This window comes from Poromitra crassiceps (genome assembly GCF_964638095.1).
Source record: "Poromitra crassiceps genome assembly, chromosome: 4".
In the NCBI taxonomy this organism is placed as follows: Eukaryota; Metazoa; Chordata; class Actinopteri; order Beryciformes; family Melamphaidae; genus Poromitra; species Poromitra crassiceps.
Window position 1 is genome coordinate 25,771,857 of NC_139626.1, and position 71,605 is coordinate 25,843,461.

Consider the following 71,605-nt stretch of genomic DNA (forward strand, 5'->3'; position numbering starts at 1 on the left):
AGCTAGATAGCTAGCTCGCACCTGTGCGGCTAGCATCTGACGTTGCGTTAGCACTTCGGCTACCCTTTTACCGTTGCAGGCTTACTGCTAGTTAGCTTTCACGGTAAAACCCCCGCTAATTCCTGGTACAGCCTGCGGGTGCTTGCTGCGAGTTAGCTTGGCATAACTCGTGCAATGAACCAGGCGGCTGCCAAGAGAAAGGGGGGGACAGCCAGGTGCTGTGAAAGCTGTGATGCTACGCTGGCCAGTTTCGATCGGCACGATGACTGTGTGTTCTGCCTGGGGCATGAGCACGCTGCTCAGGCGCTGCTGAAGGCTAGCTTCTGCAGCATCTGTGACGGCTTCAACCTGGGCGAGTTGTGAGCAAGAGCTGCACTCTTTGTCGAAGAGGACTTGCCGCCCAGCGGCACGCCCCCCGAGGGGGGTGCATCCGCGGGGTCCGACCGCCCGGTCGGAGGTGAGGCACCCGCTGCTCAGGGTCTCCCGGACCAGTCCGAGCAGCAGGATCTTAATTGGGGTGACGAGCCCATGCATCCCATGTTGGAGCAGGGCGAGCTCTTCCCCTACGACCCCTTGGTCGATCCCCCCCAGGAGGACACCCCCCAAGGGGAGATGTCCGGCGGGGAGGATTGGGACGGTGCTACCACCGTCACCACTGCGGTAGAGGCCCGCTCAGAGATGAGCAGCAACGAGCCCTACCAGAAGCAGTTTCACGGGGTGATGTTGAGGGCCGCAGCGAAGCTAGGCATCGCCTGGGCCGAACCACCCCAGCCCACTGCATCAGTGCTACAGGGGTGCTATTTCCAGGCACGCCAGGCACCCCGCCCGAAACGCCGAATGCCCGTCTGCGTAGATGTGATTTGTGCGGTGCAGGCGGGATGGGATAAGCCTCAGGAGCACAAGCCGCTGTGTGCTGGCATGGTTCCGTGGTCGGCGGTCGAGGGTGAGGAGAAGCTCGCGTTCTCCGCGATGCCCCCCCTCGAGGAGATGGTGGCCAGACACCTGGCCTCCAACGTCAGTAAACCCACGCTGCCTTCCAAGGCGTGCCAGCTGATGGCCAAATTGAGGTGTATTTGGTGGCGGGGCAGTCCGCCGCCATCACGAACAACCTGGCCAATCTGCAGGGTTACCAGGCTGTGCTCCTGCGGGAGATGCAGGGTGACCCCGCTCCTGAGCTGTTTACAGAGCTCAGGATGGCCACCGACTACGCCTTGCGCATGGTCGACTGCCTGGCGCAGAACAGCGGGAAGGTCATGGCCTTCTCCGTTCTGACTCACCGTCACCTGTGGATGAACCTCACTCAGCTCCCTGAGCAGGAGAAGAGGAGGCTACTGAGGGTTAAGATCTCTCCGGAGGGCCTATTCGGTCCTTCCGTGGAGGATTTGGCCCAGCGGTTGGAGAGGCAGCAGCGAGACTCCGATGCGGTCAGATCCCTCTTGCCTCGGTGGCAACGAGGGGAAGACCGCCGGTTTCAGGTGGCAGCATGTGCGCCGAGTCGCCCTCCGGGGCCTCTGGCGCCGCGAGCCACCCCACACCCGCGGGTGCGAGCTCCACAGGCTCGTGCGCCTTCAATGGCGGCACCCCACCCGGCCGCAGTGGGCCCATCCTGGGTCCCACGGCAGGTCAGGATACGAGGGGGTGCGCGGGCGGCGGGTGACCTGACCCGCTCTTAGTCATCTCCCTTGGGGAAGGGGGGGCTATGAGCCCACCGTCGTTGGAGCTCAGCGCTCAACTTCGGTCCGGAGCTCAGCAGGGACCTGCCCAGTCCGCCACTCACCGGCGTTATGCGCCCGGCGGGGACGGCAGCTTGCCAAGGCTTGGGCTCATAGCCAGCCTTCGGCTTGTAGCTTTAGGGACAAGCCCACCGTCCTCGGTGCCCAAGGCCCGAGTTCGGTCGGGAGCTCTCCCAGGGTCTCATACCCGTCATCAAGGCTCGCCTTGGTCCATTGCTATGGCCTGGCCTCGGCTAGAAGCTTCCAGGACAAGCCCACCATCAATGGCGCCGTGGGCCCATTGTTGGTCGGGAGCTCTCCTGGGGACTGCACTGCCGGACGTTGGCCCACCTTCCAAGGGGCCCAAGTCCGCGTGCGGCCGGACTCGAAAGAGAACGTTGCCTCCGCAGTCCCCCCAGCCTGCGAAAGTCGCACGGCGGGGGGGTTACTTCGATACGACGCACCCACGGGGCGCGTCAGTAGGTGGAGCTTGCGTAAGAGATTTTCCCCCAGCATGCACAGCTTCTACGGAACTGACCATGCGGCAGGGGGGCATAGCCTCTCACGTCCTGCCCCCCCCATTTTCTCCCCCCATCAGGGCACCGGATCAGGTCCTGGTGCCCAACAATATACTCATGACCAGAGGGGCGGTTTCCGCTCCTTTTGGCCACAAGAGACCAACTTTGTCCAACAGGCTCAACGCCTGGGAGCGTCTATGTTCCCCGACCCCATGGTTATGGCACACCCTCCAGAGGGGATACGCTGTCCAGTTTGCCAGGCCCCCACCCACGTTCGACGGGATCCCCGATTCGGCCGTGGAGGGGGGGTCCATGGACATACTCCACAAGGAGGTTATTTCGCTCCTCGCCAAAGGGGCGATTCGCTCGGTTCCCAAGGCAGAGGTGCGCTCGGGTTTCTACCATAGGTACTTTGTCGTGCCCAAGAAGGACGGCTCCATGCGTCCAATTTTGGACCTTCGGCGTCTCAACAAGACGCTGAGGAAGTTCCCGTTCCGAATGCTCTCTTTTCCCCGCCTGTTCAACGCGTTGAGACCAGGGGATTTCTTTACTTCCGTGGATCTGAAAGATGCGTTCTTCCATGTCCACGTGGTTCAGAGACACAGGAAATACCTGAGGTTCTCCTTCCTGGGGAAGGCTTACAAGTTCTGTGTCTTGCCATTCAGCATGTCTTTGAGCCCGCGAACCTTCGCGGTGTGCGTGGAGACAGCCTTGGCTCCCCTCCGCGCGAGGGGGATCCGCGTCTTCCTCTATCTCGACGACGCTCTCATAGTGGCCGACTCGAGGGTCCGTGCCACGGAACTTACCAAGGTGGTGACCGATCACCTGCAGACCTTAGGGTTTTTGGTGAACTGGCAGAAGAGTTGCCTCGTCCCAGCGCAGGTGGCGACCTTCCTGGGGCTCGAGCTAAACTCCCGGGCCATGCGGGCCCGCCTTTCGCCAGAGCGACAGGCTCGCACAGTGCAGACAGCAAAGACGCTAGGTCTGTGTCCCTCGGTGTCAGTGCATCAGTGCACAGTCATGTTGGGCCTGATGGCCTCAGCAGTGCATGTGCTCCCACTGGGGAGACTACACATGCGCCCGTTCCAAATCTGGTTTCTCAGGCATTGCCTGGACCCAGCCAGGGACCGTCATCGCAGTGTTACTCTGACGTGGCCGGCCCGGCAGGCGCTGGCCATATGGGCGGACCCCCGTTACCTCTCGAGAGGCACTCGGTTGGGCCCTGTCCCGCTCAGGTTGGATGCCTCCCTCTGGGGATGGGGTGCGGTTTGCGGGAGTTTTTCGGCGAACGGCCGGTGGGAGGCTCAGGAGCTTCGCCACATAAACGTGGTAGAGCTGGAGGCGATTCGCCTGGCTCTACTTCACTTCCAGCGGCTCATACATGGACGCCATGTTCTGATTCGCTCGGACAATATGGGTGTGCCCTTTGGTCTCGCGCTTTATGAAGGGAGCGTGTAGGCTGCGCCCGCCGTCGCGGTGCGTCTTTCCCAAATGGGACTTGGTTACGGTGCTGGACGGGCTCACAGGTCATCCGTTTGAGCCCTTGGACTCCGCCGATCTGAAATTTCTGTCTTTGAAGACCGCGCTGCTGCTGGCCTTGTCGTCAGGAAAGAGGGTTGGTGACCTGATTGCCCTCTCGGTGCAGCAGGCCTGTATGGTTTTTGGGGATGATGCACCCATCATCCCCAAAAACCTAACCCGGCTTATCAACCTAAGAATATTAATGCCAGCTTTAGGTCTATGGTCATAGACTTGTCAGCATTCTGTCCCCCGACTACCCAGCCTTGCTGCGTCGATGCGTCGTTGGTTGCGTCGATTCTCAGCGGGCTGGAAGAAGGAGTGGCTATCCCAGGGCTGAGCGGGCGTGACGTAGTCATGTGGGTGAGGTGGGTGGCCGCCTCAGCCCCAGGGGGCACCACGCCACCTACTGGTGGGTGGTCGGTTTTATAAATAAAGGTCATTTTTTTAGCAAAAATAACAGTCTTCCAGTGGGCTGCATACGCAGTGAATATGGCACTAGAGTGAGAGCTCTCGTTCTCACTCGTAAAACCCGGGTTGTAGCACAACCCTAACGTTTTGTCATAATTGGTGAAAATGGGCAGGGCCTATGTAGTCATCACTATGTAATAGCTGGTAAATCAAAATGAGAGGATACATCGCATAGACATGAGATTTGGCCCAATGACACATATTGGTAACAATTACTAGCTCCAGAAATATTCCTCGAATCGGCCTGATAGGGGGCACTATAATTGCAGGTTAAAATTAAACTTTGAAAGGCCATAACTCCCACACCGTTTCTCCAATTTTCAAGCCACTTTTTTCCACGCGTTCACCTAAACGTGCTCTACAAATTTGCCTCAAGGACTATAGGCATTCAATTTGGACAAGGCTTGAACCCTTTCTATTGCCGCTTGCGGCTATATTTATTAAGATTATTATATTATTAGTAAAAGTGCATATTTTAGGAAGTGCATATTTTAAGAAGTATTCTGTAAATAAAATTACTCAAGTAAGCACCTGTCGTGGTGGTTGGAGGAGCAGCTGCCGTGGTGGTTGGAGGAGCAGCTGCCGTGGTGGTTGGAGGAGCAGCCGTCGTGATTGGAGGAGCTGCCGTGGTGATTGGAGGAGCTGCCGTGGTGATTGGAGGAGCTACCGTGGTGATTGGAGGAGCTGCCGTGGTGATTGGAGGAGCTGCCGTGGTGATTGGAGGAGCTGCCGTGGTGATTGGAGGAGCTGCCGTGGTGATTGGAGGAGCTGCCGTGGTGATTGGAGGAGCTGCCGTGGTGATTGGAGGAGCTACCGTGGTGATTGGAGGAGCTGCCGTGGTGATTGGAGGAGCTGCCGTGGTGATTGGAGGAGCTGCCGTGGTGATTGGAGGAGCTGCCGTGGTGATTGGAGGAGCTGCCGTGGTGATTGGAGGAGCTGCCGTGGTGATTGGAGGAGCTGCCGTGGTGATTGGAGGAGCTGCCGTGGTGATTGGAGGAGCTGCCGTGGTGATTGGAGGAGCTGAAATTAAATTGAGAGGAAGACAGACAGACAAACTCATTATTATTTTAGGGGTCCATGCACGTAGTGCGTGGAACCCTATTGTAATTGTTCTGGTGTTCTGTCTTCCCTGGCACCCTTGCCCCTGTACTGGCAACGAGGCATTGTAGTAAAAAGTTTTACAATATATTTTGCAATAGAGATCTATCTTTTAGACCAGAGGTTCCCAAACTTTTCAGATCAAGTACCACATGCACCAAACCAAATTTCCCAAGTACCACTTCCCACTGTGGCTACCAACTTTTTCCCCCTCCATAAAACAAAATAACTGATTTAATCATACAATAAGCATCAGAAAGGCTAAATACTAGCAGGCTACTGTTGCGAGTCAGACTGCAAATAACCAACACAAACCGATAAACATCTTATTTGCTGATAGGCTGATGGCAGTCAGCAAGGCTCTTGAGTACCAGCAGGTGGAGCCTCGCGGACCACCTCTGCTCCCCGGACCACAGTTTGGGAATCACTGTTTTAGACTATTTTTGTAAGAAATAATTGGCTTTTTAACTGACCTTTACCTTGCCGCCTCATCTAGTATAAACCCATTACTCTAAATCTAAATAAATAAAGTCTATGTTGTATTTTGGAACTGGAAACTCATGTCTCTGTTCCCTTTCCAAATAACTTGTGTTGGGAATTCAGCTCTAACCAGGGTGCTAGGCCTGGGCTAAAGGTAGCAGACTATATGGTTCAGAGATTGTCAGCTATTTACTTCTAAGCCTCACAGTCACACCCTTACAATAACCGTGAATAAAAGTTGATGTGTCGCCGCTAACGCGATGCCATCTTTGCTCTTGTACAGGATTTCCACGTGAGCAGGCGGTGTCACCATGTCACAAAGGGATCAAAAAGTTGCTTAATGTTTAAGTTTCAAATTGTCATCTAATGTCATTTACAGTAAACTGGGACCAAATAGAAGCAATATGGCATGGGAATAGATTAGAGTTCATGACAGATTATGGGGGAAACTGGTGCTCCCTGGCCTTTAACATGCTTTTTTTTAGCTAATGTCTGCAGTGAAGATGTTGAGGATAGTACTGCTGGCCAACCTGTGTGAGAGAGAAAAAACATCATATAATATAGTGTTTGTAGGTGGCATGTCACTTCTTCTTAAATTATTTATTGCCCCGTTTTTCTCCATGGTATGGAAGGAACGGAAAGGGGATGTGCTTCATCAGATGGCCTCTAGAGAGCAGTGTGTTTCAACCACTCTGCCGTGTGCCGTGAGAGGTCATCAAGTGTGCCCTGGGTGGTAAATTGTCCAATTTCACTTAATTGCTCCATAAAACTTATTTCCTGCAGCTCTCGTTGAGCACTATGATTGCACTACTCTTCTTTGCCTGAGGGTGGTGGTAACGTGTTATCTATGCCTAATAATGACCTTGTTGATTTCAAACAATAGAGCCAAAATGGACGTCACTTCCTGTCTCACTATGCGTACCAAGGTCTTAAAAAAATACGAATGGTGGTGAAAGGCAAGAGACAATATTTTTTTGATCCCGTTTGAATTGTGCCATGAGGTCCACATGTACATTTTGTCAATTTAAAAGATAACTCTAGCCGTTTTCCCACATGCGCTTTGTACCGCTAAATGACCGGAACGTGGTCTAATGCCTTCATGTGGGAAAGTCGTTTCACCAGTTTCGAGCCAGTCAGAAGAGCGGTATGCGCTATAGCAGATACAAGTGAGAAACGGGTCCAGTCATTTTCCGCGACACCGGTCCTTCTCTCATCATGGGCGAGGTGTACACACGTTGCTTAACGTTCACTTCCAGCTTGCATCATCTAATCATTCGCGCACATCAAAGCAAACTACTTCCACATTTCGCTTCGTGCATTTCATCGCTGTGCAATGAAAGCCAATATCTCCAAATCGCCAACTTTTCAGGAAATGAAAAAAAACCTGTGCTCTTAAAATACTGAACACCACGTTGTCATATTTGACACATGTCTTCATTGTAGACAGTTTATCGCTGAATGTGTCATTACATTATTAATATCTTACCTGAATAAGCTCAAATGCTGTTACAGGATTATCACACCAAGTCTGGAGCACTTTCTGCTGGCCAGGCAGCAGCGTGTGGGAGCCTGCCTTTTAGAGCGCGAGCACGAGCCGCTGTGCTCCAGGCAGCGGGGACGCGCGGGCGGAGCGCTTCACTCTGCCAAGCCGGGGAGAGTGGCTCTGTCATGGGTTGAGCAGTCCCGGAGTAACGTGACATTATTCTTGTCAGAAACAACTTCGATTTGCATACTTTAAATGAGTTTGCAGCCCAAGGACAACCTGAAAACACCTTATTGATCTAAACCCGACCCCCCAAATAAGCTCCCCCCTCCCCCCGCCCCCCAACATACAGGCAATTTCGCTGCTAGATTCCCACATGCGAGCGTGAAGGTGTGAAGGGAAATTCAGGGAAATGTCTGATATTGACTTACAGGTAATTTTCCGGTACACATGTGGGAAAACGGCTTATGCAAGTTGCAGTTCATCCTGAAACTGAAACGTAGCCTAACGTTTATTTTCTTATGAAACCGCTCAATCGACTACATTTCTCTTGTGTCGCACAACATATGTCACACCAAACAACATGGCCTGGTGGGAGAGACGTCACATGCTACTGGTTGTCCGTAGTCTTTCTGATTTATAACTTATAGTGCTAACAGCTGTATCACAAACTGCGACTTTCTTGACTTGCAAAGTTCTCTTTCAAATGGACAAACATCATATATGTGTACCCCGTGGCACAATCCAAACAGGATCAAAGTCACATATCTCTCCGTTCACCACCATTCATATTTTCAAGACGCTGGTGCGCATAGGGTCTGACCGGAAGGGGAGGGACTTTGGCTCTCTATATATAGAAGAGAAATGTAGCAGAGATGGATGCAGACTTGATCCTCCTGATCAAAGTCCTTCCAGACCTAACCAACCTAACCCAGATGAAGAGCACACTATAAGCGGGTGTCAAAAGAAAGCAAAAACGTTGAGCTCATGGCAATGTAGGCTGCTATGTTTCATTTGGTAACGTTTGGGATAGTTGTCAGTGGGATTTTTTCAATGTCAAGTGTGCCTTGGCACAAAGGTTGAAAAACGTTGCTCTATAGAACAGGGGTGTCAAACATAGGCTACGGCCTGGGTGCCAAACCGACCTGCCAAAGGGTCCAATCAGGCCCACAGGATGACTTTGCAAAGTGTGAAAATTGCACTGAGAAGTCCTTCAATCAATTTGTTCAAGATCAGGATTTGACACCTAATATTGATGTACTTCTGAAGGAGCAAGTTGAATAGTATGTAGCCTATTTCATGTTTTCTGTATTCATCACTAAATGGTCAACTATTTTCATTACCCTTCAATATAGACAATTGTAATGCACCATTAGACTGTAGCATATGATAGGCTTTTGAGATTACCCATTGTGAAACAGTGTTCTTAAAATGTACCTGTAGGCCCAATTCGTCATACTAAAAGAAACAGGAACATTTGGAGATGTTATTTATAAGTTATTATGCATTGATTGTCTTTGTCTGGCCCACTTGAGACCAAATTGGGTCCCATGTGGCCTGTGAACTAAAATTAATTTGACAGCCTGCTCTAGAGGGAGTTTTTGACTGAGAGATGACTTGCCTAATGGGCCACTGATGCCAGCATGGTCACTACATTTGGCCACTATTCAGACCCCCTTGAGCACTGTGCTGTGGTTCTGCACAGAATCTGGATCAACCCAGTCATGTAGACTTGTTCTCTTGATAGGACAACATTTTTCTGAGTGAAATCATATACAGCCATAATTCTAATTGGCATTAAGATTTAATTTGAAACTTGCTATCACATCATTTGTATTCACACATTCATTTCAAGCAACAACACAACGTTGACTATCAAATGAAAATAATATAGCCTACATAACAAACATTTACATTTGACTGGCCTGACAATAAATATAACAACACCGTGCGTTGTTGTGCAACACATCTTTCTGACCAGAAAGCAGGCAGGTGTGTTGAGAAGGTGAGTCCTTTGCTTCAGCCGCTGACCGCACAAAGCTCAGGCCCGTGAGAGAGGCACAGCGGGTTGAACAAAGCTCGCAGCACTGGAGCGCCGAGCTTAAGTTTCATTCCAACTTTAGGCATCCGAAACGGAAACTTAAATTTGCCCAGATGCACAACTTAGCACAACCATCATTTCAGTGGAAAGGCTTGTCGTAAACATTGCTTCTCTGCCAATTTACAGTCTGCTGACACAGTGACACTGAAGCAGGCGACGATAACAACAATGCTTTCGTTTGTGAGACCAGAATACTGCTCAGTACAGGAGGACATAAAAGGATTTACTGCAATGATTACAAGGGGAGAGAGAAGGCTATATTTTATCCAATGTTCCTTTTTGCAATGTGATGCCACATGGGGGAAAAAACACATTATTTTTGTTTCGACAGAGAGTAGACAGCTCACTTTTTGTCACGTAGCCTACACCTGAATCGGCTAAAGAGCCATATCTCTCACGCTATCTGCCTGATGAGCAGTTTGACCGAGCTGATATCTGATGATAGTGACAGGCAGGCAAACCATATAGACGGTTTTCACCAGAGCGCAACCCCACAGCACGATGAACCTAATCATTCAATATCTACTTTATATAGATCCAGACTGTTTCTCAACCAAAAACTGCATCCTATTACTCTTAGTCAAAATAAGCCAATTCCATAATATAATTTAAACTGATAGCCTACTTATGAGACTTTCTCACTGGGACAATTGTTCTGTATTGCCTAACAACTGAGAGCGCTCCATCGAAATCACTGACAGATAAGCAGACCCTTGGCTATGAGAAAAAGTACTGCATTTAGGTGTGTGTGTGTGTGTGTGTGTGTGTGTGTGTTTTGTCACACACACACACACACACACACACACCTAAATGCAGTACTTTTTCTCATAGCCAAGGGTCTGCTTATCTGTGTGTGTGTGTGTGTGTGTGTGTGTGTGTGTGTGTGTGTGTGTGTGTGTGTGTGTGTGTATCACACACACACACACACACACACACAGACACACGTGTGTCACACACACACACACACACACACACACACACACACACGTGTCACACACACACACACACACACACACACACACTCAAAACCGGATCTCACTGGTCTCTCTGAAGACTTCCATTGAAACTGACATCTGACCTGTGCAAACACCCCCAACTCATTCTCCTCTATCCCCATTCTCAACATGCTGCCCTTATTTAGCTCTGAAACACTTGTCCTAATCAACAATGTATGTATGGTGTCATTTTACTGCAACAAAAAGTCAGTTAACAGATAGTCAATCACAGTTTACCATTTGGCCAATGGACGCATTTCACTGCAACCATTTTGAGATGGTAACCAGGAAGTAAAAGCAGGTGTAACCAATAGGCTACCATTAATGATGGTTCCATTCCATTTAGGTGTTCCAGAGCCACGGCCCTCGTTAATGTTATTGATTACACCTGCTTTACCACCTCAAAAGGGTTGCTGCGAAATGGGCCTATACTGGCACATACGGTAAGTCCTGATCTTGTTAGATTTCTGTTGTAAGAGACAGGTCAACTTTGTGACAAGTCACAAAAAAACCGACAGGCAATCATATCATGATAGGAGACAGCATATCAGGATAATAACAATCCAAGCCTTCTGATATAGCAGGAACTATTTATGGGTTTATGGACACCGCCTTTCCATTACCAGGAAGACAAAATGACTCTCACATAGCAACTACATGACAACTCTTAAGGGTGGATGGTGAGCTAGGCGTGGCCATGCCATGTTGTCCACTGATAACCTGAAAAAAGCCCAGCTGTTCACTGTGCAGAAGCCTGGGCATTGGGCTCATCACATCTAACGTCTCATTTTGTGCAGCCTCAAACCGATGAATAGCCAATCAATCCACTCCATTGGTGTCACATGCCGTACAGAACCTGGGAGTCAAACGCAAACATCGGAATCCTTTATGAGAGAGAGAAATACCCCAAAGGCCTTAATTTTCAATGTGCTCCGCCAAGTCTGCGGAGTCGCAGACAAACACACACACACACACACACACACACACACACACACACACACACACACACACACACACACACACACACACACACACACACACACACACACACACACACACACACACACACACACACACACACACACACTCTATTGATACACACAGGTGACTTCACTTTGGATACGTGGAAGTTGCATACATCTTTTTAAATTTGGTATTTACAAGCCCCATGGCCATTCATGCAAGCTTAAAACCCTGAAAATAACATTTGCTTTGTTTCTCAGACATCCTTGTGACAGGCATCAGTGATAAAAGGGCCTTTCTGCAACTTCAAACATGTCAATCTTTAACCAGACTAGAGGATTTGAGTGGAACCAAAACACTTCTTCAATTGCAATAGACTAATGGCAGGTGGGGAAGGAAACGTACGGGTCATCAGGTGAGGTTAGATTGTCTGCACAGATACACACTCTGTCAAATATTTGCCTGTTGCTTGTATGGCAGCTTTGATGCTGTGGTAAAATAGTGGATGTATAAGACCACCTTTGACGCGCAAGTAATTCCTTTATTATTGCAGATATCTGGATGCTGCAGTGATTTGGGAACAGAACTAGGGTCAAAAGAGAATGAGACATGATCATACGGACACATATTTCACCTTCCTTTGACCAACTGGGCTTCTTCTTGAGGAGCGGGAGAAAATATTATATTATCTGCACCAGTTCTAATTAGTGTGTACTTATCCTATAGTCTACTCTGGTACAGAGAGAGAGAGAGAGAGAGAGAGAGAGAGAGAGAGAGAGAGAGAGAGAGAGAGAGAGAGAGAGAGAGAGAGAGAGAGAGAGAGAGAGAGAGAGAGAGAGAGAGAGAGAGAGGATGGTAGCAAAGAGCAGCTGGAGTCTTCCATCATTGTTAGCTTTCCTCAGTGAGATGCACATCACTGGCTTTAATCAGCCAGCAATTCCATGAATCAGTGGTTCCCAAACTGGGGCACGTGAACCCCTAGGGGTACGTGGAGCTACTACAGGCGGTACTTGAGAGAAAGGGGGAAATGGAAAAATAGAACAATAAATCATGAAAATGAATAAAACGTTAAAATAGATCTCCTCAAGAGGCACTAATTGCAACTCTTTCTTACTTTGTAATGTTATATTCTTCAAAAGATGGGTTATCATGATCGGTTATGATTCATTCATTGCATCATATGCTATAGTTTTCTCTTGCAGTTTTCTAAGCAATTTGTAGTTGGGTAAAGGGGTACTTGGATTCAGAAATCGGGGAAAGGGGGTACTTAGTTTGAGTTTGAGAACCACTGCCAATAAATAAAGCCATTTTACTGTTATGGTCACTACAGCCTGAGCTACTATCTCCCCATCATGTGACAGGTGGCTGCTGAAAAAAACACAAAACAAAGATAATCATAAGTGTTTAGGGAGAATGAGAGATCCTGAGGAAAACGTCTTCGTGGCTTTAGTAAATATGGAAATGGTTGGAAATGACAACAACAATGAAAGTGTTTTAGAATAGGCTAATATTGATATGTCTGTGAAACATGCTAACAACATATAGGGAATATAACATTATATGCTACAGAGCTTCACTTACCCTTTTCAAAAACATCTGTAGGTAATATTAGCTAACTTTATAACGATAAAAACATTCAACCAAATGCCACTTAAACAGCTGTTTACTGTGTAAATAGCAACAAATTGTTGAATTGTTTTAGAATAAAAAATAAAATAAATAGATATGATTATACTATATTATAATATCAAAGTATCTTATTGTTGTCTGGTTTTAATACTCTAAGATAGCAATAACACCACAATGTAATAAGTGTTTACAGGCTAGATTCCTAGGTTTGACACTGTTGGAATCATACTTGCCTAAAACTCCTGGCAATGTAACACATGCACTTTTCTATCCAATATGTCAGAGACTAATTTTTAGTTGGTTTTAAACATAATTAAGTTAATATCCTAATAAAGTTAAGCTACTTACCTTGGTCACAAACAGCTCCAGCAAGCCAGAAGAAAACAAGCAGTGTATAAACCATAAGCTTAGCCATTGGAACTGAATTTGAGGACAATGCTTCTCCACAAGAAAGCAAGAAGGACTGGGAGGGCTGTGAGAGGAGGAGGCTTTAATAGCCTGAAGCCTGACTGAGGCTCAGGTGTCTGTTTGAATCATGGCCACTCCTCAGGAAGGCGGCGCTGTCCACACCTGTCTCTATGGAGCGCCAACCAACCACCCCTCGCATGGTCTTCGGGTCAATCTGACCCGTTTTAGAATTTCAACATCAAGGAAAAGTATGTTAAAATATTTTTTTCTCTATGAAACTTCTTCTGCTTGGCTCATTCACTGTACTAAACATGTGATATGAAAATGGTACATTTCATGCATTTGCTACCCCCCCCTGCATCAACATATAACACCCATGGTCTTCGGGTCAATTTGACCCGGCCATTGAAAGTGGAGGCTAAAAGGGGTCAGAAGTGAAATTTAGACAATTTCGTTCTTAGAAAATGTTAGTCATATTGGTATTTTCTAGTAAACATTGCATTCTGACACACACACACACACACACACACACACACACACACACACACACACACACACCCACACAATGAAAGTTCACTCAGTGTTGACAGTATGTTTTGATACTTTTTTGCTATTTTTAGCTACAGGTCACCTCTCTTGCACCTGTGTGGGGTGTCCACCCGCTATGCCGACCACCCGCAATGCCGACCTTAGGTTTAGGCGTGGGGGGTGGGAGAGGTTAGGTTTTGGGTTAGGGTCTGGGGGAGGTTAGGTTTAGGCATGGGGGGAGGTTAGGTTTGGCGTGGGGGCTGGGAGAGGTTAGCTCCAGCCGGTCCACCGACACGCTGCACGCCGCCTCGCTCATGAGCTGGTTCTGCTTGTGGGCTATCGGCATTGCGGCCTGTCGGCACTGCGGCCTGTCGGCACATAGATGCGGCACCCCTGTGTGGGCGGAATTTTCTCGAAGAAACCCCGGGAAAGAGTTGTTGAGAAAAGCATTTTTTGTTGCAAGTAGGTGGTGCTAAGGCGAATTGCAAGATGTTTTATTTGTTGCCAGTAGGTGGCGCTATGCCGAATTGCCTGGAATTCAGCTCCCTGCACTCCGTTGGGTCCCCCTAAGCGCACTCCCCGAGTTTGAAGTTGATCGGACGAGGGGTTCTCAAGATAAACCACTTGTTGTGTTGCCAGTAGGTGGCGCTATGCTGAATTGCATGAAAACAGGTCACTGTTCTCCGTCACGTAATCCTTAGTACACTCCTAAAGTTTGAAGTAGATCCGACCAACGGTTCTGGAGATCCGGGAGGAACACACAAGGAACACAGGCACTGTGTTGCCAGTAGGTGGCGCTATACCGAATTGCACGAAAACAGGTCACTGTACTCCATCACGTACTCCTTAGTACACTCCCAAAGTTTGAAGTAGATCCGACCAACGGTTCTCGAGATCCGGGAGGAACACACAAGGAACACACGCACGCACAGGAACAGACGCACAGACAGACAGACGCACTGACAGCGACAATCTCATAATCTCCTCGCGGAGATAAAACATAAACTTGAGTAGCTCTTTATTAAAATGAAGAACAAACTATGATTAGTAGGATTTTGGGGGTTTATAACGACTTTAGAATGGTTGAACATGAGCCGGGTCAAATTGACCCGAACGCCCTCGGTGTGACTAAAAGACGAAGACCACACGAGGGTTAAAGGAACACTGCCGATTTTCAATCAGCTTTGTATCATTGCAAAATCAGTACTATATCGGAAAACTCTAAGCAGTTTTTCAGGCATTCATTTAGTTTGACAGTTATTGAGAGCTGATGTCATTACGTCATTTGTGCATGAATGACATCACTGGTCCACAACTTAACTCAAATCAGCTCTCAATAACTGTCAAAGTAAATGAACGCCTGCAAAACTGTTTACAGTTTTCTGATACTACTGCTTTTGTAATGATACAAAGCTGATTGAAAATCGACAGTGTTCCATTAAGAAGGATAAGACATCCTCCACGTCACAGCGTTTGAATTTTGCATTGGCGCCAGTTCTATGGAAGTGAATGGGGCGGGCATGGAACCCACTCGAAACCATCACATCTGTGTCATTTCACCTTTGATTGAAAAATGCTTCGACCAGATTAAAGAAAACACATTACATGATACTGACTGATGCCCCGTTCGGTCATGTATCATAATGTAATTAACTGATCTATAGCTCTATCTTGGGGCAAACAGGGGCTTGAGTTGAGCTATATGCAACTGCTGAACAGACCATGTTAGAGACCAACAATAAGGAAAACGAATGCATACATTTAGATAAAAAAACAACATCAGTCATCATCAAGTAATGTGTTTTCTTTAATCTGGTTGAAGCATTTTTCACTCAAAGGTGAAACGACACGGATATGATGGTTTATAGTGGGATTTACCATGTCCGTCCCATTATATAACCTTATATTACATAAATATATATATATATAACTGGCGCCAAAATCTGGCCCGAGGGGGCAGCTTCCTACTTCTGTATTGACGCCAATGCAGGAGTCGCAGGGCTCAATACTAACTTTTAAAAGTGGTTGCCAGGCTGGCAACCATTATGCAGGCATCAGCTTTTGGTTGCCAAAACTGAAAATATGGTTGCCATTTTAGTCACCTTATATTTGAGTAGTTAAGATACTATGAAACATAAATTTTAATCTCAACGTAAATTTGAAACTAAGGCCCAATCTCAATTCACCCCTTGGCCCTACCACTTAGCCCTTAACCCTCAGTTTGCGCATTCATGTGAAGGGGGAGGCTGTCCCGATTCTTGTTTACATCAGACCTAGGGTGAAGGGGGAGTGCTATCTGGCCCTTCAAACAGAGATTTTCCAGACCCACACTTCAAAGCGAGGGCTCAGAAGGAAATCGCTAATAAATATAATCAACCAAAAATGAACCAAAAGTTACAAACAAATGTGAATATTTGAGTTTAATGTAGAAAGGACTGTGAATGCTCTGGATGTGTGGAATTCGTTTGTGGCAACATTTTAGAAAGAAATTCGGATGGCAATTCGCGCCGCAGCTCCCCGCGTCACTCAGCCGAGGCAGTTTGACTTTTTGCAGATGAGCGGGGGACAGCCTGCCCTGGAAGAGATCCATGAGAAATACCGCGATCTTTGTCGAGTTTTGAAATTATTGGAAAAGTTTATCAATAGAACATACTAGTTTAATAGGGTATATAATCCACCAATCTGCACTTGACACAATAAAAGTTAAACTTTGTCACTGCTTACTACGGTCATGTTTTGTTGTTTCAGCTCAGCACCTGCCCTATCTGGCCTGGATGTGCATGCTTGTTCCTGTTTGTTTTTCCTCTTTTGCCTACCTTAACGCCCTGTGGTCCCGGGCTGGTCCGAGTAGCTCAGTTTCGCGTTCACTCGATATCAACATCTTACTGCACTGCTATAATTGGAGAGCTGTCTGTCTGTGTCTGTCTGTCTGTCTGTCTGTCCTGAGTTCCAATCGCCTCTAAAATTTGCCAAATCACTTTTCAGCGGTCTGGAATGAATCTGGTGCAAAATAGAGAAAATAATCCGCCCACAGACAGGGGGCATTACAGTGATATTTTACGCTTTTGACATCATCCGCATCCCTTCCCTGCTTCCTCACTGATGATGTCATTGATGATGGCACTCAAGTGATATCACTGATGACATCACAATTGCCTGGCCACAAAGGCCAGGAGCAGTGGTTAGCTTTCTTGTGTCCAGCACCCGGGGACTGCTGCTACACATCTGCTGTTGATTGCCTGAAGACCCAAAGGACACCGATTGAGGAGGGGCTGATTGTGTATCTATGGTACTGACTGCAGCTGCTGGGTCGAGGCTAAGCCTGGGGGACCTGGGAGAGACTTCAGCGGCGAGCTGGTGTTGTTGCTCTTAAGGTCAATTGCTGCATTCAATTGGCCTCGTGTTTACACCATGAATACGAGACTGGAAGTTGTGTACACGATATGCGAATGGTCACGTCGTGAACATGCGCAGTTGACTAGAAGCCACCGAGGCTAACAATGTAGCTACCACTAGCTAGTGAGGTTAATGCAGGAAATGCAAAGGCATAATGACAGAAAACAAGATGAGAATATCAACATGTTCCTCAGACATATTATAAAATAACTATGAAAAGCTCTATACAGCTAAAATGTCAATATATTTAATTGTCCAATGCGTCTGCCATTTTGTGAAACGTCACAGGCACGTCACAAGTCGTGAGCTCGAAGCTTTCAGAAAGATTCTGCATACCAAGTTGTGAATACCACATAAGGGGGCCGTTCAAGTGGATTTATATCGTGTTCACGGTAAACACGAGGCCAATTGAACGCAGCAATAATCACAATTCATAGTATTCCCATGTCATGCTTTTCCTACCAATATGGTGCTTTACAATAGTTACACACAGCTCATTGGCTGTTATTGTCATTTGATTGTAATAATCACTTGTTAATTTATTATAATCACCTGTTATTGTCCTACCAAGATGGCCACATGATGATGTGACAGAATACTATGAATAGGGTGCCTTTTGTGTTCCCAATATAAATCATTCTATCATTTCATTTACATTTTTTTAAATTGAAACATGAACACAGTGGGTTTGAATGTGGCTAGAGGAACACTGAAAGAAGGAAAGGGTAACAGGAAATGGGCAGTCCATGTCCTGCATGTCCATGTGTGTGTGTGTGTGTGTGTGTGTGTGTGAGTGTGTGTGTGTGTGTGTGTGTGTGTGTGTGTGTGTGTGTGTGTGTGTGTGTGTGTGTGTATGTATGTGTGTGTGTGTGTGTGTGTGTGCGTGCGTGCGTGCGTGCGTGTTTTACACCAGCTGGCATAGAACTGCACAGAGCCAGTTTGTTGAATCAAGATGGAGCTTTTCAACTAAGCAGCAGAGAGTTTACTGACAGAGTTTATTTTTTTTAGGATCAATCACACTCGCAACTGCTGATGTGACCAATTAGCTCGTCTCTGTACCTGGGATGCTTGTGAAACCGCTGGTCGATGGAGGTTAAGGATTTGTACGGACATGCTCCGATATAATAAACAATAACAAACAAACACATTGACACAATATCCACTTGCTGCATCAGATTCTTTGCTTTACACTACAGTGTTGTGACTACACTTTAAGTGTTCATGAGCATTTTGAAGTCCATGTTGCACCTTGAAAGAAATTCAATCTCCATGCTAGCATACATGGCACAGTGTCGCTGTACGTGATCTCAACTTTAGTTTTTACAAGATCTCAGCATGCGACTTTATAAGTTACTGAATGGCAGCAATTGCCTGGTGTTGCAAAACAGGGGCAACGATCACATTCCTCGCCTATCATTTTATGAATTTATAGCAGTTCCACCAGCCGTCATTGAAGCCATTATCTACTTCTGCAAACAAGGATTCATGTCAACAACAAGGATTCATGTCAGGCTTGGTTACAGAAAGGAACGCTGTGCCCAAAACCACTGATGTAATATTTCATAGAAAATGCAGGTGTTGGCAGATGAAAACGTTGCTTTAGAGAATGATTCAACCCTCTGAGAAGTGACAACAATATTATCTGAACCTACATGGCCAGTAAATCAGGGTGGGGCGTGTCCTCTACCTGTAACCTTTATTGGCTGGAAGACGTCATGAGCAGATATTAAGATCTTGGTGTTTACAGTAAAGAAAGTTGAATACGACACTTTTTCTTCATAATAAAATAAGCAAAACTTGGTCTTTTTGCGGATGTGTTAGCATTTTTTCATACTCCAGATATTACACGTATATGTGTAGTATAGGCTATTTTGAAGCGGTGCAGCCGCTTCTATAACGGACTTTGTGTGCTTGTGGGCGAGATGTGTGTGGCGAGATTTGTGTGTGGCGAGATGTGTATGTTGGCGAGATTTGGGGGAGACTGGCTCGAGTGTGTCTGGCGAGATAACGCACACACAGTGTCAGAGAGAGGAGAGTTTTGAAATGCGTGTTTCAACATTCCGGCCCAGTGATCCTTTTGTATCGGCATTAAAGGAAGATATTCACACATTTTGTGTAACTTTTGGTTAGGTATTTTGCGACTCTTTTAACATAGACGGTATGAGCAGCTCAAAACACGCACATGCATGCGTGCATTGTCAGGGGGGATTTGGGGGTGGCGGAGAAGGGTGGGACCTGCTGTAACCTGGGACCTGCAGCACACCTGCACTGCTTACTTCAACACTTGGCTGGGTGTGATTTTTCTACAAAACATAGGATAAGAAAGATCTAATGCTCCTCAGCAGGTCGCTCCCATCATCCGACACTCCCCACTTTAGTCTCTCAGGTCTATCCCAATAGAAAGTAGGCCTAAAATCTGACTAAATTATCACGTTAATACAGACGTAGAACCACAGAAAATAATGGTAGAAAATGAATATAATAGAGCCCTGCATTCAGCCCCAAATCCAAGGGTGCTGATTTTCACATCAGTAGCTAGGCCCTGGGCCCTGCCTGTTTTAACTGACACATTGTAGTGTTCAAAGGTGTTTTATAGCCAGGTCCGGGCCCTGCCCCTCCCCTCAAACCTTATGTGTTTGATCAATTTTGAATAGCCTAAGCCTATCAAATCAACACTATACAAAAGAAGCAGTGTGGTCTTGGGACCACACGGTTGTCAGTTCAGTTCAAGTCTCTGATGAACTGGGACCGTTTTGAAATTTCATGAAAAGTAAATCAACGCACACAGAGTGTAGAAAACTCAAAGCAGGTGTTTGACATAGATACAGTCAATGTCTCGTCATAGGCGCTGGGGTAGCTGGATGTGGGCGTGGTCAGGGTGGGGTCAATCCCCCCATTCTCTCCATTCAGCATAGTTAGCATTTAGCTGCTAGCCCAGCCCAGGCAGACAGGATCGGGGATTCAACCACCGCAGTAAACGCACATCTGAACAGACTGTACCTGCTCTAGAATCCCCAATCCTGTAGTGTAGAGCCGCAGCACCGTCCTTTGGTGAGTCAGCCCATTCAGATATATTGTTTTTTTTTTACCCCGCTCGCGTGCCAGCCGTAGTAACATTTTGTGGGCGTTCCCACACAGACCGACTGTATCTATCGGAGAGCTCTACAATGTTCTCTAAAGTGATTAGCACCGTCAGTCTGTCAATCATAGGTTGCAGTATCTATCACACTACTTCTCCCTTTAGTTCAGTGCTCAACCCGAGGCTCTAAAGCCACATGCAGCTCCTTTATAGCTGTGGAACTTTTAAGTCCTACTTAAAATAAATAAATAAAAATCTAAAAATCTAAATAAAGGGGGGAAAGGGATTTTTTTTGGTCAATGTGGCTTGTGAGTAGGGCAAGGTTGCATACCACTGCTTTAGTTTCTCCTCACTCTATACCAGGACATTGACTCTGCAGGTAGAGCATCAGCCTTTTATGTGGAAGGTTGAGGGTTCAAATCCTGTCTTGTCCTTTCCAAATAAGTCATTAGCAATCAAGGCCAAATAATATAATGTCTGGCGGTTGTGAACAACTCCAGCAATGAAAAGATTAACTTGACAGAACTAATGAGCCAACACAAAAACACGTCCGATCTTCAAAATAATGTCAAGTTCTCGTGTGTTTTTCTACCTTCTGTAATGTTTTGTCTATCTGGCTGTCTTATCAAATTGTGCTTGGACTCTGAATCGCCGCTTACAGCTATATTTATTATGAGATGATCTCAAAGTTACCTTTGATCCCAATTGCATGTCTGAACTCTTACGTCACTTCACCGTCATCATGGGCGTTAGTGGAAAAAAGGTTGAAATGACCCAAAGAGCAAGAGGTGTGTCTTTGCGTAGAAGAGTGCAAACAGCCGTCACCAACAACCAGGTGTTGTTGAGAACATTGTGTGAGTGGTATCAGACACCCTAACCCTACAGCACAACCAGAATGCTGCTGCCCACCTTGTTTCCATCCTCAGCACCCGCCCTCCATGTCAACTCCCTCAGATACCTTCAAAGCTTCTTGACCTCTGCTTCCAGCAGACAGTCTGTTCCCCTCCACTGTGGTAACATGATCATCCCGCCATGGCTCCTCACCCGCCTGGCTCCAGGCCCAGTCAGGACAGCAGTGTCACCTCCTTCATCTGGATGTCACATTACAATGTTCAGCTGGTGCTCCCAGCCAAGGCATTGTTAGTGTTCATTCGTTTATCAAAATGAATGGCCTGCTCAACAACACTAAACACAAGTAAGAATACAAATACACATGAAATATTCAGAAAAATAACAACACTGTATATGCTTAAAAGTCCATTCAACAGCTTAGCAATGAAATTATGAAAACATCTATCATAATTTTCTAGGTTGTGTGACAAACTCAAAGATATTTTCAAAGGAGACAAATGTTATTCCCCTAACAATGAAACAGCTTTTCAATATTTTTTTCCAATTATATTGATCTCCAAAAGGTTTTATGGAGACATAGCTGTGAAGTGTCAACAGAGGAGAGGCAGACAGGTGCCTAGTGAAGTGCCTTCGTGTCGTTTTGCCATGGTCAAGTCCAAAGTCACTCACCACACCCACCCTTCTGTTCCTGGCAATGAAGCATTTTCATGGTTATTGCGATTAGGTCTGGGACATGACGTTCACTTGAGCTGCCTCTGCCTGAAGAAACCTCAAGCAGGGTTCAGGGTTTGGTTGCACTGTTAGTCTTCCTCTTTCCTGCTGGCGCTGTGACCAATCTGATGATGGCCCAGTTCTCTTCTTCACATAGCTATGTGGGAAACTACATTCATGGAGAGTGAGGTTGATTGAAATGGGTCATAAACCTTCTGGTAGGTTCCCAAATGACCTTCTGGTAGGTTCCCAAATGACCTTCTGGTAGGTTCCCAAATGTGTGTCCCCGCCCCGGTCAATTTGGGTGCCTGGCTTAAAAGTAGAGAAACATATAAACCTACAATCTGTTCATGTGAACTCGACCCAGACAATCAGTCACTGATATTGTTTTGTTTGGGTTATTTATAGCCTATCCCTAGCTCTTAAACAGAAGCTTCACCTGGTTCCTGTGTGACTTTTTTGTACAACATAACATGTATGTTGTCTCACAATCATGGGAGGGGATTTCTGGTGCTGCTATCTTATCAAAGGATTTTCTCTCCACATTTACATAAATATTGAGCTTGAGCGCTGAATCCTTCATAGCTGTGGGCTTATTGGAACATCTTACAATTATCAATGAAATCCTCTGGAACTCAACAGAAATGCCAGTGACCAGGAACAAATAAAAGAACAGCATGCATTTCAACCCAGTGATCACACAGCCTTTCCCATACTGCCCTCTGTAGGCTTGTTCTTGAAACATTTTGCAGCTGGGTATATTTATGAAATGTGAGGGGTTGTCAAATTTGCACATCACAACAAATGTGTGAGGCAAAAACAACAAACGGTCAAATGATTACGGTAAATTCGATTTTTGTTGCGGTCTTGAACCCCTAAATTACAAATTACATTATAAAAGACATTCGAGAATTTCGTAAGCAAGCTCTTTGAGGCACATTGCTGAATCCCTAGGATTTCAGCTGTAGGCTGGATCTTCACTCCAGATGCTTGATATAAAGGGGCCATTACAGAGTAGCACCACATATCTCCACTGAAGCACATCATAAAGCATGTAAGCCTCCGAGATAAGGGCTCCATCACACAATGCGAGTCACATTGCAGTTGTAGTTCAGAGCATGTCGGATGCAGCCAAGCTCCTAGCGACACCTTGAAATGTGGGCAAGTGGACTAGCTGTATGCATAATGGCCGATTGTGCAGCCAGTGAATAACATCACTTCATCATAGCCTAGGCTACTCACTGTGTTCAGGGTGTGAAATTAGATGAAGCTTTACTGAACCCTGTGGTGAAATTAGCTCATTGCAGCAGCAAAAGAGGAAAATCCAATAGGCACACAAATAGAATATAAAAAAAAACAAAAAACGTATATACCATAATATATCCGCAAAAGCAACACAACATAATAAATGTGGGGGTTATGTTATATGCTGCTGACAATTAAACATTCTATAGGTAGACTAGCCTGGGTAAACCCAGCCTCCACGTGACCTCTATGTACTATCAGTCAGGAAGAAACTTAGGTTAAACAATAGTCTGTGACGTCACGTTGAAGGCTGGGTTCACCCAGGCTATAGGTAGACTGTAAGAGCGCGTGTTACTGAGTCACAAATCAACAGGGGGAGATCAACCGAGCAGTCAAACTGGATTATTCAATTATGGAGATGCACCAATACCATATTTTCACTGCTGATTTCCTAGCATTAAATTATGAGCCAATACTGCATACTAATTCTGTGACTTCTTCCTGAGCAGCAGACATCCTGACCAGAGATCTAAACATCATGTGTTAATTCATTTTATTTAATACCTCTATTTGGTGTCAGATGTTTACTCATTTAATACTAATTACATGCAGTCAAGTTAATTAATTTATGCTTTTGAAAGACAATAAAAAACAAACCTAAGTATTTTTTTGTAACAAAAAGTTTTTATTGGCTTCTCTAATCCGTTTATCATCTTGATAACAGGTACAGCCCTGGAAATCATATCACATTGGGGTGGGGGGTGGGGGCTAGAACAAATAAGACAAGGGGATGGGTAGGCTTCTGCTACAAAATTTGGTGTTGAGGTGACGGTCAGAAAAAAGCCATACAAAAATGTCATATCATGCATATTGGAGGAAACTCAAAAAAAGGGGGAAAAAGAACACACATTTTTAGTGTTTTTTGTACATTTTTGTAAACAATATCCTTCTAGAGATCATATCAAAACACATTATGGCAAGTAACAAAAATAAGGGATATAACATGAGAAAAATGAACGTTCTATGAGGCATCTAGAATGCAACACTGCTTGGCGTGAATGCTTTTACAGACAAAAAAAAAGAAAAAAGAAAATACATTTGCATTTCGACGAGTCAATTGCTCTCTATAATTGTAAACACAGGCGGTGTTAAATGATTATACAATATGTCGAACCTATACTACAAATATTTCCACTACATACATGAAACGCGTGTCCCTGCTTTCTTACGCTTTAGTGATATGAGGTATATTGAGGTCAATCCTATTGTCTTGTTTTTCCTCCTCTCCTTTAAAAGCATAGTGTGTGTTTCGAGTGGAGCGGCCGGTCAGTCAGTCTTTGTTCCCTGTGATCTGAGCAGCTTCAAAGTCTCTTGGCTGTGGAGCTCACAGACATAGGAAAGGAAAGGAGAGGGGGGGGGGGGGGGGGTACGGCTCACAGGAAATGAACTAAATTAAATATCAACCCTGGCTGCCGGGATAGATTGGCTTTAGCCACGGAAGACAAAGAAGGCCATTGTTTATTCTTGTGAGTGCAGGACTGCATTTTGGGGAAGGGGGGGGTTATAGCATAACTTTTCAGGTTGTATTACTGAAGCCAGTTTCTTTGCAATTACTAAAACTGGGATTTTGAAAAATAATGAAATAAAAAAAATAAAAAGAGAGGGGGTGGGGGTGTAGGTCCGGTGATTACTTGCCAAAAATATCTGCTACCGAGTTCTGTTGTGGCTAGTTGAGAATAAATAAAAGGGTTTGGGTATGCGTCCGACACACCCGTGGGGTTAAACACATGGGTTCCAGCATATTAGCCCCTCTCACAAAACAACTTAAATACAAAGAGGTACTCTCAGAATATTGTATAACAAAATTATGGCAAATCATCTTTTTACAATATCACCCGACAAACCGTAAAAAAAAAGAGAGAAAAAAAAATAGCCCTACCCCCTCTCCCTTCTAGCGTTGAAACAAAAAAGAAAAGCAAACAAAGAAAAAGACATGTAAATGCCCACGGTCATGCCTAGTCAGGTCATGCCTAGTCAACCCCTACCTAACCCCAATCCAGCCCACTTTCCCTCCCTCCCACCCAAACCCCTTTCACAGTTTTCTCCTCTTAAAATATTAATAATCATCATCATAATCACGTTTATCACATATTATGCAATTTGAATGGGTTGTTGTCATTTCCAATGATTTGTTAAAAAAAGTGCTTGTTTGATACCATTGACAAAAAAACAGAACAGCAAGGAGTTGAAAAGTGGTGACTTGTTTTAAAAAAAACATCAAGTCGGCAACACAGAGATGACTACATGAAGAAAGACTGGTGTCCATTGCATTCGGAGACAGAGAGCCACGGTGCCTTTGTGCAGTGGCCTTTTGGTGAGAAGTTTGACTTTAGGCTATAATTTTGTCTCTGCTACGTCTCTTGTACGGGCCGCTGGTGGGCGCAACCAGAGGGAGTGCATGGTTAGGCAGGCTTCATCAACTGACACTGTATACTGACAAAACAACAGTCATTAGGTTCAAACGTTCCCTTCTGTTCAGAACATGCTGTCTGGGCACCTTGGGTTAAAATCCACAAGAATTCATACTACCTCATGTACACATGTGGCCCTTTATAAATGTCAGCGGGATGTCTTCACATTGACACGACAGTACCATAATCTCGACAAAGCTAAACGCATTAGAAACTGACCATGTATTGTATTTTGTTGTTCTGATGGGTAAAAAAATGAAAGCTTTGTAGTCTAGAAGTACACTGTAAAAAGTGTGCTAATTGCATCTCATATTACAAAGTCTTATTACACAATTTGCCTATTTCCTGAGTTAATACGTTTCTTGTAACAGACAATATATACTTTTTTGCCATTTGAATTCTGGGCCTTTCCCTGCCACAAATATCATTATTATTATTGAAATTATCAACATTATTCATTATTACTTTACAATGGTATGATGATTGGTAAAACACAAGGGTTCAGAGAAAGAAAAAGAAACAATCAAGCAAGTTCATAGCTACCCTCTAAATGTTTTAAATTACACTTAAATCTACGGTTTACGTTCATATCATACTCACTACTCTAAACGAAAATTAAGCGACTAAATACATAATAAAAAAGAGAATATTTTAAAAATTGCATTTGAGGCCATGGAAGACCCTCCCTGGTAGTTTTTGTATCAACATTTAATGGCAGTGTTTTCTTAATTGACTTTGCTACAAGAACAAAATTAAGATGGGTATAGGGACAGCAAGGACAGTAACAGAACAGCCCCCAACTGGGTTCACCTCATTTGACCCTTATCTGAAACTTTGGCTTGTGGGGTTTTTTGATCCTGTACTCACTGGCTCACTGACGTCAGCTAACAAACTGGTATACCCTGAGAATTCTGACACTGGAGTCCGTATTCGGTGGTCGACCTCGGCCCCGGGATCGCTGCCGTAGCTCAGGGGGGTTCGGCGCCCCGACTTGAACTGGGAGCCAAAGGCCTGGGCGAAGTTCTCGATCTGGTACGTGACTTCCTTTGCGGGGTTCAGCGGGGACAGGTCTGGGTAGCTGGAGCCGTTTGTGGGTGCGGCACTCCCTCCGGCCTTGACCTGCTGCCCCTTGGGGCCCTCTGCTGGGACAGTCAGGTCCTGGGGAGGTAGGTTAAAGGTGCCGGGGGAGTGCTGCTTCTCCAACTGCTCGGTCAGCTCCTGAGAAGGAGTAAGCTGCTGGTGGCTGGTAGGCTCCAAGCTGAGGTGGTAGCCCGCCTGGGAGGGAGAGCCGACCAGCATGGCGTAGTGGGACTTGGAGGATGACGACGAGGAGGTTGATGAGGGTGCGGCGATGGGCATCGGGGAGGAAACGGCAGGCGGGTAGCCGCAGTCCAGCGTGGACGTGGTGTAGACGTGCTTGTCGGAAAACAGCGGCCCTGTGGGGCTGGAGCTGCTGGACAGGAGTGGGAAGGGGCCGCTGGGGCCCAGGCTGGGGAAGGGTCCACTGTGGCTGGTACGCTCCAGGGCCTGTAGAAGGAACTTGGAGTACTCGCTCATCACTACCGTCTTATCGCCGCCATTGGGCGAGTCGTCCTCCAGCTCGGGGGTGACGGGGGCGGCCGGCTGCAGGTCCACGTGGTGCGGGTGGTCTGACAGATCAAAGGTCACGTCGTGGTGGTGTGTCCCTTCTGCCTTGTGGCTATAATGGTCTAGCAGACTCTGCAGCACCTCGTCTGGGATGCCCGACTTGTCGTGTTTGAGTTCCAATGGCGAGGAGTCCAGCATGGCCAGCGTGGGCTCGGGCCCCAGGGAGCCCTGGATTACACCACTGCCCTGGGGTGCCATGTGCAGCGAGTTGGCTCCGTAGTCACTGTTTGCCGCATGGAGGTAGCGCCGCTTTTTCACAAACTGCATTGCATCGTCGTAGTTGCTGCTGGTGGTGGGCCCCTGCTTGGTGCCCCCAGCTCCATGGAGCAGCCCCATGTTATCCAGACCTGAAACCCCCACATGATCCATTGAGCCAGGTTTCTGGGACAACAGCTTCTGTCCGTGGAGGGAAGCGGAGGACTGGGCGCCGTCTTCCATTGAGAGGAGGCCCTTGTCCAGACCCTTGCGGCCAGCCTTTTTGAAGACCAATTTGGGAGTACGTCCCTGCATGGGGGTGGGGCCAGAGCCTGAGGGGTGCTCCATGCTGAAGTCCTGCAGACCCAGTTCATGGGCCATCTCCCCAGAAGACGAGGCCGCCGCGGCATTCTTCTTCCGCTTGCCGCCCTCGCCGTTTTTGGACTTGGCCCTCTTACGTCCCGAGGTGGTCGCGTTTACCTGAGTGAGTGAATAGCTGCCCTGGCCGAGCTCCGCCTCGCTGAGCTCCAGCATGCTGGGGTCCAGGCCCTTCTTTATGGCTTCTACACAAGTGCGCTTGTGCTTCAGTAACCGGTCTGTTCTGGAGAAAAACTGCAAGACAATGGAGATAAAGATGACAGATGAAGTCAGAGGAATTAAACGTTTGTGTGCTTGTACTTGATGGACAGAGTTAGCCGAAATAAAGGGCCTGTGCCTTAGCGCATATTTCTAAGGGTTATGAGTTTCTACAAAAGGAAATCATTAATTCATCATTCAATTGAAAACATTTTAAACAAAACACAAATAGTGAATGATGAAGATATTATTATTGCTTCAGATGGCACTAGAATAGTTGAAGGATGTGGGAGTATATATATATATACAGTATATATATATATATATATATATATATATATATATATATAGTGGTAAAAGTAGGAACACAAAAGGTGAAAGTAGACAAATGGCAAGCTATTTGCGTACTTGTTGGCAGGTTTCGCAGCGATATGGCTTCTCGCCACTGTGTGTCCTTTTGTGCCGCTCCATGTGGTACTTCTGGATGAAGCGCATGTTACACTGGTCACAGCTAAAAGGCTTCTCCCCTGCAAAGGACAAAATATCAACTTCAGTGTCCTCCACAACCACATATCATGTACTGTATGTACACCCCTTCTCTCAGATGTTTGATGATGTACTGTAGAGCAGTCAGTACCCCCTTTCCCTGATTTCTGAATCCAAGTATAAAGCCATTTAGATCTTAAAGAACAGGAACTCACCACTGTGGATCTTCTCATGCCGCTGCAGCAGGTACTTCTGAATGAAGCTCATGTTACACTGACTGCACCGGAAAGGCCTCTCACCTGTGCGATCAACAGTACAACCATCCGCTCAACACGTTAATTAATGCCTCGGCCTATCACAACCATCCGCTCACCATGTTGATTAATGCCTCAGCCTATCACAACCATCCGCTCACCATGTTGATTAATGCCTCAGCCTATTGCGTATCTGTGTTCAATTAACCTGCCACATTTGATCAAAAACCAAGTGCATGAAGGAGGAAAAACAAAACAAAACACATCTTATATAGTTGTTAAAAAATATACGTGGGGGTGTCAATTTGGGAAAGGCGACTATAAGCCAAGCCACACTGTGCTTTTGAAAATATGATTATGATGATATACTTGTGCTCTAGGTTTTTGATCAACTGTCATATTTACAGCTATGTGTGATGTAGGGTAACTCTTTTGTTTTAGGGATTCAAATGGGATAACAGAGATAACATTTTACAATGGGCTAATTACAGTGTATGAATCTGTGTATTATTAACATAGGGCTGGGCGATATAGCTAAAAAGTATATCGATATGAAATATTTCATATCAGTCGATATCGATAATTATTGATAATTTTTAATTGCCCGTTTTTATTAATAAAAAAAACACGAGAAGAAAACGTTTGCATTTAACCCCTTTATTTTTAAACACTATTTTCAAGGCACATGGGTAATAATTGTAATGCTAACACTGTCACACTTACACACTGACTGCAAGTAGTTATTTACAGACATGGTGACGTTTTATTTTGATCACATAGCCTAGCGTTGCCTAACGCGTTGCCAGCCTTCTCAAACAAAAAAAAACGCTTGGTAACATGTACTATTTCAGGGTTGCTTAACGTTAACCGTGATTCAGTTAATGAGCTGCCCCGCATTCCGCAAAGTAACGTTGACTACTGCGGGCTCGTAAGGTTACTGAATAGTTAACACGTTTTCAATTTACATTAACATGAATTGAAACTCACTCACATTGAATTCTTTGTAACGTTTACAGACAATGGTGTTCTGCTTTCGGCGTCCCCTGTATTAACAATTTCCTCCACGTCTTCTCCCCGCACTCTTCTGTTATTGTTGATTCACGTGTGGTGGTGTGGTGGTGCGGTGCCGGGTGAGATCAAACTTGCTGTTCGCGTCACTAGCACTGCCCATTGTCAAGGGATATGATTGGCTGTTTATGAGGTGGGGCGGGTGCACGCTCTGGGTTCTGTGTCACTTTCTGTGTCACTCCTAGCACGCTCTATGAACAAGGGACATGAGAGGCTGTTTCATGGAGGAGAAGCGCCCTTGGGTTTTTTTATGCAGCCGTGAGTTCATATTGAAAGTTTTATCGAACCATTTGTATTATTGTATTGATGACGTGTCTATCGTCTGTATTGCTATCGTTTTATCGCCCAGCCCTATTTTAACAAATGGAAACGTATTGTAAGTACACAATATTACTCGGTCTACTATAAAAATATACATGTGTAACTACTGTTGCACATTGTTGTATTTTGAGATTTTGAGTGATTTGGTTACTTTAATCTCTGTAGTACATCATGGTGAATAATTATTTTCATAACACAAAGGAAAAGTATATATTTTTATGGTTTTGGTGGAATGCCACTGTAGAAAATACAATGTTGCGGAATGTTTAAAGCCATTTTTCTCGCATTTTACTGTTAGACACATAAGATTAAATAAAATACTCATCGCTTTTGATCTGAGAGAGCTATCTCAGTCATTCAAAAAGTTATATATAGAGGAGTTGATAATTGATGCAAATGTCAGAAAATGAAAATGTCAGATTCCCACCATGTGAAGGGTTTTCGCAGGCCACCACACATTAGATACACAGATTAACACAATGGAATAAGGCCATTGCAACATGCTACAACAACAGCTATTTATCAGATAGAAGTTAAGCAGCTCATTATGGGAAATACAGACAAATCAACTCAATGAGTTAGTCACCTTATGTAGCCCTGCCCACTTGACCCAGTTGTGTTATGACTTCCTGTTCAAAACGCCGTCTGCTTCAAACCTAGTCTGACTCTGGCTCTTAGGGGCTCTGCACACACCTTAATTCCCCTCAGCAGTGTTGGCCACAGTTAACACAATATAATACTGTACTGTCACAGGAAGTGTCAACACAACAGGAAGTAATTGGCTGACGCCTGCTTTGGAACATAAGCTGAATGGGATTTATGAGTTGAAGTTCAAAGAGTAAAATGAGGAATTCCCAGCAAAGAGAATGACTAACACATCCTGACATACGAGTCATCATTGACTCATCCCTAGCTTCAGTAATGGTCTGACTCGTGGGGTGGAAAGGAAACTTAACAGCAGTGAAAGGTAGTGAGTAGTAGGCTCTTCCTAAATTAAATTAATTCTGAATCTCTTCTGGAAGACATTTTGTTCCAATAGTGAAAAATCAACAGTGATGTTATTATTTCCCTCCCAAGTAGCCTTATACCTACTTGCACATTCAGATTCCCTACAGGAATTGTCAACATAATAATACTTTGATTGCAATATTGATTTGTCAGCTGCATTATGGTCTGCTGCTGGACATGTGCAATATAGCAGAAAATGGCAGGTGCTGCTCTGCATGTATCTTACGCCAATATAAGACTTTTTGGGCAAAAAAACAACAACCTCTGATCAGCTTAGAGGTGTGCAACAAAAAGACTGGTAGTAGCTTCACCCCTGTATGTCCAGCATGCTGCATTTGGTCAAACTTAAGACAATGCTCCGTTAGCTTGTACTGCTAAGGGGAAATGTTTGAAGCACCGAGAGTCTCTCACCTGTATGGATGAGCACGTGTCTGCGCAAGTGGTAGGAGCTGCGGAAGGCAGCGTTGCAGTGCTCACAGATATGTGGTTTTGAGTTGGGAGACATGCAGGAGCCGTCGGCATCCAGCATCATGGCCTAGAAGGGGGAGAAAAGTGCAAGAGGTCAAAATTTGCCCAAACAATTGCAAACACTTCCACATCACAACAGCAATTCAAACTAATCAATGTGCCACACAGCCACAAAATGTAAGTGTAATGCGTCATATGCCAATATTGACCAGCTAGAAACCACACGGGACTTAAAGTATGAGAGAATTGACTGGTATAAATGGTTGAGAGTTGGGGTAAAAAAAATAAGATAATATAGGTTAGCTATAGGTTACCTTTGCTGCATCGCTGCGTTTCCTGCGGGCCTTGCCTCCCTGTCCGTCCCCGTTGTTCCTCCGCCCTCTTCTACCTGAAGACTCTTTTGGCTCTTTACCCGCTCTTCCAGGCATCTGAGGACAAAAAAACACAATAACTACCAGCGGTGACCAGAGGGGGGCAGATGAAGGCAGCAATGTCCATTTAAAGAGTGCATAAAAGCAAGCAAAGGGTGAGCAGGGATGCAAACTCATGCAGAGTGAAAAAGGTGACAGATACACAAAACCACTCAGAAATCATTAACTTAAGTGCCCTATTTTGGGATAAAAAAGGGTGACTGTCACCTAAAAGTGACTAGTTTGCATCCCTGGTGAGCAGATTCTCCATACAAAAAGACAAGAACTACCTATGCACCAATAGGGGAAAAAAAGGCATCACTAAACATGCTACAACGTCAAAGCCCTCGCCCTCGCCGCCGCTGACGTTTGAGCATATAGGTCTAGCTGTCGTTGGCAATGCTCCAAGTCGAGGCTGATGTTGTAGCATGTTCCCAGCTTAAATGTCTTGGCAATATGGCATCGAACCAACAAAACAGATGCATGCACTACAGTTTGGAGGCATGTTAAGCTATTAAGAACCCCGCGCACCGGTTCTCCGAGGGACCGAACGTTGCTGAGGCTGAGATCATGCAGGAGCATATTCTGGTGGTTGTGGTGGTGGTTGCCGAAGGTCATCTCCAGCATGTCGGTGCCACTCTTCCCCGCGCCCCCTCCGACACAGTTCACCCCTGATCCTCCACCTCCTCCGCCCCCACCATAGAGGGGCATGCGGTAATCCAACTCGCTTAGCCGCTCCTGCTTGATGCCCATGCCGTGAAGGAAGCCCCCTGTGTTGGCAGCACTGGGGCCATGGTGTTCAGGGGGCGAGTCCCGTTCCTTCTTCAGGATCATCTCCTGGGGCAGCTCGCCCATAACGGACTGGGAGGCCAGCCGTGTGAAGCTCGTGACGGGCGGCAGGTGGCTGAACATGAGCATGCCCGGTGCAAAGTTGGGGTCCATGCCACCGTTGCGCAGAAACTCGTTGCCTAGTTTGTCTTGGATAATACTCATGGTGGTAGACTTGGTCTGTGCAGGGGGGAAGGAGGGCAAGCAAACTAGAAGGGAATGCAGGAGGAGGGTTTCCTGTAGGAGAAGGCAGAGACAGAAATGACAAGTTAAGTAATGATGATAAAAAAAGTAGTAGAGTCCGCACACTGGCAATGCTGCTCCCAAAGGTTTTATTCAGTTACCACAGGCGTGTGACGTTTCGGGGCAAAGCCCTTCCTCATACATGCATGAAATAAGAGTGTTTGGTCAGTAACTTGGAACGCCCAATCCCCCGCTGTCCTCTATCTCTCTCCTGTCGTCCTGCATGCAGGGCAGACGTATCGCCGCAACCGTATGATGGAGGCATTGGATTCGGGGTGGGGAGGTCGACGCCAATTTTTATCCAATTGAATTGTTGACATTTTCTGGGAAAGGGAAGCTCAGATCGCGAGACCTTTATAGGACTAGATGTATTTTTCACCCCGAATCCAACGCCGCTATCCCTGAGTCTCTACGAGTTACAGTTACGGAGATACACCCGCCCTGCATGCAGAACTACAGGAGAGAGATAGAGGACAGCGGGGGGTTGGGGGTTCCAAGTTAATGACCAAACACTCTATTTCAGTGATTCCTGTCAGAATAGAATATAGAGCCATTTAACACTTATTTTAACACAAAAACACTGCTGAATGCAGCTTTAACACTGAAAGGCAAAAAATTATATATGTGAAAGTCAAAACATTTAGTGGGTATTGTATCAGGTCTTGTAAATTGTGTTATATTTAAGAATGAGAGAGAAAATATGCTGGCACAGGAAAGGCTGTCCATGTCAAGGAAAATCAAAACCATTAATGGACACTATCTCACCAGGTCACCAAAGATTAAACACACAATTTAAGTAAGCAATGAAAATGATTAACCTCTCCACATGTTTTAAACATTGGACTAGAGCCAGCAACTATGCTGGACTCAGTTCCATCTCAAATCAAAAAGGTCAGGACAGCAATAAGAGCATGTGTGTGCACTGTGCAAGAACCCTGAATTCCCACAGGGATCATTAAACTTTAATCTAAGTCAACTAAACACAATTATTTTTTAAGAACAAATATTAGCTGTATGATCTCTATATCCAACCCTGAGTATTAATAAATAACAAATATGTGATCTGCAAATACAGCTCTACAGACTTGGAGGACAATTGTGAAGGTGTGTAGTATATGTACCCTATCAAAATACGAGTCACTCAGTATACCTTACGAGTTGAAAACATATTCTAAATGTTTTGTGCCTTTTGATCAGATGAGAGGGGGAAAAGCCTTTGAAATGTTTTCATCCACATCATGTGTTTGTCTACATGCAACATTTTGTATCACATGCAACTTGGATTGTAGCAACAACAACAAAATTATTCTGCTACTATTATAAACAAAAATCATATTGTGTTTGCACCTTGGGTGGTCATTTCTTGATTTACAAAATCATGTTGGGCAACACTTGCCATATTTGGCTAGTAACCTCACATGAATGAAAAGGCTGGGGCATTGGTTGTTACAATATTGGCAAATTAGCCGGTTCGATACACTTCCTTTGCTTAAAACAAAGTACGATATCGAGGTCAAAACTAACAAGGAATTGTACTCCTTTTTGTCAGGCGCAATCGCATATCTAATCACGATGTGTATCAAAACGACAAAAGAAGGATGACTAGAGTGAGAATGTATTGTTTAGTCTAGACTCTAGACTGCAGCCGACCATTGGCTACGCGACAATGAATTCTGCAGAAAGCGGATGAGCTTTTGTGATGCATAATAGCCAGCTAGTTAGCTAACGTTAGCTGGGGCTAGCCACAATGAGACACAATCGTATCTTCAAGACCTCAATCAAAACAATCGACTAGGCTCTTTTAGCTATCCTGCAAGCCACACTCGGCCATTCAAATAAAAATCATCTCAGTATTGAGAATTATGTGGTCATACATTGCTGTATGAAATTAAATAATTCGCAATATGGGATTTGTTACGAGCAAACTATTGTAGCGTTAACGTCTCAGCCTGTTAACCGAACGTAAGTGTTGCTACAGAGCTAGCGTTAGCTAACGCTAACACATGATCTCAATTTGATGTTATAAAGCCTACTTTTTCCACTAACGTTACTTAGCTAAAACAGCGATAACCAGGGAAAGAGCCCATACATTTTTTTAAACATAATAAGTCGATCAGACATTTATTATAAACAAGATCGCTTTGAAGTCAATGGCACGAATTACTCATTCTCCAATTCCAAAGCTTTGATGAGGCTCGTGAAATCAAATCTGTCTGCAAGCAACGCTGGCGCTCTATATTTATTGATAGCTAGCTATAATTATATACGGATAGCACTCACCACTACATTTAGCTAGCAATACATTCCTCGACGTTTGCGGTACATGTGGGCTTTAGATTCCATGCCTGAGCTAAATAAAGCTGAGGAGCCAGTTGTGTTTATAACAATCAAGCTGCCACGAGCTAGCTAGCTGCTAGCCGCTCCTGAAAAGCCGCATTACGGCCCATGCAACAGAAACAATGATGCTGCCTTCCTTTCACTGCATCTCCCGTCTGCGCCGAGCGCTTTGCTTGACAATTCAATCGCGTACATCTCGACAGAACCCACAGATTAACCACGAATAAAGGTCGCTTTGATTTCCCACTTACCCACACATGGCCGCAGTTGGTTTTAAACGTGCGTGTATTCTCTCCTTATTCGCAGCTTTGGGGTTTTATTGCCAAAACATTGTTCTCCGGCGGCCGCTGCTTTCTTCCATCTTGTCCTGGCGCGGGGGATTGTGGGTCTAGCGGACGGACGGGTCGTGAGAGGAGACAGGCTGTGAGAGCCTGACCCACAGACACACACAGACCAGACACTTACGAGCAGGCAATGGCCCTCCAGTCACACACAGCGACGAACGCAGTGCACTGCAGTGGTCGCACAACAGTCAGCTGAACAGCAGCATGAGATCAGTCAATTTACCATTATGGGCCCACCATCATTCTGTGTGGGCCCCTTTCAGGTAGAACATAACAGACAAAGACGTGTATAGCCTAACGACGACGTCATAGTCACCTTATGTGCCTTTTACAATAAATAGATAAACAACTAAATAAATAAATCATTACATGAAATCCATCATTCAGCAATTAGGCTGCAGCCCAATATCTTTCAAAAGCAGGCTACATTTGCTCATGGTCATAATATTTTAAAGCAATCATTTTGTAAGAGAATTTCTCACTTTTGTTTGTCAAATGGTGTATATTTTGGAATTAAATCCTCAAATGGGCAACTAGCATACTTCGCTTACCTTCAAGCTCTTCTGATAGCTCTGTCTGATAACTTGCTTGTGGAAATCTGTGCATTAAACTCACCTTATTTCTGCATTCTGAAGGTATGGTCAGATGTAACAACCTTAATATCAAAATCCTAGTTTTATTGGTTCAAAATAAAGAATCCTAAAAAGAGTTTTGTGACCTGTGCTGGTTTAATTTCGCCAGGCTACACTTCAAAAAGTGAGCGGTTATTGTTTTAAAAGACAAAGTTTGATGAGAATCGACTAGTTGTCTGGCACCAGACAGCTGACTGGGACTTACTTGGCTGTGGTTCTGGAAGGCTCAAAAACTCCATTTGAACTGCTCCGGGAGGCAAGCTTGAAGCACCTGTCTTTTAAGACAGTGTTGTTACTGGCTCTATAGCCTCAGCTAAGAGGGTTAGCGACTTGCATGTGCTCTCTGTCCACCCCTCGTACACTCAGTTTGCTCCAGGGCATGGAAAGGTGACTTTATCCCTAAACTGGTCTTTCTGCCTAAAGTTATGGGTTCTTGTTCTCTTATTACTCAGCCTTTACGGCTTCTCCTAGGGAGCAGCAACAGGCTCAGAGTTTATGTCCAGTTCATGCCCTGCACACTTATATGGACAAGACGAGGATGTTTGGGCAGGCCCATCTCCAAGCAACACCTCTCACATTGGATTGTGGAGGCTATTACCTTGGCTTATATGAGTCTGGCGTACAGCTACCTCAGGGGCTCCATGCGCACTCCACTCGTGGGATGTCTTCATCCTGGGCCGGTGGGCCCTATAGGGGAGTGCCTATTCAGGACATTTGTGTGGCGGCGAGTTAGACCTCGCCCCTCTCTTTTGTTCGGTTCTATAGACTGAATGTCTCAGCCCCGTGCGTGGCACAAGCGCTTTTGTGACACAGTTAAGGAGCCTGGCAACTTCCCTTTTGAGCTGTCTGGCATTCGGGAGCTCCCATATCCCATTGTGAGAACCTCACGAGCCTTGTGATAATAAAACATACGGTTATGAATATAACCTCAGGTTTGTGAGTGAGGTTCTCACCAGACAACCCTTCTTGCCATGGTGGGCGAGAAGAACTCATCAAGAATGACCCAAGCTCAAGTATAGGCTGCCCCTACCAGGGCCGGCCCTATCCATCTGGGGGCCCTAAGCAGGATATAGATTAGGGGCCCCCTCCCAGGGGTGGGGGTTTGGGGGCATCCGCGCTGGAAGTACTTTTAAGTAGGGGGTGCTGTAAGGAGGGGAGTCTCGGTGCTGCCCGCCAGGGCAGCGCCGAAGAAAATGTGACGTTTTTTGGACTTTTAGCCATATTTAGAAGAATATTTAAAACAAACAAACGTGACGATGATGACGCTCGTTTGTAGCCCTATCAGTGTCAAGCAAGCGTGTAGAACCCAGCAGCCATAGGGGTTGCCAGGTCAGTTAAACCAGGAGTTCCCAACCTTTTTTGTGCCAAGGACCGGTAGATACATGCAGGACCGGTTGTCAATTTTAATGGTTTTAGTTACATATATATTTACTCACCAGGTGGCGACAAAAGGTAAATAACAGCCTTTTGTGTTGTACTGTATGTAGCACAGTATTTATGTTTTTGTTTAAACTACAAACATAAATAAATGTCAACCTATGTTTTAACTACCACACACAGCCTATAATATTATAGCCTATGTTTATTTTCTTTTATTTAAAAAAATTTTTTTTGAGGGGGCCCCTGGCAACTCTAGGCAGCCGCTTAGTTCGCATATAGGGCGGGCCGGCCCTGGCCCCTACCATTGGAGGGAGACAAATTATTCCAACTCCAAATACAGGGATTTGGCGTAGATAAAATAGTGCTAGACAGAAGCTATGCATCTGCAACGGAGTACGACACTTTAATCTGTATCTGATTGACGTCACTGACTCAAGTAGTTGCTAACTCTTAGCTTTGAGAGATAATAGTTTACCTTCACAGACCTTCCCATTTGAGAACGCATAAACACAAACCATATAGAAAGTGGTAACTAACAATTATGTCCTGTTCTTTCTTTTTAAGTGTTACAACCGCTTCTATAAGTGACTTTGTGTGTATGAGCACGAGATGTATTCACCTGAAAAGTGACCTGAAGTCACCCGGGCAAATCCATCTCGTGCTGTTGAGTGACATCACGAGATGTAGTCTTGCGAGATCTGGTGAGTGATGTTCTTCTTCTTAGTTATTCATAGGGAGTTCATTTTAACAATAGAGGCTGCTGTGACCGGCGGGTAAGTGCTTATTTTGCTGCTCACTTGCTTTTTAATGGAGTTTCATACTGTATGGATACTAAAGATTAGGAAAGGCTCAAAGAAGATCGAATGGCTAGCACTTTTTCTTCTACACACTGTAAGAAAGAAAAGGCTGCAATTTAGAGAAATCAACTGATTAACTCAAGACCTATGAGTTTGTCAGTTTCATCTTATAATTGCTACTTATCAGCTTCATGACATAAGTTCATGACTTAACTTACTGTACATGTATGAGTTGAAATGCTCACTAAACTGATCATAACAACTGAATACAAAACCTGGTTAGCTTGTACTTCACAGTATGTATTGGGTGAATGAACGCTCCAAAAACCTTTCCATGTTCTTTCAGCGTTATCTATGTATGTTACCTACTCAGGGTTATTTCTGATTCAAATAAATAAATAAAATAAAGAACGCTAACCATAATGGAAATTATTATCCTGTTGACCAAATGAAATATATGATGTGGAATCCATTCTCTATTCAACATGGCACATTGTATCCAGCTCTTACACTTATGTCCCTGCAGAGACTACATGCCTCAATTCTTGGCATTCTCATGTGTAAGTATTTTTTTAATCTTCTTATATAAAAAGGAGTAAGTGCGTTCTGTCTGTCTGTCTGTCTGTCTGTCTGTCTGTCTGTCTGTCTGTTTCTCCGTCTGTCTGCGATTTTTGTCCCACATTCTTCTTCTAAAGCAACTCAGGAAGACAGTTTATACAAACATTTTTGCTAAGCAACGAGTGGAAAACTGAAATTAATGTTTGAGAAGTAAGGTGCACAGGAAGATGTTACATCAGAGCCCCATGTGTGTGTGTGTGTGTGTGTGTGTGTGTCTGCATGCACACACACACACACACACACACACACACACACACACACACACACACACACACACACACACCTATTTATTTATGTCGCACACAAAAATAGTGTGTGTCACAAAAGAACATTGCATGACACAGCCACACACACACATACATGCACACGCATACGCACACGCACACACACGCACACACACACACACACACACAAAACAAAAAAAATCACTACGCCTAAAATATAATGTGTCTGTGTTACTCAATAGTGAGTTTATAGTGACCCTTGTATGCGCCAAAGTATGGTATTTTATTAGCCTGGCTAGTATTTTACCACATATGGTATCCTTATAATATCCCTACAATAAGGACTTAGTATAGGAATGTATTTGCTGTAATATTTATTTGGTGTCCTCCTGCAATAGCCTATATTTCAGAAGATTTAGTTATTTTGCTAGGCATAATGAGGCTCATAACTTAAGGTGTAATTCCAGTTGGATAACACTAGAGGGAACCAAATAGCCGGCAATGGACACGTTCTTTATCTTACCCGTCTTCTCATATAGATAATTATCTCAAAACAAAGTGTATGGTGGCAAAGTGTTGGAGATGACAAATAAAATGAACGACTGAAAGCTATTACGGTTATGATTTTATTTTTATTCACTCTGCAGGCTCATCTGCTTGTTATAGGCTACCTGATTCGGTAGCCTAGGCTATAGACCAAAAACATTGTTTCCTCTCTGTAGCTCTCCACCCCCCGAGAAAAAGCGATACCTGCCACTGGTGCCGCAGTTCCTCTCTTCATTTTGAAGTCATTGTAGGACTTGGAACGAGTCTGAAGTGCGCACCGTGCCTGCAAGCTGTTTGTATGGGATCCATGAGTAGGCTACACCTCAGTGGATCAACCAAGGACACATCTTTTTAATTCAATTAGGTTATTTTAAATCTAGTCTATGTTTGAGTTTTTATTTTTTAATATGTCGCATGGATGATAAGACTTGGACAAACAAAGTTGGCTCTGTCTTGGAGGGGACAACTGCTGGGGTCAATAAAGGCTCCTTTGCGTAAATGCCCGACTCGAAACATATTGCGCAGAATCTCCACTCACTTGCGAGTGATTTACAACGAGGGAGACGCATCTCCATCTCACAGGATGCGAGTAGTGCGCTAAATGTTATTGCATATTGGGTCGGGGAGTGGCAAAAACGTGCGTAAAAGGCTAGCCTAATCGGACAAGTATTGATTATGTCTGCGGTACGGAGGAAATTCGGCGAGGACTACCAGGTGGTGAACACCAACCGGGGCATTACTTTTTCTGCGCCGGTGAAGAGAAAGAGGCAGCGGTTCGTGGAGAAGAACGGCCGCTGCAATGTCCAGCACGGTAACCTTGGCGGTGAGACCAGCCGATACATCTCCGACCTGTTCACCACGCTGGTGGACCTCAAGTGGCGATGGAACCTTCTCATCTTCATCCTCACGTACACGGTGGCTTGGCTGGTCATGGCTTCCATGTGGTGGGTCATCGCCTTCATCCGCGGCGACCTGAGGAGCCACGGCGGCCACGACCCGTCCTACACCCCGTGCGTCGCCAACGTGTACAACTTTCCGTCCGCGTTCCTCTTCTTCATCGAGACGGAGGCGACCATCGGCTACGGGTACCGCTATATCACCGAGAAGTGCCCGGAGGGGATCATCCTCTTTCTCTTCCAGTCGCTGCTGGGCTCCATCGTGGATGCCTTCCTCATCGGCTGCATGTTCATCAAGATGTCGCAGCCGAAGAAGCGCGCCGAGACGCTGATGTTCAGCCAGGACGCGGTCATCTCGCAGCGGGACGGCAAGCTGTGCCTCATGTTCCGAGTGGGCAACCTGCGCAACAGCCATATGGTATCCGCGCAGATCAGGTGCAAACTCATCAAGGTAGGCGACAGGTTATGGATGACCATGCTCAATATGTGCAAACAAATCACGTCCACCGTTAATTAATTAAGCCACTCACTCAGGTGCAGCGAAAATAAACTGAACAATGTTTGCGTCTTAACACTTAAAACACTCATCACTTAAAACACTTATGTCATGATCAATGCTGGGATCAAACCAGTTCCTTTCAGCATGAAACAGGATTAATTGACATACACTTAATTTGTTCTGAAATTGCTCATTATGCTTTATGAGTGCTTTCCAACTCATGCATTGCATTTCCATTCATGCCCAGAATTGATTGCATTGCCCAAGGGCCACTATAGTTGAATGTGCAGGGAGGCTGTAGGGTTTGTTTTAGCCATAGACTGTAAAATGTTCCAGCATAAGATGTATTTTAATGAGTGACCATTTTACATTTCCCCTAACATGCACACCATATTTCAGTGCTGGACTCTATGCTGAACAGTCTCTTATACAGCCTGTCAGTTCGGTCCGTCTCTCTGTCCTGCCTCTGCTGAGTCTGTTGTCTGGGACAGTGGGGGCTATCACAAACACTGTCCCCCCTCCCCAATCAGCAGAAGGGCGGTCAATGGGCCGTATATCTAACTTCAAGCTCTGCTTCAACGGTCTGCACATGATATATGCACCCCAGGGGACATAGGTGGGGAAATCACTCTTATTGACTGAAAGATGCATTGAACCAATTCTCCTCCTATACTGAGTGGGCCACAATGAAGTAAAGAGCGCATTTCCTGTGGCCACGCTTGCCTGAAGACACACATGCCACTAATCTTGATCAGTGAAAGCTGAAAGTGATCTAGCACTCTACATAGTGTATTCTGCTGTCCGTATGCTTGTTTCAGCACTGGGAAAAATCTGGAAGATGAAAGGAGAGGCGAGACAGACAGATGCTGTGTCTGCAATAAAAGGAAAGAGGGATACACTTACTCTTAGAACTTCACAATTTGTAACCGAAAGGATTCCAACTGGCAATATCTACTGCAATTTCCAAATCACAGCTGTTGTTGTTGTTTTTGAATCAGGTGAACGGTTTCAGAAGCCCATCTGAACAATATTTTAGATTTTTGTTCTATGTAGAATCTGTGACATAATGTAGAACTGCATGGACGACTACATTCATTTCGTTACAGGAGCATATACACTTTTTTCACAGCCCAATATTTTTTCTGGTGCTGAAAAACAAAATTACGAAATCGAAAAAAGATGTGTCCACATGCGTCACAATTCACACTGAACTGCAATATTCAGCACAATTGTCGGGACATGAATATTATTGTCAATATTGTATAGTACTACACACAAGTCCAGTGTGTGTGTGTGTGTGTGTGTGTGTGTGTGTGTGTGTGTGTGTGTGTGTGTGTGTGTGTGTGTGTGTGTGTGAGAGTGTGTGTGTGTGTGTGTGTAGGTGTGTGTGTGTGTGTGTGTGTGTGTGTGTGTGTGTGTGTGTAATTGTTCACTGCAGGCATCTCTCATACATGAAATCTACTTTTTTGACATCTAAAGGACAGTAGTGCTTTGATGTGACAGGAGGAGTTAGTGGTGCTTTTGTCCTCTCTGTGGGGTAGCGTGTTGATCTCAAGTGACAGTTTCTGCTCTAAACCTCGGGGGAGAGTCTTACAGTGCAGTAGAGGTGGGAATCACCAGTAAGCTTCCCAGTACGATGCTGACTGATTCCTGGACCACAATACAATAATATGGTTATACTTATTAAGTTAAGTATTGTGATTTGATGTTGACATCATTTAATATAATATAGTTTATTCCTCTGTAACATTTACTCCTCTGTCATTGCCATTTGTCATTGGGCCATGATAGTAAAAAGGTGAAATATTATCCCCTAGACTAGAGTATAAACATCAAAATAAGTTGAACATGCCATGATTCACTAACTCAAGACCATTCATGCTCTACTCTTTTGAAAGGCAGTTTTTTATTTGATATAATGATATTCAGTCTTTCCTTGATCCAGTTTTCTCCCTCCACAGAGGCAATAACAGTACATTCCCTCCTCTGCAGGGTTACACTATATCTGTATACATACACTGTCTTCATCAGGACATATATTGCTGGATTTTCAAACTGTAAAAAGAAATGAAGAGACAAAAAAGGTATATTCCTCTATGTGATATACTCTGCTGCAGTGTTTGACCTCGGTCAGTTCTGTCTGCACATGCAGGGCACACCAAGGTTACAGATGCTTCCCTGGTAGAATTCGCTGTTTATGGCACACACACACACACACACACACACACACACACACACACACACACACACACACACACACACACACACACACACACACACACACACACAGACAGCACTGCAGTTTCCTCACAGAATAAAAGTTGTTGGGATAGTTCACATTCTGTTCTATTTTTGATACCTGAATGCCGCAAGGAACAGCGCGACAGCTACGGTTTGAGAGACATGAAATTAATTTGTGCCAATTCTGTAGAACAAGCTGCACTGCTGCAGCAATGCAGGCTGGTTGCAATGTGGAGAAACAGGACTGTGGCCACACTGCATGAAAACCTCCATCTTTTCAAGTTAGTCAATCTTGCATTTGATTGTATACGTCTTTATCTTAAAACAAGTAAATAAACCTCCCTGATGTGGGATAATTACAATTAATTATAATTATAAAGTTGGATGGAGCTCGGTTGTCTGTCTGTTAGCAAGATATGTCAAAAGAAAACAAACAGATTCATATGAAGTGTGGTGGTCAGAAAGCCTTGGCTCAAGGATCAGTTTCTATTTTGGTAGTGATCTGGATCTGGAATTTCCACCATTAGATGATGATTATTTTTTAGACAGAACTATTATGCTGCCTTCATATGCTGCACGAAAGTCTGATATGTGACTTCCAAGTCAGCTGGTAAACATCATTCATTTGGTCTGCTATTTCTTTGGAAAATCAAAGGTTGAAGATAAACAAACCATTATGGACGTTGGCGCTCTAGTGCCTTCTAGTTACCAGCCGTGACGGGGAGCAGGACTGGTATTCTTTTCTCTATGTGAATCATGGCAAAATGTGGTTCTGGAGACCCCTATTGTAGCGGGACCTACATTACCACAGAAGCCGTTTTGAGTCCTTTGCCAGGTGTTTTTTATATGTCTGTCTATGTGGACAGATTTTGTTAGCGCGATAGCATCAAAACCGTGGACAAGAGGACAACTTTAAACCATAGCCTACCATGAAACAGATGGAGTGCACTGCCTACTTTATAATATACTGCTACATATCTTTGAAAGTGAAGCAGAATTTGAAACAAGTAAAATAATCTTAGCTCTTGCACTATTTCACTGTAGCATGGCTGCAGGACATATGCAAAGTTAATGACTTCTTCTATGGCTCTGAATGTAGGTAACTATCTTCTATAAGGTGATTGCCTTCAAAATGACAGTGGTGTTTTCATAGCGCACATTCCGGTGTCACTGTGGGGACAAGTATTGAAAGTAGTGAAAGTGACAGTATTGTATAGCAAATTGACTACATTCAGCCTCAGCAACACATTCTTACTTCAAACCCGTCAAAACTGACGTGGCCTCTATACTATTCTACTCCACTGTGGAAGCTACGCCATGTCTCAAGGTCACTGTCAACACAGCTGACTAGAGAAATGAGGCATGTTGCAGTAAATCCTAATGACGGAGCTGTAAAAGCACTGCGACATGGCAACCACCACCGTTTGTCAAGGCCGCTTATAGGTAGTCAAATTCTTATGGGACCAGGACACTCTGGCTCCTGGCAAAAGTTATTATTCATCACATTCATGAGCCAGCACACATGTTGTTAATGCATGTGATTTTGCAGAGATGCTGGCTGAACTTTTGTTTGCTGAAACAATCTGTGGACAAACTTTGATTTGGTCATTTGCTCATTGCTGAAAATGATTAGTAAAACCTGTAAATTCTGCAACTTGTTTTTGCATTATGAAGTTTAAGGGGGGGGGGGGGATCTCAAAGCAAATGATTTCTGATAACTAAGAATGCAACCCATCAAGAGGCGAAAAAGTTCAACATCAGCCCAAACGAGCAGAACATTTTCACAACATGGTGCAGTTACAATTTAAACAGTTTGGTACGTTTTCAATTATATCTCAGGGCCCGATTTTGTCAAATGATGCAGCCAGGTAGCAGCTCTGCCTTGACTATTAAATGATCCTATCTATATTATAAAAGGGAGCAAGTGGGCGATGTTCTCCGTTTCAACTTTTTCTCCCAGAAGTCATGTAATCAGTGATGTCATAGGCGTTGTGACATCATCAGTGATGTCATAAGAGGCATTGTGACATCATCAGTGATGTCATAAATCATCTTATGGCATGTGGGCAATGTTCTGTTTAAATTTTGTCCCGGAAGTGATGTCAACAGTGATGTCACTTGAGCAATTGTGCATTGTGACATCATCAGCGATGTCACACAAGCTGCAGGGCCAGCTCCGCAAGCTGCAGGGCGGGTGAGCCCGTGTAGCGGGCGGGCGAGCAAAGGAATAGAATAAATAGATAGAATTAAACAACAGCAAAAAAGAAATGCAGCAAATGCAAACAAAGCAGAAAGACAAAACCATAAACAAAAAGAGAATTCCCATACTGGACTACAAACAAATCAATAAAATTACAAATACATAGTTAGCCGTTAAAATGGTCAAAATGAGTTTCCACTTGTCTTGTCAAATCAACATCTATAATAAGCAATTAAAGAGCGCCTCACACTTCACAGTGACATCACACTCAAAAGACCAGAGAACACTTGAAATTAGCAGTGAAGGACAACCATTAGTCTCCATGGTCAATGACTTGCAAGTGCCTGCTCTGCGATCTTTGACTTCAATAATAACAAATTAAATGATCAAAAGAGGCCAAATTATTAGTAACCTTTGAAAAGACACTTACCCTTGAATTCCCATTACCATTTATGGGGCTTTGATTTATGAATCAATAGAATGCAATGACACAATGACCGACATGCCACTGACAGAATATGATTTCAAAGCTCACACTCGTGTTTGCATCACTTCTATCAGTGTATATGAGCCAAGCATGCTCATCACTAGGGAGGGAAAAGTGTTATAGGACAGGAGAGAAGTAAAAAGTGAAATATGCTGTGAAGGAATAAAAAAAGAAGAAGAGGGGGGAGGATGACAGATGGGGGGAACTGGGTGGAAGCTCTTCTCAGTGAGGCGGGTGCATTGCAGGGGCTAATTGTTACGGGACAGTGCTGCTGCATAGGCAGGCCGGGACGCAGGCGTGGAGACAGACAGCCAGGCAGAGGGGCATGTCGGTGTGACTCCACACATCTGCCGTGGTCTGACTCTGCAGGAAGAGCAGAGAGAGGGAGAGAATGAGCTCTTATTAGAGATTGAGAAGAAATGTGATGATGACCAGCTGGAATATTTAGCAGCCACACACATGAATTCACACACAGGCAAAAACACACAGTCACGTGTATGTGTCTCTTTCTGTCTGTCTGTCTGTCTGTCTGTCCGTCCGTCTGTCTGTCTGTCTGTCTGTCTGTTAGGGCTAGGTAAAAAAAACACACGATACATCGATATCTTGTAAACATCTGTAAACATTGATATTTTTAATAATGCACCAGGGTAGAGGGCTCCTGGTACAATTTACAGCATTAGTTATTTGAGAATATCTTTAATATCCAAGCAAAATTGTTATTGGTATTGTGAAATATTCGATGAATTATTAGATTCGATGAATCGTATCATATCGCATCAAATCGGAAATCGAATCAAATCGGGAAGCTTGTCTATCAGAATCGTATTGAATCGGGAAATCAGTGGCAATACTCAGCCCTATATGTCTGTCTGTCTGTCTGTCTGTCTGTCTCTCTCTCTCTCACACACACACACACACACACACACACACACAGTCACGAAGGAAGAAGTGAGTCACCAGGGAAAAGGTCCGCTTTCACTCAAACTGAATCCCAGGTGGCTTCTTGGCAAATTAAGCATTCCCTATATTTCTGGTCCTCTTCCAAAGGCCATTAATTTCCCCCTTGTGGCATTGACTCTTTAGCATCAGTAACAGATCACACAGCCTGTCACCTTGTTATAGCCATTCAGCGTCAAACTCATTTCTCCGTCCTTGGCAGAGGTATAATTTAGCAGCAATGCTAGGACAAATCAGTGGAATTACAGTGTCTCTGAAAAATTACAGATAGCGGCTTCTCAGCACCTTCAACATCGCTTAACCGTGTTTGTTTGTTTTTTAGAATGACTTAAATATGCTTTTCCCGGAAATTGGTTTTCAAGTTCACCCTCATTGATTGACTAGCATTTCTAACATAATGTGACACCTGCCTCCAGTACCTCAATAACAAAATCATTGCTAAGGGTTATTTTTTAGATGGATTGGGAGGAGTCCTAAGTTCAAAATAAATCGGGAAAACCTCTTAAAAGCCAGTGCTAAAACTTTGGAAGGACGGAAGCTGGGAAGGTCATTCCTCGTTCTCCCCGCAGGTATTGGAGCAGGGAAACCGTTAACAGGAATGGAGATACACATAAATGCAGGAGAACGAACTGGAACAATGCCAGCATAGTGATATTTAAGTGTAATAATGCAATTCTGCCCCTCTATCTCGAAGATGCAGTAGGTTAGTTTGGCAGCTGGCACCAAAGTTGAGGTGGGGGGGGGGAGGAGGATTATCAGTTGAGACTGTAACAGGGTTGGTTGCTCCCACATTGGTGACGTCACTGTAACACAAAGTATGTAATTACCTCAAAGCACCATAGGGAGATGTGAACCACCCGAGGGAAGAACAATCTGCAAATCTCCGCACGAAAAAACAAATCAGTTACACATGGGTTTTAAACAATAGCCTATTCAGCTGAAAAAATGGTTATAGTGTGCAGTATGGGACAGACTCGAATCTTTACTGCAGGGAATGTCGGGAGGAAGTCATGTGATCCATTACAAGACTGTTCCCTTTGAAGACAGAGGGGTTAAGGGTCTTTGAAGACAGATGGGTTAAGGGTCTTTAAATACGGAGGGGTTAAGGGTCTTTGAAGACAGATGGGTTAAGGGTCTTTGAAGACTGAGGCGTTGAGGGTCTTTGAAGACTGAGGGGTTGAGGGTCTTTGAAGACAGAGGGGTTGAGGGTCTTTGAAGACTGAGGGGTTGAGGGTCTTTGAAGACAGAGGGGTTAAGGGTCTTTGAAGACGGAGGGGTTGAGGGTCTTTGAAGACTGAGGGGTTGAGGGTCTTTGAAGACAGAGGGGTTAAGGGTCTTTGAAGACAGAGGGGCTAAGGGTCTTTGAAGACTGAGGGGTTGAGGGTCTTTGAAGACTGAGGCGTTGAGGGTCTTTGAAGACAGAGGGGTTGAGGGTCTTTGAAGACTGAGGGGTTGAGGGTCTTTGAAGACTGAGGGGTTAAGGGTCTTTGAAGACAAAGGGGTTGAGGGTCTTTGAAGACAGAGGCGTTGAGGGTCTTTGAAGACAGAGGGGTTGAGGGTCTTTGAAGACTGAGGGGTTGAGGGTCTTTGAAGACAGAGGGGTTAAGGGTCTTTGAAGACTGAGGGGTTGAGGGTCTTTGAAGACAGAGGGATTGAGGGTCTTTGAAGACTGAGGGGTTGAGGGTATTTGAAGACAGAGGGGTTAAGGGTCTTTGAAGACAGAGGGGTGAGGGTCTTTGAAGACAGAGGGGTTAAGGGTCTTTGAAGACAGAGGGGTTGAGCGTCTTTGAAGACAGAGGGGTTGAGGGTCTTTGAAGACAGAGGGGTTAAGGGTCTTTGAAGACAGAGGGCTTAAGGGTCTTTGAAGACAGAGGGGTTAAGGGTCTTTTGGCATTATCTCTTCTCAGTGACTTTGAGCACTTTTTTCTTCACTTTCTTTTCAGTCGTCCTCTTCCTCAGAATTCTCTCCCACGTCGCTCTCTGAGGATGCCTTGAACCTCATCCCTCTTGCACTGGGAGTGTGTCTAAATGCAATAAACGTGTAGCGCAGGCACTGCGTCTTCCCTGTCTGCGTGCTCCGCTGCCTGCGGGAGCAGCCGTCACCGCTGGTTGACTGGTTCTGGCGGAGGGCGGAGGAAGCAGCTTGCCCTCGCCAAGGCAAGCCAGGGATCTGTGGGCACAGACGTCTTCCTGTGAAATGTCACACAGCTTCTGTCCTCACCATCACCGTGAATACAAATCACAGTCTGTTTACCATCTGTGGACCAAGTGGCTACCACCTTGCATGCAAGTGAACAGGAGGGCCATATGAACCCAGCCATAGCCACAAATATAACTTAGCCTGGGTAATAATGAATGTTATCTAACTGTAGCCACAGATGATTTAATGTGTTAGTTTTGTGTGTGCATTTTATTCACTTATTTAGAAAGTGGGTATTTGTAGAGCGCAGGGAAGCCATTAGCTTAATTTCTCCTGTAATTGTTTATTGTTTATTAAGGATCCCCATTAGTCCACACCAAGGTGTAGGACTACTCTTCCTGGGGTCCAACACATAATATAAAAAGACAACATAAAGACATTGGAACAGTTACAATTGATCTATCAAACAACAGCTTGAATAAACAACTTCAGTTTACAACAAAAATATGCTCCAACTACAAAATACAACACAAACAAAAATAACTAACTAATTAACGAAAAAACTGAAATTAATGTCCTTATTCAAAGTTGCTTTTTTTAACTTCTTCTTGAAATTATATTTGTTACTAATCATAGTAATATTGCCAGGCAAACAATTCCAATATTTAACTGTGATGACACTCCTTCCTTTGTGGACCGTCCTCTCTTTTAGGCATGCGATTGAAAAGTAAAGAGGATATATAAGATCCTCCAACTATCACATTTTATCTCGTTCTTGAGCCGTCTCCATGATTGCATAATAATTTGAGAGCAAAATAATAATATTTTATCTGACTGTGGTGTCTTCCACTTAATTTTATTTAGATTTCCTTTTCTCTCTTTTTTAAGTAAGAACATGCATTAGTGTTTTCTCCATAACTGCTTGTCATGGAGGCCAGGCTAATGCAAAACGTTTCAAAGCAGTCTCAATGTGCTAGCCTGATATTCGGACTGAATCGTCAACTCATAAACTCATTTCCTCTTCTAGTCTGAGATTGCAGTCACTTCAGAGGTTTTCTATGAGGGAGCGGGCTTTGGTCTTCCCTAACAATCACTAGAGACCAAGGTGTCCACGGCAACCGGCCAGCTGCAGCAGACTCGAGTCGCGAGATCCCTGCCTGCTGGAGCTGAATCTCTCTGGGCTCCCTGGCTAGCACACCAGTCTCATGGAATAACGGATGAGACGACTTGGAACTGAGCGAGGATGTACTGTAGGACTGAAGTGGTAAGTTCTGAAAATATGTGTCTCATTCCAGCTCGGTTGTACTGCGGTTGTAAAGCGTTAATGTTAGCGTTCGCTAATGCTAATGTTAGCCTAGCACAGCTGCCTTTCATAGACAATATGAACAACCGATACCGTTTAGCTGGAATAAGTAACGAAGGCACACATTTTCAGAACTTGTAACGTTAGTCCAACTTACTTGCTGACTTCTCCAAGTCCTCATTTTTGTTTGGTCTTTTTGGTCTTTGCTAGGAGTCGTGTTTCATACAACTCCTCTGGTCCACATAGTCACAAGCACAAGCTAACATAGCTAGCATACGTAGCTAGCGTAACGGCGTTGTGTTGATGGTAATTGCAGCAACCCATGTTAAGGGCATGCCCCATGAGTGGATTTGAACTGCTGACCTCCGGCTTCCAAGGCGAACATGTTAACCACTACACCAAGAGAGCTAGCTCCCTTGGCGGAGCTGATTAACGTGCCTTTATACTGGGGGAGTGAGTTTAACCAACCTACTCGCTACCTGACGGGACTCATGAGGAATCAGAGCTGATTCACTCGGTTACACTAGCTGTTTGTCACCAACACTTAATGATGGTTTTTGTTGGGTTTGTTTTTGTAACTTTTTTTTTTTACCAGCGACATGTTTTAAACAGCTAAACAGCCTAATGGCTAAGTATCTGCTTCAGCCAATCTGCTTTGGCCACAGCTGTGTCTGTTTCTGTTGTGCTTGACTGACAACAGCGTTAGCCAATCAGCGCCTGTGATTGGATTTTCAACCGGAGAAAAAGCTTTTGCACATGACGATGCCAGACCAAGAACAGCCGAAACCACAACTGTGGAATGGCCGTGGCTTCAAAGGTCTGGAGCCAGGCTATCAATGTTCGCGAATCCACAGAGAAAATCATTACCACAGAGCATCCCAAACTATAAAAGATCCCAATGTTCCCATGCTCTCTGTCCTAGATGTGACATTTGCACTGTATGTATAGCTAAAGAGATGTAAGAGGAAAACCAAGCGAAAGGCAAAGCGGTTCCTCTCTGTTCAGTTAAGCTTGATTTTACAACAACCATTTTGACAACCATTTTCGGCATTGCGGGTTGTGCTCATATAGACGCGGCACTGATTTTACACTCGCATTTTTACTCACTTTTATTCGCAGATCTAATAAAGCCCAGTTCCCACCAATGATTCGCAACGCAACAAACTGAGCAGTCTGAACAGTCCCGTCTCATCTCGACTCCAGCCATTTTAAAGGTAGCCAGAGTTGCAGAGCCTCTGCTGTTGCGTTGCGAATCATTGGTGTGAACTGGGCTTTCCAGGCCTGTGTATCAAGATGTTTAATCCATACCAGATCCAGGGGTGCTGTTTTGGAGCTCAGGGGTTCCCAAGCTTTTCAAGAGTCAAGGGCCTCCACATCAATGTACTTTAGACCCCAGACCCCCATCTGAGAAGAGTCTGTACTCTAGGTGGGGAGATAACAGTGGGGAGAGTGGAACCTCAGAATGATTATTCTGACTGAGATAACTTCTTGTGAATTAAATAACAGCAATATAACTGCTAGGGAACCTTTCAAATTCAATCAAGGGCCCCAGGGGGTCCCTGCACCCCATTTTGGGAACCACTGCTATAGCTGACCCTGCACCAGGGTCAGATAAGGACTCACATCCTTTGCTTGCGTAAAAGTAGCAATTCCATAATGGAAACAACTACTTAATTAAGTAAATGTTCTGCATTCAAAAATGTACTTGAGTGAAAATATACTTAAAGTCCCTGGAAACCAAAATCCACAAAAACGTTCTAACTATGTTATTTAGGGTCTTATGTTAGTAATTGTGTGCCTCCGAAATTATTATACATTACTTTCAACCCAAAGCCTTAAAATCGACACTTTTCTACAAGCTTCTACAAAGTATCCTACTTCCTCATTGAAGAGAGCAGTGCGCGAGGTGCTAAAATGCAGGAGCTTATGACGTCATAAGCTCTATATAACCTTTGTACACACGCGCAACCCGCCCTACTGTGTGTGTGTGTGTGTGTGTGAGTAACCTTGCGTCACCAGGCTGTGTCGAGCGCTATGCTGCTCTCTCTCTCTCTCTCTCTCACTAGTCCCGAGAGAGAGAGAGAGAGAGAGAGAGAGAGAGAAGCACACAGCACACAAAGTGGGAGGGAGACAGGCACTGAGGAGCGCTGTGGGGGCAAAGAACGGACAGAGATCTCTTCTATGCGCGCAGCAACGCGCGAACACACACACACACACACACACACACACACACACACACACACACACACACTTACCCCATGTCTCTCTCCTTCTCTCCCTCTCTCTCCGAGAGAGAGAGACAGGAGAAATTTCCCTGCTGCAGACGGGACACGCCCACACAGTCCGCGGGAGAAAATACACTCTAAAAACAAATTGATTCTCATGAGTTTTGCCATGACTGTCAAACCTAAATTTATATACTTTGCGACGTTCATCATCGTTCAAATTTGGCTGGTGGCTTATTAACATAGGGTCCTGTGATGTGATGAACTCAAAATGCTAAATAATAAAGAAATATTTCTGGTTTCCAGGGACTTTAAGTATCAAAAGTAAAATGATTTGCTCCATATACCGTTAGGGAGAATGCAACATATTTTATGAGCTTATTGTATATTTTGCATCTAAAACCTTATAGCAAAGTATCTAGTAACTGCAGCCGTCACATAAATATAGTAGAGTGAAAAGTGCAATATGTTTCCCTCTGAAATCTAGTGGCATAAAAGTCTCACAAAATGAAGTGAAGTACCAGCACCTCAAAATTGTACTCAAGTACAGTTGTGTAAATGTACTTAGTTACTTTCCACCCCTTCCCTGCACTCTGATCTCAGCGAATGCGTTTACATGCACACAATAATACGATAACTCAGAATAATCGAGTAAATTCCACATAACCGCGCTAACATCAAAGTCTGTGAGTGGACATTGAGATCGGGCCATCCACTGAATGAAACTGATGATTCAGCAAAAAGCTAGGCGTGTTTATCGGATTTCTCATAATCCGATAATGGCCTTTATCCGATAAATCATATGGGTTTAGGCTGTTTACATGACCACTGAATAATCTGGTAACTCCAGAAATCCCATAATGATTGGTTTATTAATGTGTAAAGTGTGTAAATGCCCTGAGAAGGGGCGAGTTAAAAGAGAACCATCCTATGAGGATCACTCATGAATCATCCACACCCTGATGACTCATTGTAAATTGTTCTGGGATAAGAGTGCGATAGCTAAATGTCAAATGTCCTGATCATCTGTGTCTTCAGTCTCGCCAGACGCCAGAAGGGGAGTTCCTGCCCCTGGACCAGTGTGAGCTGGACGTGGGTTTTGGGACAGGAGCGGACCAGCTCTTCTTAGTGTCGCCCCTCACCATCTGCCACGAGATCAACACCAAGAGCCCCTTCTTCGATCTGTCCCAGCGCTCGCTCATGAACGAGCAGTTTGAGATCGTCGTCATCCTGGAGGGCATCGTGGAAACCACTGGTAAGCAGCAGGCAGACATTTTTTTTCTTTCCAAGCCAGGGGGTCAGAACAGGGTTTGTCGTACTGTATGTCTGTCTGTCCCCACAAAAGTAGACCAATCATAGCTCACGCTGCTGCTACAGTGCGTGCATGATGTCACATGCCCGATGCCAAAGGAGCCACACGTGATTCTCAGCCCACCACCAGAAATGTTAATATCTTCGCAAATAAACACACAAATATCAATATCTTACTTTCATGTAGATGCAAAGGAATAAGCATTCAGCTCACAGCACGATCCAAGAAATATGGCCACCCACGATGCCTCTCACGTCCACAGCCCCGGACAGGAGGCAGTGAGGTCCACTGGCTTTTTCTTCTTCTTTACAGTCTATGCGCGCAAGGGGCATGCTGTCTCCGGTGAGAGACATGATCCCCTGGCTGCAGCTCTACTGACAGCGTGTTTGCGCGTGTCCTCCCAGCAAACAACGAGCCAACCACATATTCCCCTGCATGATCCACATTGCATTCGCCATTATTGGACTCTTTCTTGTTTTATTAAAATTTTGAACAAGCTTCTTTTTCCCTAATGTTTTGTTTCATCGTCGTTTAGCCCATGGCCAAGTGCAATTCTCCGTAATATAAAATCAAATATTTAACAGAATGTTTAATTTCATGGCCTTTAAATATTAAAAGCACAAGCCCTTCTCGCTCTTTTTTTAATATCTCTGTCTTTCTTTTCCCTCAAGCACTTATTGTCCTTATTTCTTCGTAACTTCCTTTTGTCTCTTTCTTGTCTTCTCTCCTCGTCTTTCTACCTGAAATATTCGTCTACATTCCTGTCTCTCACCCTCTGCTGTTTCTTGCGATCTCCGCTCTGCATCCTAGGTATGACCTGCCAGGCCCGGACATCTTACACCGAGGACGAGGTGCTGTGGGGCCATCGCTTCCTCCCCGTCATGTCCCTGGAAGAGGGCTTCTTCAGAGTCGACTACTCCCAGTTCCACAACACCTTTGAGGTCCCGACGCCTCCCTACAGCGTCAATGAGCAGGAGGAGAAGTCGTCCCTGACCTCGCCCAACCCTCTGTCCGTTTCACAAACCCCAACCTCCCCTTCCCTGGGTAATGCGGGCCGTGGAGGCCGCAGGGAAAGGCTGCTGTCAGCCGACTGTGCAGACCATATAGAGGACCAAGTACCCAGGCGGCCCAGCAAACTCCAGCGCATGAGCTCCACCAAGGAGGAGTACCTCCGGAGGGGGCCGAGGTCTGGGACAGCCCTGCCTGGGGAGAGGGCCTCCAGCACAGGAGACCTGCCGCTGAGTATTCGGAGGTTGAGGTCCAGCTCCATCCCTGTGGTTAGGCAAGGGCAGCCAGAGGAGCAGGTCCAACTGTTGGATGCAGATCATGGGGAAGGGGAGCTGGAGAAACACAGACTGCCACCAGCTTTTAGCTCCATCTCTACCCCGACCTCAGTCCAGATCCCCTTGGCAGGGGGTCGGCCAGAAGACAACCTGCCTGCAAAACTGCGCAGAATGAATGCTGACCGCTGACTTTTTGGTGACTATCATTAAGACAAAAAAAAAAAAAAAAAAAAAAACAGAGAACTGAATCAGGCTTGATGGGCATTGCAAGTTTTCAACTGATAATGGAGACTACTGTGATATACATAATATATTTTTTTCTTCTGCACATTTTGTCCTATATTTTACATTGACTTACTGGCGTTCTACTAAGTTGTCCATTGCCATAAATAGGACAACATCACTAAGCCATCCATCCGCTCATGCTGTGAGTCATTTCTGAAAGATCACCATCTGTGCCCCCTCCCCCCACTGACTCCTAACACCTTTCCCCTTGTGTTCAGTTATTGTTCTATTCCCTAGAATTGCATCAAAAACTCTATTATTAACTCAGATCATGATACTTTTTCAATTAATCCAGCACCAAAGTGGCGATCACAAATAAGATAGTATACTGTATGCACTGGAAAAAAACTCGGAGAAATAGTAGACAATGGATTCCAAACCACCCAACCCCCCCCCCAACCCCTTTTATCGTTGAAAGTGGTGTGTGAAACCCGAACTGCGTCGAATTCGGATTAAAATCCTTCAGCGTAAGCCCACCTTAAGTGCGTTGTTATTTATGTATGTATGTATGTATGTATGTATGTATGTATGTATGTATTTATGTATTTATGTATTTATTTATTTATTTATTTATTTATGATTATTATTATTATTATTATTGCTACTACTGTACAATTGTAACTGTTTTTACTTCTTGGTGCACTGCATCGATCCCTTATGAACAGGGCTGAACATAATATAGGCCTAATCACAGATCAAGTTTGGACTGCCAACTTTCTTTCATCACGAATAAATGTAGGAAAATGTAACACAAATGTTGGGGATTGCAGGAATGCTGACATCAGGGGATGTATATAGTGTATTAATGCTGTTTCAGGTATTAAAAAAAAATCTTCATATTACCACTGCAAAATAATAAAATTTTTGAACGCACAAGTATGTCTCAGTTATGCTATTTTTCCATAGAAAATGCTGTATCAGTCTCCTAAGTCTCTTATATACTGTGCATCTCCATTAGAGTATTTGCTGACATGCTCACATTTTAACAGGTATTTCAGCCTGCAGAGCACATCACCAAGTCAACATCTATCAAATATTAACAACAATAAATTTGCGAGCGTGTTTTCTTTCTTCTTATTTTTTAAACAATATGAAGGTTGGGTAACGCTTTGTATTAAGGTTCTATTAATAAGCGTTAATAAATAGGTAAAAAGCAAAAAGCATAGTTAACTGTTAATAAGTGCATAGTTATCTGCTAATAAGGTAATAACAAACTATTTATTAGGCTTAATGAAGTAACAAAACCAGCTAGTAAAGGGTGTTATAAATTGCTTATAAATGTCTTATAAGCTACCAATAAATATGTTTATAATGCGATTATTAACACTTATATAGTATTAACATAATAATAGTGTTAATAAGTCCCTTACATATGCTCCGTATAAGAGCCTTATTACCTATTAATTAACGCTTATTAATAGAACCTTAATATAAAGCGTTACCGAAGGTTGAGACAGAGAGAGAGTGTACAGAGAAAAGAAAACTAAGGAGAGAAGCCTCTGTTGAGTTTCAACCCCGGTCTCTAGTTCCATCGACGGGGTCTTCACCACTGCACCATCAAAGCCCTTAACGTTCACCTCAGGCTGTGGGGGCATCCGCTAATTATTTTCGTTTTCTTGAGACTGACAAAAACCAGAAGAGTGTGTATCACGCTGCCTGATGGCACTTAGTTCATTTGTCTTGATTGTGTCTATCGAGATGGAAGTACTCTGGAGTATTTCCTGGAGTGAGGGCTATTTTCTAGCCATTACACATCTGAAGATGTCCAGGCCAGATTAGTCATTCTTCAAAGATTAGGATAAAACATAAATATGATTATGTAAGTCTGGCAGTACAAAATTATCTCTGCTCTGCTTAAAATTAACTTAAGTTGATGATGGGGTGAAAAAGAGACCAGACGCCATGCTTTACAGACGTATAGGCAACAGTATGATGATGCTCAACTGTAAAGGAAAACATTTTGTTATTTTCTATATTATTTAATTGGGCCTGGAAATTGGATTAGTTTTATTTTCAGCTCTTCCTTGATGGGATGCAGGTTCTTATATCCTTAAGACAGATCGAAACTAGAACAACCGCACCGCGGGTATATGCCTCTGCCAACAAGTGAACAGTCCACATCCATGTCTGTCCAGACTTTGACATTTGAGCAAAATGTGAAGAAATTCCGTGACCTTGACCTTTGACCACCAAAATGTAATCAGTTCATCCTTGAGTCCAAGTCGGCGTTTGAGGACATCGATGCGGAAGACAAACACTGTCATGTCCTCCAGCTAAAAAACTTTGGCCATACTGATTGACAAGCAAATTTGAAAATGTTTTAATATCCCCCCCTTACAGCTGTTTGTTTAGGATCTTGCAGCTGAATCAAAGTCAAGCCATTCTTCCGTATAATTAGTTGCATCCTGTTATGAGGGGGCTCTGTGCGTCTGCATGTTTGCCTTTGTACAAAGGGAAACACACTGTGATGCTCTCAGGAGGAACACAACGATCGGATCACACCCACATTACAGATGCTCATCCATAGTCAATGAGCGCAAAAAATGGTTCACTCCTCTCGTCTTGTGAATTGAGATATCATCTGGCTTGGCTTTTTACACATGACAGTGTGAAAGGCAGGCTTTACAGAGTATGCCACCATGTTGATGTGTGATGATCAGACAGAACCCTTTGGAGTCATGCAAATTGGCATCAGCCATAGGCTATTTCAATCATGAGAGACTAGAATGAAAGTTCACAACAAACTTGATACAACAAAACAAGATTAAGGTTTGGTGAATGGCTCCATGATGACGCTCCTCCAGCGATGATGAGGGGAGGGCATCAGCAATGCATAGAATAGAAATCCCCCCCATGGGGAATCATCATGACGTTGGTGGTGGCAGGGGAGGAGGTGGGGCAAAATGACCAGAACACGGGAACAACAGTGACTGCAGAGGAGAACATAATCGGTAAGAAGCATGGGGCAGGCTAGGTAAATAGTGCTTTAGCTCTACCCTGCAGAACCTCAATTGTTTTTCCTGCATGTCTTCATTGTGAGTCCCCACCATGCATCGATTCAAGTGCTCTTTATTCTTGCGGAGAAACACTTTGGATTCAACGAATTGACTTGGAGTCACAATAATTAGTTTGGCTGTCTCTATAAAGACTTTACTTTAAAAAAATAATAATAAAATAAATCTAAACCAATTATTTTCACCTTTTACTGGAAAAAAGTATATACCGTATTCATGCCATGCAGTCACAGATGTCTTTCACTACATACTAATTCTTCACTACATACCAAAAGTGGATTGTATGCATTGTCATCCATGTTATGAATCACTTTTATTGTCACAGTAGATAATCAGATTACATACGAGGATGTAGCGTTCAGAAGAAGAAAAAAATACAGAAAGACAAAATCACAAACAAATCAAAAGTGCCTTCCAATATACAACACACACACACACTGGCACGCGCGCGCACACATACACACACACACACACACACACACACACACACACACACACACACACACACACACACACACACACACACACACACACACACACACACACGCAGGTATTCACACTGCTCACTGTCCTTGAACCTTAATGCTCTAAACTAAACTTAAAAAAGACTTCTCACAAAAGGGGAAAACAAAGATAAATACATGTACAAACATGCAGCGTTGCACCTGCTTACTGGACATTTCTTTCAGAAAATTGGTTGGTAAAGAGGGGGAAGTGGGGAGGAGACGGCATGAACAGAGGCCAGCTGCTCTCTGTGGATGACTAAAAACTGTAATTGAAAAAAATGATTAATTTAATTGTTTATTGAGTGATAAAATCTTGATTTTAGCGTGAAATGAAGTGAAAATATCTACTAATCGGTTTAGATAAACAATGCTGTAGCAGCAACTTGCAACTTCTTAACCAAGGGAAATGATCTGAAAGTTTAGATGACCCCATAAATAGAGTACTGCAGGGATGGCGTATTTTTGTAGGCTTAACCAGAAATCTCCGCCATGTTGGTTCGTCAGATGGAAAAGTCTATGGGGTTTTAGAATGGGGATTTCACTTAAATGCATCAAATAAGGTGTGTGGTTAACAAAGGTTTATTGGAGTGGTAATTTGAGTTCAGCAGAATAATCTTCACGAACGTTCATCACTGTTATGCCTTTTGAAGCGTTTTCTAAAAATCACATTTAAAAAAAATGCATTTACATTTCAAAAGTCATAAAAGTTATTCATGTTTGTGAAGATTATCCTGCTGAACCCAAATTACCGCTCCCATAAACTTTTGTTAACCACAGACCTTATTTTATGCATTTAAGCTAAATCCCCATGTTAAATCTCCATCAATCTGGGAACCCATCGGTTAAACAAAAAATATACTGTATATATATTTTTTCTAACCTCTAGGGGCAGCCCTGCTTCAATGTGGTGCAACAGGAACTCAAGAGGCGTGGTCGGCAGCGGAAGAAAATCCTTTTCCGCTACCTGCAAGCTCTGCCATTGGCTCCAACCGACCGGCTCTGCCCATTAATGGATTTATTTTCTGCTCCCAACAATAACAACTCTAGCAAGTAGCAACTTGCTATACGCTGAAAATTTTAAGTTTTGACAACATACCGGTCACGTCCACTTAATTTTGATCGGAGCGCAGCATGCGTGCGAGCGCTGTTGCACCCCTTTTGACGGAGCCTGCCGACAGATTTTCGATGCGAGTCGAAAGTCTGTCTCGAGAAATTAAATCTCCATAGACTTTTCCCCTTTTCCTGCGGTGCTGTATGTATTGTTAAAGTACTCAAAAACCATAAGAACAGCTTTGATTGGTTGTTGCCCTCACCAATTGTAGCCCAAACCTAAAGATGTTTCACAAGTCCTACCGTGAAATTGGTGGTATTCTTTTATGAATATGAATCAATATCTAATGAAATGAGCCTCTACACCTTTTGTGTACCTTTACTGTGCTTTAGCCTGTGCGTCACGTCTGCAGACGAGCGACTTCTTGTCCAATCCTCAGTACAGTCAGAAAGGGTTATGTCGGCCCCGTTAATGAAGAGGCCTTCTCACAGGATGATTCTGATTGGAAGCTGTTCATTGTGAGAGCTATAGACATGTGCCAGCCTCATTACCAGCCCTGTCACTCCATTACCCAGCCACACAATCTTATTACACCCCCCCTTTTTCGCAGTCCTAATTGGGTTCTCCCAGCAAGACTTTTTCAAACCTGTGAATTACAATCTTGCCACTGTGAATACAAAATCACTGTGAATACAAAATCAGGGACTAGCATTGCACATTAGCAGATAATGCACCACAGGCATGGATGCCGCTCCTTTGAATCAGTAATGGTCTTCACAGGCCTTCGTTTGTTTGAAACAGGACGGATCCTGAATTGTTTAAGACTGTTGGCAGAAAAGTGAGTGAGGCAGGCGGAAGCAAGTGAATCCATCATTTATGGTTTAAACCAAACTGCTGTGGCATACTGTACATATGAGTGAAAATCTACGAGCATGTTCCGCAGACTTGTGAAAGGCGTGCTTGTGCAATAAATATTTGATTGATTGTTTAATAAGTGAAAAGCAGTGCTTGGGGAAAACATTCCCGCCTAAACATGTCTCCATCTGTCTACAAAGAGCACTAGACAAAATGGATGACCTAAATATTTTGTTCTACAGGTTAAATGGATCCGTTCCCTGCCCAAGAGCCATTTATCACAGGCAACAATGGTGCAAAGATTGTACACTTTTTTTCCAATGAACTTTTGGAAAATGTCCTGATTTAGCTACATGAAAGACATATCCTTTGCATTTCTTCCTCTGTTAAAGCTGTATAAAGCAAATTATTTTCAAGTTGCGTGGCTCACTTGCTGTTGGAAACACTGAATCGCAGGTGCAAAATAATCCAAAAGGAGTTAACCTCGGTGTGGGTGTGTGTGTGTGTGTGTAACGGCATTGTGTAGTAGGTGGTACTTGCAGCAACCCATGTTAAGGGCTTACCCAGGGGTGGATACGAACCGCTGACCATTGGCTTGGGAGTCAAACATGCTAACCACTGCACCAAGAGAGGGCAGAGCTGCTAACCACTGCACCAAGAGAGGGCGGAGCTGATTAACGTGCCTTTATACTGGGGGAGTGAGTTTAACCAATCCAGTCGCTTCCACACTGGACTCACGAGGAATCGACGCTGATTCACTTCGGTTACATGTGTGTGTCTGCCCGTGTGTGTGTGTGTGTGTGTGTGTGTGTGTGTGTGTGTGTGTGTGTGTGTGTGTATGTGTGTGTGGGGGGGTGGGGGTGGGGGGGGGGGGAAGTAGTAGTCAGATTAAAGTAGTTTGAAGGTAAACCCATGGCCCATGGCACACCAATCAAACATTCACCAACACCTGCCAACATTCTTGTTGGCAGTCTCCCCCACTTCTCAAGCCAAAGTTACGCCCTTGAAGACATTTCTTGTCTTTGATTTTTGGGGGGGAAAGAACAGAAAATAGGCAGCTTCAGCACGTGTCAACAGCAGCCACTCTTATCACTCACACAATTCACAGCCTTTAGATCAATTCAACCCCCCTCTGGATTACTGGCAGTGGCTGCCACAAACACCTTCCAAAACTCTATTGCAGTGATTTCCAAAGTGTGTGCCGCGGCCCACTGGTGGGCCGTGGATGTACTGCAGGTGGGCCGCGAGTAGGAATGGCCAAAATTATTTTTTCCTCCTGAACGATAACCAACGCTCCTTAACCGATCACTGACCCTTAACCGACAAGATTAAAATGCACAATTTATTTATATCTTAATGCAGTCCCCCGGCTAGCGAAGTTAGCACAACACTATCGGAGCGTGTTCAGCGGATGGATTGACTGTCTGTCACCTGGTTGCCTGCAGGCGCACTGACCTGTGTCTGGCTGTCTGCTTGTTCACATGAGGAGCACAGTGAGACTGTTGCCCCTCGTCTGAAACGACGTCATTCTGGAATAAAACAGTAGATTGTCGTGCCATTGTTTACATTGGGGGGCCGCACTACAATATCGACACAGCCGGGCAACAAGCAGTTAATCGAAATTAAGAAATGGATCGTATCGCTCTGTAATGGGGGGTGGGGGGGTGGGGGGGCTCATTCCACCATTGCGGTGCCATCGACGAGAAGAGTTATACTTTTATTATAATTATACTTTTCAATTGTCAATTAATGCTGCTCAAAATGCAGTGCAGAGACTTAATTAACGAGGCTGAAACAATTAAATGCTAAGACACAATTACACAGCACGTGCCTGCATGAATTGCATTTAAGAAATAGGTTGTAGGCAATAGCTTATTTTTTTTTATTTTTTTGTTCATATTCTTTGTATGTGGATGCATTATAATTTGCCATATGTCCAAGTTCACATGCTCTGTTAATGAAATAAAATATAGGGAAATAAATAGGCTACTATCTTCTCGTGTGTTGATCAGAGTTGTGATGAAAGGGTTGGGTGGGCTGCGGAAGCTTTTCAGATTTCAAAGTGGATTTCAAAGTTTGGGAAACCCTGTTGTATGGGATCATTTTCTAATCTTCAAATCGAGACTCAAGAGCGGAGACGTCTTCATGTCCCTGAAACTTTACATAATCAGATTCTGTGTGAGTGTATAATGTTAGATGGCAGCCAAATCTCTTTGTTCTTCTGCAGCACAGGGAGAAATAAGTGCCTGAGCTACAAGCCATGCACACTAAATATCTCAGCTACAAGCCATGCGCACTAAATATCTGAGCTACAAGCCATGCGCACTAAACATCTGAGCTACAAGCCATGCGCACTAAACATCATCTGAGCTACAAGCCATGCGCACTAAACATCTGAGCTACAAGCCATGCACACTAAACATCATCTGAGCTACATGCCATGCGCACTAAACATCTGAGATACAAGCCATGCGCACTAAATATCTGAGCTACAAGCCATGCGCACTAAACATCTGAGCTACAAGCCATGCGCACTAAATATCTGAGCTACAAGCCATGCACACTAAACATCTGAGCTACAAGCCATGCGCACTAAACATCTGAGCTACAAGCCATGCGCACTAAATATCTGAGCTACAAGCCATGCACACTAAACATCTGAGCTACAAGCCATGCGCACTAAACATCTGAGCTACAAGCCATGCACACTAAACATCTGAGCTACAAGCCATGCGCACTAAACATCTGAGCTACAATCCATGCGCGGAGGAAATATCAGTCTGGTGGTTGTTGCGGGATGAGATTATGACGATATGTGGCGAAAACGGGACTAAAACTGGCTATTTAGATGCAGGAAAGACAGGCTGCCACTTGGCCCCCTCGGAGCTCCATTTTAGGACTGGCTTGGACGCTATTGATCTCAAAACAACGCTAGGACGGCCAGAAACGCTGCGGAGATCGCTGGGTGAGTCGTCAGATCATAATTAATGTGAGGAGAGGGGTCCAGGTTAAAAAAAAACGAAATTCTCCTTTAATCACAGCAATTCTTTTCCCAAGCTTTGTTGAGGTGTATCGTATCAAATTAGATTGCTTCCAAATACACGCAAATCTGATTTACTGTGCAAACAGATCCAATCTGTCCAGTGTTATGACAGTTGATTGAGCGGTGGCAGTGTCATGCAGTCATGCAATTATAGATAAATAATTCAACTTGTATTCTACCCAGATGCTTGGAGACAATCCCCAACGAGCGGACATGAGAGACACAAGGAGCTGCTGCAGAGGAGCCTGCAAGACGGACAGGGCTTCTTCATCAAATGGCATGCCGAAGAAGCTCAATTCTGTTTGAGGACAAAACATGTTCACTCAAAATGCATAATAGTGCAGTGGTAGATTCCCTGCCAACACGAGGGTCGCAGGTTTGAGCCCCCGTGTTACAGTACCTCCCGCTTAGCCTGGAAACCTTGTTCCGAGTGTTCCGGCTATGGGGCGGAAGACCCGAAACCAAAGTGCTGTACTCCAGGAAAATATTCCGCTCAATTCTCGCGTTCCGTTCAGACGTAATGTTATGGATCCGTTTCTTCAAGTACTTCTTTGAATACTTGGTTTGGTATGTGTCCATGCTTCTTCTTTTTTCTCTAACTCGTAGCGACTGGCGAGGTTAGGCTGCCTACTGCTGCATTTCTATGGGGGAACGAAAACACCGCAGACCACCGGAAGACGGGGCGGGTCTTCTTCTGTCTTCCTGCCTGTAGTAACGCGTGAGAGCCTGGTGAGGCAAGGTTACCTCCAGCTTGGTCGGGCGTCCATACAGGCACAATTGGCCGTGTCTGCGGGTGGGAGGTGCCTGTTGTGGGGGTGACTGGGGGGGAAAGCGTGATCAACGTCCTGCCTGTGAAACTCCTTGCTGCAGGTGAAAAGAAGTGACTGGTGACTCATGTGCTGGTCTGAGGGAGGGGGGCGGGGATATGGGAATCTGAAAAAAACTTGATTAAAAAAGACGAAGATATATGAAAGTGAAGTGAAGGTCAAAGCATCGGTTACCGTTCGATGATTGCGAACACAAACTTGTTGCAATCACAAAGGGTTGACTGCCAAACACTGTGACCACTCCGTTAGCACAGCAGAACAACAACCAACAATAAAATGGTAGTCTAGCGCATTCATCGGTTTCAAGAGAAACAGCAGATGAACAAACAAGCTCTCCAATCTGGCAAATGCACAAGCGCTGAGTCCACATGTGCTCGAACAGACCGGCCAGAATGCCAGCCTGCCTGATGCTAGCCAGGTTGTTAGCTGAGCAGAAGCTGCATCTGTCCTTGAGCCCTCCCTCTTACCGTTATCCATCTCCCGTCCCGCTGAGTTGCGGCTGGTGGTTGAGGTTAATCACTGCGTATGGGGACAAATTGATAAAGCAGCGCAGTGAGTCGTTTACACCCCGGATACTGCCCTCTTTCCTTTCGCTGCAACAGCACCTTTAGCCCTCAATTCTGCTTGCCACCGACAAAGCAGATTGTTGCTGACCACAGAGTCATATTTGTTGTGCAACAGAACCAGTGGAAAAAAATTGGCATAATTGAAATGTGCAAGACTGATCGGCTGCTGGAATAAGTAGCCTATGAGTTTCCCTGTGAGCAATACATGTCCGTCCATATGGCCTTTGAACACTTGATTGTTTTGTAGGCCTATGTGTGTAGCGTAGCCTACATGATTGCAAGAGAGTGTGCAGTGACAGTCTCTCTCTCTCTCTCTCACACACACGCACACGCACACGCACACGCACACGCACACGCGCACACACACACACACACACACACACACACACACACACACACACACACACTCACACACACACACACACACACACACACACACACACACACACACACACTGATGACAGTGACTTCTTTAGCTCATTGCACTGGCTCCAGTATCCTATATCAATTGGGAGTATTTCCAATCAATTAGCTCTGCATTTACCCAGCAAGTCTTTGCCGGATTCATTCAGACAACAGCAATTATCTCTAGTCCACCTGCCCGCAGTCCCCAGCAGTTACCCCCCAGCAGTTACGCCCCAGCAGTTACCCCCCAGCAGTTACGCCCCAGCAGTTACCCCTCAGCAGTTACGCCCCAGCAGTTACCCCCAGCAGTTACGCCCCAGCAGTCAGGCAGGAAAACTGATTGTGGCTTTATATTATGACACATGCTTCCACCTGGGACATGTCATTTATTATCCCTCCTCCTTAATGCCGTCTGTCCAGTTGAAGGACTTGATTTCAAACAAACGGTATATCCCCCTCCACCCCCACGGCCCCACCCCACATCAACTGTGACAAATGTTGCCACTGCTCAATATTCAGGGTTCAATTTATTATGCGGTATTTCAAAAGTAAAAATAAATAAATAATTTTTTTTTTTTAGTTAGCTAGTTGATAATCCAATCAATAGCAATAAAATAATAACACTCAAATTACCATTATGACAGCAGTTATTTTGTTCATGTAGCTCATGATGTACAATTTAGAATGAAGCCTCCTCCTCATAGCCCTGTACAGATAACCCTCCTGTACACACACACATATTGAGCATCTGTGGTTTTGATGGTCAGCTCAGCTCCACTGCAAACATGCTAATGCAGTGACAAGACTTGAACTTGTGGGAAAACCATAATCTCCCCAGTTATGGGTGCCATCTGTGATAAGAAAGCCAATTTGGACAAGTCCTCACAAAATCAAGCAACATTTGTGACACAATGATTTGTGGGCACAATTTCCAGCCAGCGTTTGGTTTAATTGTGCTTTGCGTATATTATCTCTCCATCACATATTATCCTTATGAAAACCAAAGGGGTGTGAGGAGGTGTGTGTGTGTGTGTGTGTGTGTGTGTGTGTGTGTGTGTGTGTGTGTGTGGGGGGGGGGGGGGGGGGGGGGGGGTGGGGGGGGGTTGGTAATAAATCACAGTCTGCCCGTGCAGTGACTCTTGAGCCGCTTTAATAAAGTTAACTAATGGAGCTATTGGTAAAAACATTCCTTAAAACATTAGCGATGCTCCATCAATCACATAGCCCTGCAGCAAATAGAAACGATAAAATACAGCGATAAAAACAGGCACAGGGTGGGACAACCGCACTGTGTGCCCTTCTGTTTTCCAGAGGTCAAGCCAAGTCCATTACAGGAGACTTATTAAACCTCTGGAGGAGTATTACGACTACGAGTGTGTCCTCGGGGAGATCCGGTGACCCTCCTCCACTGTGTCCGCTACCTTGTAGTAAGAAAGCGGGTCAAGTGATGCAGACTCCCCGGATCCGTTGAAAGTCGTTTTCATTCCCCATCTTGTGTCAATGCTATTACAGCACAGCATGTCAAGATAATTATCTACTGAAGGGTATATGTGCCATGCCCTTGAGACAAGAGCTGCGTGTTTGTGCTTCTGCTTCTGCTTACGTGTGTATGTGTGTGTGTGTGTGTGTGTGTGTGTGTGTGGTGTGTGTGTGCGCGTGTGCGTGTGCGTGTGTGTGTGTGTGTGTGTGTGTGTGTGTGGGTGGGTGCGTGCGTGTGCGTGCGTGCGTGTGCGTGCACACATGCAGAGTTTATTAGTTTAAGACAATATGGCAGCTGAGATGTTGTTAGGATAATAATTAATATACGTTTCACGCCAAATGTTCTTCCAGAGAGAGGTACATTGCCATCTGTTTCTAGTGAACTGTAAAGTCATTGCTGGGGGAAGCCAGGTTTGCATAATTAGAAGAAGCAGAAAGTGTTTTGCATAACATTAATTGTGCACGCCTAACATGCAGCACATGTTCCAGGTGCAATGCACTGCATAAGCACATTGTAATTGTATGGACAGCTATGGTCTCTGTAGTCCCATCAGTCTGGCTGTATGCCAGTGCATCGCTGCACTGATTTCGATTGAAATTCCGCTTAATGCCAGCTTTCAAACATCTTTTGAGTAATACAGGGTTCCTATTGGCTAGGATGAATTCTTGCTATGTTGGCTTAGTAGCCAACTTAGCAAGAATCAGTCATTAGCCAGCTTGGCTAATGACTGATTTACGAATGCTTGCAACTAATTAATTTGCAACCTTACAGTCCAGTACACTATATGCAGGGTGTTGTGGAGCACTGGCTATTTAAATGATCAGATTTATCATAATCTATTCTGTATTACGTTTTTGATGGAAGATAGATGTGACAGACATAGAAATGGGTCCAGAAAGATGTACTGGCCCATGTGCACTGATACAAACAGAACTATGTACAGGTTGTGTGCATAAACACAGACCAGATTGTGCAAGCAATGCAGGTGTTAAGAGTGATATAGGCACAGTGTAGGAACAGAACTGGTCCCAGTCGTCCAGAGCGCTGAATAGCTCCAGCACCCTCCTGAGCTGAGCCTGGGCCTATTGTGGCCTGAAGCATGGTGTAAGCGGATGGCAGCTGGCACAAAGGGCTCTTTGGGGAAAGAGCCAAAGGATAAAGGTACTCTGTAGCATGGTAGCTGAGTTGATGGTTCTCGTAATTTAGGTTTGTGCAAAAGTTGTTCATGTTTACAATGGAGCGCCTGTGGGTAGACTGTCAGCAATAGGAACAATTTTTATATGCAAAGGCCGACGGCCATCTGGAATAATAAAGCCAGTATGAAAGTTTTGTCAAGTCACAGGAGACAAATTCTCAGAATTCAGTTTATGTTCAGGATTGAGCTGCCATACATTGACATGATATTAACTTTAATTGTGTTTACACATTGCTTGAACAGCACCTGGAGCACCCTAGTCATACTGAGTGCAGGTTGCATACGCATCTATTTACTGAGGGTTTAGGAAGAGTAATGCAGTGCTGCGTTTAGATTTCTTTCTTTCTTTCTTTCTTTCTTTCTTTCTTTCTTTCTTTCTTTCTTTCTTTCTTTCTTTCTTTCTTTCTTTCTTTCTTTCTTACTTTCTTTCTTTCTTTCTTCGGCTTTTCTGATTTCGCCCCGGCCAGGCCAAGTAGTCTGGAGCCGTTTCCACCGCTTCTGGACCTGGGGGTGTAAACCAAGAAACTGGAAAGAGTTTACCGGAGACATTTGTGCCAAAAAAATCTTCTGTGTAGCTAACGTTAAGCTAGCTAGAGCCTGATAACCCGAGGTGACTAATGTTAAAAAATTACATAGTACAACAAACAAAACGTTGATGCAATATGGCATCGCCGCCTGTTCGTGGCGACTAATTATCCTACACAACTCGACCGGAAACATGTTCCGTTTCCGGTGTCTATGGCGGCCGGGGTCTAGGCCGGAAACAGCAGAGAGGTGAAATTCAAGTATAATGGGAACCAGGCTCTTCTCCTCGGGAAGAGCCTGGTGACGCGAGGTTACAGCCATAGTACTTGGCCAATTCCCTGTCCTGGTCATTGCTCCACCCCCTCTGCCGATCTGGGGAGAGTTCTATGCTACTGTACTACATGCTTCCTCCGATACATGTGAAGTCACAAGATGCTTCTTTTCACCTGACAGCGAGGTTTCAGCGGCAGGACATAGTGCGCCCCACCCGAACAGGCATCCCGAGCAAAAAGAAAAGTAATGTTTCATTCCATGAATAATTTAAGAGCTTATAGAGTACGCTATGTCAGGAATTTAAAAGCTTATAGAGTAGGATATGTCAGCAATTTAAAAGCTTATAGAGTAGGCTATGTCAGCAATTTAAGAGCTTATAGAGTAGGCTACGTCAGCAATTTAAAAGCTTATAGAGTAGGCTATGTCAGCAATTTAAAAGCTTATAGAGTAGGCTATGTCAGCAATTTAAGAGCTTATAGAGTAGGCTATGTCAGCAATTTAAGAGCTTATAGAGTAGGCTACGTCAGCAATTTAAAAGCTTATAGAGTAGGCTATGTCAGCAATTTAAGAGCTTATAGAGTAGGCTATGTCAGCAATTTAAGAGTTTATAGAGTAGGCTATGTCAGCAATTTAAGAGCTTATAGAGTAGGCTATGTCAGCAATTTAAGAGCTTATAGAGTAGGCTATGTCAGCAATTTAAAAGCTTATAGAGTAGGCTATGTCAGCAATTTAAGAGCGTATAGAGTAGGCTATGTCAGCAATTTAAGAGCATATAGAGTAGGCTATGTCAGCAATTTAAAAGCTTATAGAGTAGGCTATGTCAGCAATTTAAGAGCTTATAGAGTAGGCTATGTCAGCAATTTAAGAGCGTATAGAGTAGGCTATGTCAGCAATTTAAGAGCTTATAGAGTAGGCTATGTCAGCAATTTAAGAGCTTATAGAGTAGGCACACAGTAGATTTCTCACACAATAGCGACAGCAGTCTTTTTCTTGTGGTGTCATTAGTGCTTGTGATTGGCAAGCGTGACATCATCAACATGACAAATATGTCAAGACAGTCACAAGCCGCTGACACACACACACACACGCATGCACGCACGCACGCACGCACGCGCACACACACACACACACACACACACACACAGACACACACACACACACACACACACACACACACACACACACACACACTAGATCTCGACTCACCCCTGCTGAACGTGAATACGTGTCACCTTTTTGCATCGTTCTTATTACAGCTTGTCACATCACTGACTTTGATGCCGATGACGGACGTGTCATTGAGTCTGGCTCGGATGTCAAAGCTGTGACGGTTTTAACGGGGGAACTGGGTGGGTGGTCCGAGGAGAGACCATGCTGGAACTGAAAGCTAACATGTTCTGTCCCAACAACTGCCAATGTTGATCATTTAGTCAAGGTCACAGTGACCGTGAGCAAGACACTGAACCGCTGACGCCGCTCTCATTGTTAGCTGCTCCGGATGACAGCGTCAGTGCTACAAAAGAAAAGTGGAAAGGGAATATTGACACTTTTGTGTACAAGCAGGATTATATTGACGGTCTCTAATGTTGACACTTATACATTGCATTCACAGCCAGCTTTGTGTTGGCTTTGACGTAAACATGTGATTTGTCTACGTGTGCTGCTTTGAATCCTTTTCCAGCATGCTCTTGAAACAGTAGTGTGCAGAATCAGGTTGCATTGATTTTCATTAACACTGGCCAGATGGTGTTTGGGAAATGCTTAATCAGATTGTGTGTGTTGTGGAGGTCTGTGGTTTCTTATGCAAGCTTGTGCTCCATCAAACAAGGGGAATTTTAGATTTGATTATTTATTTGACTACTCAATGATTTAATCATCAGACTAACTGCTAAGGAACTGGTAGAGATATAGTCAGTAGCCAGAAGAATGCTATTGTTGTTGTGGGCAGCTCAGAGGTGTAAATCTGTAGAACTGTATGGATAAGAAGGTGGGGAACA

General features: G+C 44.6%; 2 protein-coding genes across 2 annotated transcripts; one reads left to right on the top strand and one right to left on the bottom strand.

The window, feature by feature from the left end:
• Positions 1-26,480: 26,480 nt before the first annotated feature.
• On the bottom strand, positions 26,481-35,828 carry LOC310774539 (zinc finger protein 281-like; the record flags this gene model as incomplete). The annotated part of the gene is made up of 7 exons (XM_083634627.1): positions 35,751-35,828; positions 32,623-33,156; positions 31,996-32,109; positions 31,625-31,748; positions 28,778-28,861; positions 28,485-28,603; positions 26,481-28,112 (listed from the first exon to the last, which is right to left on the bottom strand). Exons 2-7 carry the CDS (start codon positions 33,082-33,084, stop codon positions 26,481-26,483), a joined length of 2,535 nt encoding a protein of 844 aa, XP_083490753.1. The 5' UTR covers positions 33,085-33,156; positions 35,751-35,828.
• A 4,887-nt stretch (positions 35,829-40,715) lies between these two features.
• On the top strand, positions 40,716-55,772 carry LOC310776060 (G protein-activated inward rectifier potassium channel 1-like; the record flags this gene model as incomplete). Its single annotated transcript, XM_083636209.1, has 3 exons — positions 40,716-41,387; positions 54,027-54,243; positions 55,111-55,772. 3 exons carry the CDS (start codon positions 40,716-40,718, stop codon positions 55,770-55,772), a joined length of 1,551 nt encoding a protein of 516 aa, XP_083492335.1.
• Positions 55,773-71,605: the final 15,833 nt, after the last annotated feature.